The sequence below is a fragment of the Ziziphus jujuba genome, chromosome 3 (assembly GCF_031755915.1).
Source record: "Ziziphus jujuba cultivar Dongzao chromosome 3, ASM3175591v1".
Taxonomy (NCBI): domain Eukaryota; kingdom Viridiplantae; phylum Streptophyta; class Magnoliopsida; order Rosales; family Rhamnaceae; genus Ziziphus; species Ziziphus jujuba.
The window spans coordinates 26909047-26969517 of record NC_083381.1 but is presented as its reverse complement, the minus strand read 5'-3'; the positions used below and the strand labels follow the sequence as shown (position 1 = coordinate 26969517).

Here is a 60471-nt window from a genome sequence, read left to right as displayed (position 1 = left end):
ATGACAATGTGGAAAATAACACTATACGCAGCACGCCAAAAGCTGCCTCTGCCCCTGCCATAATGAGAGAGATTATACTTTTTAATATCTTGGAATGTGCATGCAACATATGTTTAACATATATTATATGAACAATATATATGACGTGTATTAGCCAAAGAAATAAAAATAAAAACAACAATATATATGACGTGCTTTATTGCAACACCCAAGGCATCTTAAACAAAAATATTAACTTGAAAAGTTGAAAACAAGATAATCAAAATTTTGTTATTGGTTCGAATAGTTCCATACCGTATACCAGTTTAGTACAAGATTTCAATCTAATACATATAATACTATTTAAATACGTATTTTTTTTATTATTAAAAAATAGTTAAATTTTCGAATAAAACCGATTTGATCAACTTAGAGATATGTATAAATTAAACACAAACAATTAGAATTCTGTTAGAGACAGCTTAAGATCATTTTATGTATGCTAACAATATGCAAATGATACTATTTGTAATGAAAATAAAAATTGATATACTATAATTGCATAGCTGAACTTTCTCATTACATTATTTTTTTCTACCTCTTTTTGCTAGCTATTTTGAAATTGTATAAACTTTTTTGTTTTCATTTACCATAACATAGTTTATAGGAAAGGTATGTTTTACTTTAATTTTTTCTCCTTTTTTTATTTTTTAGCTATGCCAAAAATTAAGGCTAGAACTTGGACCAACAAATTGTACTTTTGTATAAGGTAGGACATTATCATATTGGTAATGAATAATTACTAACAATTTAATAAATAATCCCTATAAGTTATATTATACAATCTGTTGCCTGTCCGTAAGAAGACAAACTAAATAGTTAATCCATTGATTAAAATCTTAGGTCACCCAATATATACTTGACTTACACTATCTGTTAAATTTTAATTGATAACATAAATTATTGCTATTACAACGATTATTAAATAGTAAATGATTAAATTAACAGAATTTAAGAATAATAAATAAAAAGCGATACAAATGAAGTAATTGTAGATATAAATATCACACCTAGGCATTAAATAATAACACCTACATCACCAAAATACTTATTTTCGCAACAAAATAAGGTATGCCACACGTCACGATATATAAATATACATTTTATGATACCAATTCAAATAACTCTATATTTCCCCACAGCCATTGCGCGTAATGTTTAATTAGTCTCCATGCACACAATATAAATACAATTTTATAAGATCATTAAAAAAAATAAGAAAGTAAAAAATAAAAAAATAGAATAAAATAAAAGGTGGAAGAGTTAGTGTGACCTGCCAAACCAACTGCCGACTCTGACCTGGCCTTGGGGATTTTTTTCCCGCGTCAACACCCAACGAACAAAACAAACAAAGTACCTTCCCCTTCCTCAACTCCACGTCTCTGAATTTTTCTTTCTCTTTCTCTCTCTTTCCTATTCCTTGCTTGCATGACTTGCCAAGACCCATTCAATCTCAAAACAACTTTCAAGAAAACTCATCCAACAACCCCATCACCTTCTCTCTTTCTCTCTTAAATCTCTCTCTCTCTCTCTCTCTCTCTCTCTCTCTCTCTCTGTGTTTCTCTTTCACATGCCATTTCCTTCCTCTCACAGTAGCCATGTCCACCCTCTTCTTCCTCTTCTTCACCATTTCCATCTTCTCTTTCCTCCCCTTCTCTTCCCTCTCTCAGCCCCCACCACCACCCAAAGGTAATCCCATTTCCATTTCCATTTCCCCTCCGCTTTTCCCTCTCAAAAATTCCCTTTTCCTTTTTGGGTTTTTTTTTTTTTAATTTTTTTTTTAATGTTTTCATCTTTTTGTTTTGTGCATGAATAGCTATTCGGATTGATTGCGGTGCCATCGGAAAATCTGAATACGACGGAAACTTATGGCTTCCCGATGCTCAATTTGTCTCCGCTGGGACCCCCAAGGTCATCACCACGCCCGTTAGTGTTCCTATCCTCTCCACCCTCCGATCATTTCCTCTTCTGAACAATAGAAACAAGAAGTTCTGCTACACCGTCAATGTTTACCACGGAGCCAAGTACATGGTCCGGACGACATACTACTACGGAGGGATCAACGGCAAGGATTCCCCACCTGTTTTTGATCAGATGGTGGATGGGACTCTATGGAGCGAGGTCAATACGACAGCGGATTATGCCGACGGACTGTCGTCACCCTATGAAGGGGTTTTCCTTGCTCAGGGGAAGACCATGAGCGTGTGCATTGGGGCCAATAATTATACGGATTCGGATCCTTTCATATCGGCTTTAGAATTTGTTATATTGAAAGACTCTTTCTACAATACCACCGATTTTAACAAGTACGGTCTGGGTTTGGTCGCTCGGAATTCTTTTGGGTACAGTGGACCTATAATCCGGTAAGTACAATTTGCTCTGTTCTATCAATTTCACACCATTGCTAATAGCTTAATCAGTGCTACTTAGCAATTTTCCGACCCGTTCACAAGTCCTAGAGTTTTGTCTTTTCTTGGGTTTTTCTTGGCTAGCATTTTCAAGCTCGCTTTTCTATGTTAATTCATTTGCTCTGTTCTATCGACTTCATACTGAACCTCTGCACGGTTGTTGATTGATTAATTTGTGTTATTTAGCAATTTTCCCACCGCTTTTATAAGTCCTAGAGTTTTTTTTTTTTTTTTTTTTTTTTGGGTTCCCCTTTTCCTGGTTTTTACTTGGTTTGCATTTTCAAACTTGATTTTCTCTGCAATCTTAGAAGAAAACCAGTAAAATTTAGATAGTTAATCTGGGTCTTTTCTTTTTTGTCCCTCAGATATCCTGATGATGAATTTGATCGATCTTGGGCACCATTTGGAAAATCCAATCCAACAAGCAATAGAAATGTATCTGTTTCTGGTTTTTGGAATCACCCTCCTGCGAAAATTTTCCAGACAGAGTTAACTTCAGGCCAATCAAAACCCTTGGATTTGGATTGGCCACCATTTTCTCTTCAAAACTCAACCTACTACATTGCCTTGTACTTTGCACATGACAGCAATTCATCAAGAGAGAGCTCAAGGATGTTCAATATCAGCATAAATGGTATCACATATTACAGCAATCTAAACGTGACTCCAGCTGGCCTTGTTGTCTTTGCAACCCAATGGCCTCTTTCTGGTCATACAAGGTTGACTTTGACACCATCTGTTGACTCTAAATTTGGTCCCTCCATTAATGGCGGCGAGGTGTTTGGATTGCTAACTCTGGGAGGAAGAACAGTTACCCGAGACGGTAATGCTTAATTTTATTACCCAAAACTTCGTATATGTTTTCCTATTGAATGGAGCTTTATTAACTAAGTTGATCTAAGAAAAAAGTTATACTCAGAAATGGTTCTGGGTTAGTTCAATCTACCAAAGCCCAATCTGTTTCATTCTATTTCCAACTAACATTGCTTGGTTTTGATGGCACTATTACTTGATAAGAGTTGCAAATTTTCTTTTTGTTGGCACAGTTATTGCTTTGGTAAAATTTAGAGATAAACTTCAGAACCCTCCAGTTGATTGGAATGGTGATCCTTGTTACCCTCAAAAGTATTCGTGGACTGGGGTTACATGCGCAGAAGGCAAAGGCAACCAAACTCGTGTGGTCTCTTTGTGAGTCCGAACTTCTTATATCAAATAATTACTAATAAGTTGGTTCTTTTTCCTCATCACTTTGTTAAAACTTTAGAGAGAAAACTTACATGTATTTGTCCTTGCATTTCAGAAACCTGACAGGAATGGGACTCTCTGGATCAGTATCAGCTAGCGTTGCCAATTTGACCGCATTGACTGACATGTAGTTTATCAAACATTAATTTTACCAAACTAAAAATGAATTTTACCAAACTAAAAATGAATTTTTAAGAGAACAATTTGCTGATAAAAATCTCATGTTTCTTGCACAGCTTGCTTGGGAATAACAGATTGTCTGGAACTATTCCTGATCTAAGTTCATTGAAGTTTATTAGGAAGTTGTAAGTTATGGGAATTATTTTTCCCTTCATTTGTTCTTAAACACTACTGGATAAAATGCTACTATGTTTGTTTGATTGTTTATGTTATCCAAATGATTGGAATTAGGTTTCCTTTTGCCTGGAACTAGTTGTTTGCCTTTTGCTAAACCAATTTTTTTTTTTTCCCCCTACTCCATTTCAGACATTTGGAGGACAATCAGTTCAATGGAGAGATTCCCTCATCGCTTGGGAAAATTGAAAAATTGCAGGAACTGTGAGTAAAATATTTGTGCATATATGTTTAATTTTACCATCATTATGTTGGTGCTATCTTCCTTAAGTCATAATCGAAACTAAATTATTGTTATTAATATTATTAGTTATTTTGCGAATAAGTAATTGTTATGATAAGCTATAATAATGCATATAGGAATCTACCATGTGATTTAGGGAGTGATAGCTTTCTAGGAATTTTAAAATTAAATGATTAGATCCCTTTTAAGTGCATCTCAGCTATGAACATAATGATTAAAAAATTTTGAAGAATTTGAGGTGCTATAATAAGACTTATGTTTTAATACCTTAGATTTGATTATGTATGTTAAGGCGTAGCTAGAGGCATTATCTGTGAATTCCCTTTGGCCATTCAGGTTTATCTGAGCCATCTATCCTGCAGTTCTATGAGATTTGATTTTATAATATTTGAAGCATCTAGACTAAATTGATTATTTCCTACAAGCTTGAAGGCCTTCCCCTGTTATTAAATGTCATTTGATAATGTGGTTAGTTTTTAATTTAGAGCAATTGATTATTTCCGACCATTTCTTTAATTTTGTGGCTGATATCTGTTTTTGGGTTCTAGAATGGTTTCTAATTCACTAAAAAGGATAAGATTTCTTCGATAAATCTTTGCTGGTCCACTATGAATTAGAGGAAGTTGAGCAAAACAAAGAGAAAAAGTTAAAAAGAAAGCCCACATTAAGTTTATTGAACCCACTATGAAAGGCCCAAACCTATCTAGCCCATGGTCCAAAAGTTTCCAAGTTACCAATAATTTAGCTCTGTTACTAACATTGATAGAAATTATGACGGTGGAAAATGTATTTTCTCAGTTCAAATTTCAAAAATCTTGAACAAATGGATACCTCTGTTTTTTTTTTTTTTTTTTAAATATATATTTGTAGTGACAATTTTTACCAAAAAGATTGGAGCAGCCAATGAAGAAGAAGGAGGAGGAATCAGCAGTGTCTGAATGGGCTAGGTGCCATCACTGTCCAACAGTTTCTACTTTGTTTCAGTCTGTCTGAGTCTTGCCTGGCTTCTTCTCTGTTGGGCTATGTGGCTTTTCTCTACGGCCTTTGGGTCAGTCCTAATGAATACCACCCAAATTTATTACTAACGTTATGCCCTGTCCTCATTGTCACACATCCAAAACAGTACTACATGTGTCAATGCTTCCTATCATTAAAAAAAAAGATTAACAGTGTCAGATTGATGCAATTGGACCTTCACATACTTCTATGCTGCAGCATATCAATTAATATCCATTAAAGCTTTGCTAAGCTGGTGAACAAGTTGGCTATAACTCAGTTTTTTAAAAGGTTGTTTTCGATGATGATGGTTATATTTAAGAATTTTTCACCAAGTTTTCTTTTATATATAGTTTTTGCTTTCCCTGATTCCCTCCCCTCCATTGGATTTTGGACCAATTTACTTGGTTTTTACCTGAATCAGAAATGAGAGGTGGGTCTGAGAAATATGCTTGTTCACTGTGCATTTTTGCTGTCTGATTTATATTACTGTAGGTTTCCATGTGATCTGACTATTTTTGATGGTCCACATTTTCAATTCTTTGGCAGAGTGGTAGTCCACCAAGCTCAGATTTTAGATATACATAGCAAATTTTTTTGGCTTACTGGATATACCCAACTTCTTGTAATTGCTTGTTATTAGCCTAATAGTGTGCTTCTCATTTGGTTGTTTCTTATTGTTTGTGGTTCCCTAAGTGGATGTTTACCTAAATTTTAGATGTCCATCCACTTTTATGAAAAGACATTCCAACTTATTCTGTTCCTTCATCATCCACAATCTTAATTTTTCCAATTTTTATGCTAACAATTTCCATCATGATTCATGAAGTGACAATCTTTTGAATTTTTATTTTTATTTTTTTTAAAAAATTCTGAAATCTGAATTTTCTTGTGGTGCATAATTGAGGATTTTGATTGAATTATTGGCATGCCTGACCATTTTTTCTCTTCTTGTGTTTTTCCTTCAGCTACTTACAAAACAATAATTTGACTGGTCAAATTCCAAAAAGCCTTCTTGGAAGGTCTGGTTTGGATCTAAGGTACTCTGAACTTGTACTAGTCCTTTTGCAACTAAATCTACCAAATTACCTGTTTACCAAAATTAAATTTTACCAAATTGCCTCAGTAAGCTGATTGTTATAATTTTCATACCAGGACTTTTGGAAATCCACTTTCGGCACCTCCACCTCATTGAGAAGCTAGTCTATGGATTCAAAAGTAAAAAAGTCACATGGTTTTGCTTTATGTAACAAAATTGAAAACCCAATTGAACTTTTGGCCGTAAATATTTATTGTCACATGTGAGCGCTATAGTCTTTTTCCCTTTATATTTTTTTTCCCCTTCATATTTGTAAAACCGATTGTTCATACAGAGTCAGCCATTCTTTATTTCTTGGTTCTTACTCTGAAATTGTATCTTATAGTTTGTCCAAATACTAATTTCTCAAATTACGATCCTCTTAATTTGTATAGTATGAATATACACTATTTTGAATATACTTGTTGTTTGTCAATGGTTGGTATATACCACATGAAATTCTTTCTTTGCCCCTTAATTTGCCCAATTCCTCTTTTATATGTTCGATTACTTTGGTAATCTCTTGTTTTGGTAAACTCTTCCTAAATGATGTAAAAAGAGAGGGGGGGAGGAGGGGAAGGATTACATAAATTTGTTAATAACAACAGAGCTTAAAAAGTCAGAATTTACATTATAATTCTTCAGACCCACAAAATCAACAATCTAAAGCAAGAAACATAAATTAAAAAATAATAATAATAAAAGAAAAATAAAAAGGGAAATGGAATGGAAGAAATGGGAAAGAGATTGACATATCAGATTAAACCCCAGCAGATCCAACCAGCTTCAAGCTTATCTACCAATTCGTTCTTTTCTTTTTTCACCTTTCTAATAATCTTCCTTTCTTTAGAGGAAACAAAGGTGGCAAAGCACTGCTTTTCACTTGAGTAGTGCAAATTGGAACATTAATCATTGGTCTAATTCTCATGCTAGCTGATCTTGTTCTCTCCAAACCTTTCTTTATCCTTTTCATATGCTTCTCTCTGCTTTGTTTTCCTTCATCTGCTGTATTTATATCAGCAAGTGAGCTCGAAGAAGACGAAGACGACGAAGAAGAAGAAGATGGTGATAAAGTCGACGAAGCGCGTTGCTTCTTCAACCTTAGTAACTCTTTCCATAGAACAGTGCACTTAGGTGGCCTCGGAGAAGGGTCATCATCAACAAACCAACTCATCCTATTATTCTCTTCTTTGTTATTATTAACCTCTTCTTCAACATCTTCTTCCTCATCATCTTTCATTCTGAGACTGATCTTGTTTAGCTTCTCTGCGTGCTGCATTTGCCAAAATGGAAGGAGTTTCCCTTCAAAGAAAAGCTCGTCTGCTGTCAACATGGTGTGGCTGCTCTCTTTGTTGTTTGAGAGGAATTCGAATTCTGCATTACGTGCTGCTTTTTCACCACCACGATCCTTTTCTTGCTCAAGCTGAGAGTTTGGACTAATAGAGATGAAGTTATTTTCATCTAGGAATTCAGCTGAGAAGGAAATTCTTGGACTAGTAATTGGTTCAATGGATCTAGATGTTCTTTGAACACTTTCTAGGGAGACCATATTTTTGGTTATGAGTGTGTTTGGATTGAGAGAAAGTTTGGGGAGAGGGAGCGAAGTGTGTTTGTGTGTTTGAGGAAAGTGCATGAGACTTGTGGCTTATAAAGGGGGAAGAAGATGCTTTAATATTTCCATAAAGTTTTTACCTTTTCTTTTTTTTTTTTTTTGGGTCTTTTTCTTTTGTTGTTGATAGTTAAAATGTTTGGACGGTGTGATTATAAAAACTATGTGGTCTGGGCAAGCTGAAACAAGAAGGCCAAGGTTTGGTTTAGAATATATGAGTAATCACATGGACAACCCGGGAACTAAGTGACAAAAAGGTTTTTTTTACCATAATTTTGCATGCCATTCTAGCTTCTTTTTTCTTTCTTGTTCTTTCAATTTAGCCAAATCTTTTTTAGTCTTTTTTCTTCTTTCTTTTAATTTCTTTGTAAATCTTTTTGTTCGTAATAGCAATGAACAGGAAACTTATTCTAAAACTAATTATTACTACTTATGTGCTCAACTTGGGAAAATTGAATTTTGAGAAACTGAGAGAAAGTTTATAAATACAATAAAAATAGAAAATATAGGAAAAAATTTTGAAAACTTTTTTTGTTCTATGAAAATTTCTGACAGTTTCTTTTTCTTTTTTTCTTTTTTGGATTGAATATGTCTGACAGTTTCTTAATTACATGAAAACTTTGACAGAAAATCTGTTGCTTTTAAGAGACAAAGGAAAACGATGGTGGGATTAAAGAATAATTAAACTGGCCAGGCTTATCTTAGTATATAGCTGAGTGGGAATTAATAATTAAAATTTTTTTGGATGAGTCAAAGAAAGAGAAGCACTGTTAGTTTGACGCCCCTTCCCTACAGGGCTTATAACATGGGAAGGGTCCCAAGCATGTGGTCACATGAGGGTAATTTCAAGCCATGTGAGAGCTGAATCAAAGATACATAGGACGCAATCTTTAAAATACCCAAATTAGCCTTTGAAGAGCTTGACTATTTATGGTTCTTGGGCTTGAAAATTTTCATCTGGGTATGGGTGTTTTTGTCAATTTGGAGATTTCTAATGTGGTAGATATAATGTCCATTAACTTAAAAAGCTTCCATTAAGATTTGGGTAGCTCTTAATTTAATCAAAGACAGCTAATAAATATTAAGGTAAATCTTGTTATTATTATATCTAAGTGTGGGTTGAGATTTTGATGATTAATATAAAGCTACATAATGCAGAGTATTCTGTGGTCCTCCTCGGTTCTACGTATAATTAAATGTTCTGTGGGAGTCTTTGTTCTATGATTGAGGGAGACAATAATGTTTGGGTGTTTCAAAGTTGGAAATAAACAACAAAATCGAACATGTGAAAGTGATTCATAAATTAATCTAATTTAAAGCAATAAATTCCAATATAAGTGGTTCGAAACTAATATATACATAATATGCAAAATTATCATGGTAAAGATTTCAGATCTGTATATATATATATATATTAAACAGAGAATTTTCTGCTTTCATCGTTTTACCAAGTCCTTAAAGATAAGCAAAACTTCTAGCACACATAGAGAACGTCACTGTGATAAAACTGACTTTTGGCTGCAAAATTAACCTTTTGTTGCACATGAAAAGTCTCAGGGCCAAATTAATACTCATGGAAGAAGCAAGACAAGTGAAATTATTCTGCGGTAAATTAAGTTTGGGCTTTTGACACGAAAAGTTGTTGTGGCATGAGAAATGAGTAAGCTGTGTTTGAGTGAAAGAATTTTTTTATTTGTCATTATTTCACAACAAAAACTTGTTGTGGCCTGTAAATGGATAAGTTGCGTTGAGATATTAAACATATATAAATGATAACTACTTGTGAAAGAAGCAAAGCCTTATGAAATAATAAGTTGCGTGTTCAATATTCACCACAAAAGTATTTTGCCATTAGATGTGTTTTTGGTAGCAACAAATCTTTTCTTTAGAAGCATGGAAATGGAGCAAAATTAATGGGAGCTAATTGCATGATTGAAAGCTAGAGTACCAATTCAGAAAAAAAATTCTAGTTAGTGTCGTCTGCTAAATAAGAGTAAAAGACAAGAACTTAGATAGTACCTTCCCATCACTTATATGATCCATTTAATACTTTGTTACCATTGAGGTAAAAAATAGGACCACAAAATTTTGATGCTTTAGGCATTTAAAAGAAAGCAAGCTATAGATTGGTGGAGTAGTACATATTATACTAAAAATATTAGAAGGATTTTGATTGACTCGAGAAAAAGACTCCAAATCCAAAGCACAGTGGCTTAACTAAACTCTTTTTTAAAGTAGGGGACCAAAATATATAAATGTATAGGAGGTACTGTATTAAATTATGGTCTCTGCTCTCTCTGGAATTGTTGCATGCAAAGTCTAGCTGTTAATAATAATATCCATTTTAAATGCTATATCATTCACTACTGTACTGTGTAGCTGTTATTATGAGAGAGAGAAAAAGAGATTTTGACCAAGAACTTGTGTGGTATTTTAATCATGGAAAAGTTGGAGAAACTAAAGACAATTTGTCAGGCTGTAGATACAATACAAATAGTTGGCTGGAATTTGGAAATCACCTGGTTGGTTGGCCTTTCAAATTAATTATGCGGTTTTGTAAGTGATTGATTAATTAGTTGAGCTTTATATGTGTGTGTATACATATATATATATATATATATATATAGGAAGTCTCTTTCCAAAAAAAAATCTCAAATGAATTTTATCCAAAATAATGGTAAAGATGACGTTTTGTTAGAAAATTATTGTCTATTATATTTATAAAAAATGACAATTTTTTGAAAAACTATTATCTTTATCAAATTTCATCCAGAATTTTATATATGTTAGAATTATTTTATATAAATATATACAGTATTCTTTGAACCCGGTGTGTGTATCTGTACTTATAAATATATGTACTTATGAAGTCCTTTAGTTAGTAGGCAGTTTTATAATATAACATTCATACTGGAAATTATTTCCAAATTTTGTCTATACATTTTTTTTATACATGGAGATTATCTAGTGCTTATAAGCCCTATAAAAAAGTTAAAAAAATTACATGTTTTTATGAAAATTATTAATCTTTTAAAAAAGAAATGGTTGCTTTCTTCTTTGTATCTTTTTTTTTTCCCTTTTTCTTTATAATTGTTAAACCAAAATAATGAATTTCTTTATATTTTTGTTCATTTTTCATGATAGATTATAATTACATATTATTATTTTAAATAAATAAAAAAAGAAAATAGAAAGACTTTCATTTAAAATAGATCCCTGTGCAATACAGTGTTGATGTATACGGATTATTGGGTCGGCCAGGCTGCTGTGGCCAACTTGCTGTAAAGCGTGCGGGAGGCAGAGTTTTGGAAGAACTTGCAGATAGCTTTGGGCCTCGGCCTTAGGCTTACATAACAAACGACAAAATAGTCACCCAAGGGTAAAGCAAGTGGTATGAGCTCCCTATCACACCTGTTTGCAGGAATTATGATAGCTGATAGTAGGAATTGTGAGTTCGTCCCAGTAGTCCCGTTCAGCGTTTTGATGTTGATTTTACGTGTTTTTGTACACTATAGAAAAGAATAATTAGGATAACCGTGTGGTGTGATGATAGATTGGATAGTCTATAGATTCCTATTTGAATTGCAAAACCATGGCTATTAATGGTCATAGTTTCTAATTTTTTAGATCGATAATATTTATTAGGAAATCTATTTTTTTTATTTATCCAAAAAAATGACAAAATAGTTCTTTTTTTTTTTCAGGGATAAAAATAACTCAAAGCCAATCATATTTTAGGATTACATGCATGGAAGATGGATTCATTAAAGAATTTTTTTTTCTGAATTTTTTTAATAAATAAATATATTATCATATTGACCACCCATTTTTTCAAACATATAAAACAAATTTATACACTTATTGATAAAACCAAACGTGACTTGAAAAGTATAGATAGAGAACTTATGGTAGGCAGTGTATATAGATATTGTTTACGTGTTTGAGGAAAGAAACTTTCCCATCAAAATTAAGGGGGGAAAAAAAAAGTTGGTCGCAGCGTTTGTATCTTGTGAATACTGATAAAGTTTGGTGGATGTTAATTATGTTCCATTTTATTGATTGTAATATGGATGTAACCTTTTTACTAAATATATATAGAGCCAAAAAACTATGAATGAATATATTTTGTCGCATTTATTTTGTACAACGTATAACTAGGATTTCAAGCCACATAATGCATACGTTGCGTGATTTAATTGCTAATTTCTTGTAGTTTGACTTATACTTCTTAGTTATGGTGGGGTGGGGTTGAGTTTGGTCCTTATAAATTAACATGTATATATATATATATATATATATATATTTTTATTGGACAAAATCGGATAATTTAGGTTGCTTATCAATCGATTATGTGTAATTTCGAATAAAATATTTAGTGAATTATAAATAATCTACCTAAGCGGTTATATGTCGTACGATAAAAACGACTATATATATAAGAGAATGTTTTATTGGGCAACATTAAACAATTTATATTATTCAATTATTATTTGACTATATATAATCTAAAATAAAATATCTATATGTAAGAGCACTAATTGAGTAATATAAGAAATCCAATGTTACTTAAAAGAATATATATACCACTAACCTCCAAAAACAAAGTAGCTATGTATAAAGATTAAAGAGAAATATTGTAATTCATATTGATCGAACTTAGAAGCTTTTGTCATGTTACTGGAATAATTTCCTAAATCTTTCCCTTCTCATGTTACAGGAATAATTTCCTAAATCTTTCCCATCAAAGTTATATATACATTCATAGAGATTTGCTATAATAAATGCGTTTATTCTCCTCCGTAGTGTAAGCACTTAATATCTGGCAACATGTTGCAAAAGCCTCGATCAGATAACATGTTTGACTAGCATTAGGTGCCCTATACAGTAAAATTTTACTTATATATATACTGGAATTTTATATAATAAAAAATTTATAGAAAGGGATTATAAGGCATCTATGATTATCAAATTTACATGATCAGTATGATGGATGGTTGTATTTACAATTCCTTTTTATAAATTCCTTATTTTGTCAAACTCCACGTGTGTATATATATATATATATATATATATGTATATAGTGGTGGATTAATGCAACAATCAACAAGCTACGAACTTATTAATTAGGTTTTTTTTTTTTTTTCCCCTGCCTATTTTATTTTTTAATTTATTGAGGTTCATAAAATAAGAATGATATCTTAACACGTTACAAAAAGAAAAAATGAATAAAAAGACAACAAGAAAATTACAAAACCCATATAGAAAATATCTATATATGTTGCTTCCGAGAGATCTCCTAAAAACATATTAGACATTTATATTTACTATTTAGATCAAAAAACCAAATTGATATTGACAAGAAAGAAAATGACATCATTTGCTGGTATGCTTGTACAATGGCTTTTAGGGGACGGTCGACGACAGTTGAAAACATCTTCATAAGTTTCAAATCGATTTTCTTATTAAGCCACAAATAAATATATATATTTTCGTTAGAAAATAAAAATGCTATAATGTGGAGAAGAAAACAGTACTTCATAATCATGTCAAAGCTTGTTGATCGTAAACTTATTTATTAGTATATGCATGGTTGGTCGTAGACCATATTGTCTAATAACTTGGTTAGAATATCCTCTCATTTTTCAATTTGCATGGGGACAACAAATGGCTTGAAAGGAAAAAGAATAGTTTGTATGTCTTAAAATAATTAATTTTTATTTTTATTTTCAAAATAGAGCTAGATGATCACCTTAGCTTTCATGAGTAAAAATAATATAATTTTCTCCCCGGCATGTAAAATGAAAAAAGAGATGAAGTCCCTTGCCCTAAGTTATAACATATTTAAATGATATATGTGAGGCTTGACTAAAGCTAATAAATTAATACCGATCTCATAGACAACATAATTGAAGGTCTTTATAATATTAAAAAAAATAAAAAAATAAATGAAGGTCTTTATATCATCCTGGCACAGACAGTAGCAATCATGATTTTTATTTTTGGGTCCGCATCAAACAAAGTAAAAAAGCACATCAATTTCCAATGTTTTTAATATTATTCTTGTTATTAATTAAGGATGTAAAATATCAAAAAGATTTATATGTAATATTATATATTATATGTAAAATATCAAAAAGATTTATATGTAATATTATATATTTATATGTAAAATATCAAAAATATTGGATTTAACTATCCAGCAAGTTAATATCAAGTAATCCACAAAATTGCCAGGGGAACCAAGTCAAATATATTGATTTGTTAGTCCAACCCCCCATTTCAACTTTTGTAGCTTCGTTTCAGCAGCAACCTAACCCTAGGAGCCCTTTTTCTAAAATTGTTGTCACGTCCCAAATTATAATCATTGACAAAGCAAAACAAAGTATTATTTGATAAACAAAAGGAAAAGGTAAAAAGGAAAATAATAAACAAAGAAGCTGATTTAAAGGAAGATAAAGTTTCAAGTATATGAATGATTCTAATAAGGTCATTTTCTGTTTAAGATCACTTAACTAGTTTTGATTACATGTGGACACTTAACTTTGTCCACATATGGTGAGATGTGAATTCCACGATACCAGCAAATTAAGTTTGCACATCTCATAATTATTTAATTTTAATTATATTTCTTTAAAAAATATTATTTTCTCTTTTCGAAAATCTAATAAATAAGAACATTTTTAATGGATTTCATTATCTATGTGCACTTTTTTATCTTAAAAAGTTAATTTGAAAAAAAAAAATCCTCTTTATGTTGACTTTTGAATATAAAAAATGGATTTAATTTTTCAATTGTAAATAGCCAAGTACATTATTTATTTTAATATTATATTATTTTACTTTAATATATTATAAATTCTCATGCTATCATTATAATATTCAAAAGAGAATTTAGATAAAAATAAAGAGGAAATATAAACAAAGCAATAAATATTTATGAAATACAAGAAAAATAAAGAATATAAATAAAAATTATTGTTGGAAAATCCTTTAAAATTTCACTCTATTAAAAATATGCATTTCATTTTAAAGAGTTCTTTTGACAATCTTTAAAAGCATGGCATTTGGTTACTGGCATGTTTAAAATTTAACATTTATATAAACTCTTTAAAGTAAATTTCAATATCAATGTAAAACTTTAAAATTAATTCTCAAATAGCATATGCTAAAAAATGATATCAAATTATAAAAAATATTAAATGATTGTTGGTTCAACAAATGTTATTGTATTGAGATCTACTATCAAAATTGGTAATTGCATTTTTCACACCATTTTTTACATCAAAAATATAATTTGCCAAATTTTATAATATGCTATTGAAAAGGTAAAACACACTACATCTATGTCAAAATTTGATATTACAACGGTAAAATGAAATGCTATAGAAGATCTGTAAAAACTACAATTTTTATTTTTTTTTCCCACTTGGGTTTTTAACCCTTTTGAAAGTAGAAAGCTATTACAGAAAGCTACTACAAACAGATTATCAAAAACTTCTTTTAAGCTTCAAAAGCTCCTCATGTTTCAGAAGCAAACAGGATACCTAAGCCCCTCCATTTAGATAGATCCAGTGAATTGAAACGCATAAAATGGACTCAAAACCCGAAGTCCAAGTATACTTTTGGACAGCACTGAACGTGGCGTTTTTTTATTTTAACTCACATTGACCTTGCATCGCTATCTATTATCTGAACCCAAAAATAAAAGCATGACATTAATGGCTTCTCTGAGTCAGCGGAGAGAGAGAGAGAGAGAGAGAGAGAGGGTCCTGAAAATGTTGCTTTTTGAGTTGGAAATTGGTACTCTCTCTCTCTTTAGCACGTGCAAAAGCCTATCAACAGAGAAAGAAGGGAAGGAGGTAGAAGATGAAGAGGACCACGTCAAAGCAGTATGTGTGTTGAATGTGATGGGATATGAGCTGTCTGTCTCTGCATATCCCATGTGGAACACCCTTTTATTTTTTACACTTCCAAATTTGAAAAATTCATGTCAACCTTTTTTCTTTTTTTTTTTTTTTTTTTAAAAAAAAATCCTAACACTTCCCTTCTAAATGTTTCAAAGCCTAGTCTCTATCGCCTTCAACTTTATACCCCCTTCCCATAAAAATTGAATTGTTTGTCAAATCTTACTCTCTCTATACATCATTTTTATCTACTAAACATCATTGTATAGTTATCATATGATCACATACAAGCACTAATTGCCAAGTAAAAAATTATTTGCTTGGGAATGATTTATGAGCAATCACTTCTTTTTAAGGAAATAATTTTTGAAAAATCATCTAATTGTCGTTTGCTTTCATAATTATCAAATAAGTGATTTCTCTGGAATAAAATTATTAAAAATTACTTTTAGATTTTGTTTGTCAAGTTCCATAAAAAGTGATTTATCATTTTGTAGTGTTTTTATAACTCTAAGAATCACTTCTAAATACATCATATATAAGAGTTGTCATACCTCCAACAATATTTGTATCTTAAAATTATAATCGAGTGTCACTTATATATACAATTTTTTATATTACTACATTGTCCATGACATTGTTGGCAAGAGAATAAATATATATATATATTGCATTTCAATCCCATTTTATTATGTTAGAAAGTCTTTGAACATGTGTCAATTTGCCTCCCAAAAAAAACAGGGAAATTGAATAATGACCAAATTGTTTACGACTCTATTCTATAACATGATTTGGAATCTATCATTTTCTAACAGGAAAAAAAAATTAATAATCTATATATTTGATTGGATAATTTGAAATGACTAGACGCCTTTCTAAAGTGGGAGAAAAATAACACATTAATGTCTTTGATCCTCTTTTTGTTTGATAAGATCGATTGAGAGAAAACTAGCAGTTCCGTAGAAAGACCAGAGTGATTGCCGGTTTGAATTTTTTGTTTCTGACTGAAAAATCCCTTCGTTTTTGTTCCTTTCTTCCTTAAAGTCATCTCTAGCTTAATATATTATTATTACTTTTTTTTTTTGTTTTTTCCATTTCAGCTTATAAAAACAAAAGCATGATTGCTTTATATATATATGATTAAACTTCATCATATCAATAGCAAAAATATTAAAACAATACATCATTGTAATATTATCATGTTGCTAATATTTATTAGCATTGAGGACAAAAACGTACTGAAATATTCCATGTCCAATGAGTCCATTTACCAACGATAAGAAAAAGAAGACAGCTAAATGTTTATAACATTTTGGTCATGATTTCCTCTTATAATGTCAATCTTAAGAAATGACTATTTAGATTAGAGGATGATGAATTTTTTTATTTAAAAAAAAAAAAACAGTTTAGTTGGTAATGATAGTTAGTAATAATTTCTGATCCAGATTCAATTAGATTTGTTGTTAAGATTTTCTATCCAATTAAATGAAGATTTTTTAACATATATCCAATGATTTTTTTTTTTTGAAAATTAAATTTGGGATTATTTTAAACCGACATTTTAGAAGAGTATATATTTTGTTGATAAAGAGTTCCTGCAAAGTCACCGCCAAGGGTACACTGAACTGGGTCCTGTGGGGTCATTTTCCATATTTCAAAGAACGGCACGGACAATGTAAATACCTAAATTGATATTTTATATTCCATCCCCTAATATATTTGTGTGTGCCCTACCATTCAAACATTACAAGTTACACGTACGTTCATGGAAGCGGTGGCTCTTTGATCAAATAGCCCACAGTGAATGACTCTTTGGAATCTGCTGTATGTGTCCCCACTCTATCATTGCTGGACCCCGCTATCAGACTAGTTCGATTCGGAAAAAAAGTTGTGGATCAGCTGGTGATTTTCTCAACCCACCACCCAAAGAAGGACAAGTGTAGGGCTAGGATTGCGTCATAACAATCATATTTTGCCGTACTCGTACCGATGAATAATAGATTTGCCATGTGCATGTCCACTCGCACAATAATTCTCGTGCTGTTCACGCACCCCCGTGTCATAGTTGGTTTCGTCATTCTCGCCGTTTGGTTTCGTCATTCTTGTCATAGTTGATTTTTTAATTAGTAATTATTGAACGAATGAAAGAAAGAGGTGTATTCAATTTAAAATTTAAAATATTTTAAAAATTTAATATATTTGATTTATATTTTAAATAAATTTATATAAATTGAATAATATTTAATTTATATTTTGATAAATTTATTAAAATTGATGTGTTTAATTATAATTTTATATAATTCTTTTAAAATTTGATGATATTAAAAAAATTATTGATTTTAAAAAATTTAAAAATTTATGGATTTTAATAGATTTGAAAGAATTTTAACAGTAAAATTATGAAAAAAATTTGTTAATATAAAATACAATCTTAAATCCACAAATTTTGTTGGATTCTTATAAAATATTTATAAAGTCTGTAATAATCTATCAAATCCTTTAAAGTTTATAACTCATTTTAAATTTATCAAATTCTAAATTGAATATATCATCCTAAATTTAAAAATCTCTATTATATATATATATATACATGAAGTCTCATCATGTAAACCTATTTTTGGAAGCTGATTTTACAACCTTTTTTTTTTGCTAAGAGTTATTTAAATAGATATACATGTTAACACCAATTCAACCAAAGCGTTGCTTGAATTTGAGATTTCTTAATTATATATATGTGAAAATTTGCAAGTAAGCTAGAATATCTTATTATATGCGGATAATCTGATTATTCAAGTCTTCCATTGAAGTTATATCAATTTAAGATTTGATCACTATTTTAAAAAAGATTGACTATTTCATTTTTTTTTTTTCACAATTAGCTATCTGTTTTCCTTTTTTTTTTTTTTTGGGTTAAATTAGTTATCTGTTTTTACATCCATTGGATAGATACGCATGATATTGCGATAAGCATTTTTATTAAAGTTATTATTTAAATAAGAATAAGTGTTGAAATATCCAATCATGTTTTTTGCCTATAGCCCCCTTTAGCGATCAAACATTTTTTATATTTATCTATAATTCCATTTGTTTTAAGCTTTCTTCTAAAATCCAATTGTCCTGTCAATTTTGGTAAATTATTCGGCTTAAATTGAAGCTAAAGTTACAGCAAAAAATTTAGTCGAGGTGATTACTGACAATGGTGCTGTCGGAACTCTCATAAACATGAAGGAAGAGAGCGCAGACAACATTTACTATCCAAAAAAATATATAGAAGGTTCAGAGCTGCTTCCTCTTCCCATTTTTTGTAATTTACTGCTCACATTTAATACACCGGCTTAACCAATCACATTTCGTACCCTACTGAACCCTCCTTTAAGCTTTCATTCTCACATGGGCCGACTAAAATAACAACCCAAACAATTAATAAATTTAAAATATTTATTTCTAATTATAATTATAAAGTCAGAATTCAAATCCCTACTAAATCGAAAAAATAAAAATAAAAATTTTTCAATGCAGTGCTAAAATGACGGCAGGTCATCCCTTTTAGAGTCGTAGTTTTGTCCCATCCCCTGCCAAATGATTTTATACGTCTCTCAGAATTTCAATGAAAAGTGAAAACCGAAAAGAAAGATTAGAACCTAACAAAGAAAAGAGAAAGTAACAAAAAAAGGTTACAAATTCCAAGATTTAACATTCATTCACAGACTTCGATTCTCAGTTTCGATACCAAATCTAAATCAGTGTTCTACTACAACAACATCATAACCCACAAAAAGGAAAATAAAAAAAGGTCCTTTTTTTTTTTTTTTTTCCCTCTCTTAAAAACAAAACGTTAATTCCTCCTAGAAACAAACAAGGAGATAAAGACAGATACACAGAAATTTTTTAAAAATTAATTATTTTCAGTTAAAGTGAGTAAATTGTTTTTTAATTATTTTTTGGTTTTTTTTTTTTTTGTTTTCAAATCTCATTACTGACCGTAGCCTTAGAGCTCTGAATCAACGAGTTTTTGCAATGAGCAATTGCGCCTTGTATCGCACTCTGCAACTCTTCCATCGACGACGTGTCGTAATACATACCTCCTCCTGTTGCTTTAACACCACCGTTTCCATTCAACCCCGGCCGGCAAAGCACGCCGGAATGAGTCGGTGACGACCTCATCGACGACGGACAGCTCGACACGCAGCTACTTCTTCTTGGGTACTTCAGATTCCCTGAAAACGAATGAGAAAACCCACCAGTTCCTCCATTATTCTCTTTACTGTAACTCTTATTACCTGATGATAATAACTCTGTTCCTGCATTCGATCTCTCTGTTTTCTTAGAAACAGAGTAAACAGAGTAATTTACAGAGTTTTCCATTTTCTGTTTCTGAGATAGTTTCTCATACAACGGCTTCACTTTCTTGAAATACTTCCGTATCACTTCTTTAGCAGTGGAGCTCAATTTCTTCACCGACGACGACGACAACCCGGATATGTTATTATTATCCGAGTCTCTCTGTTTCGGATCCTTCTTGAAAACCGAAGAGAATCTGGACAAAGAAAAGTACTTGTTGCTCTTCTTGATCTGGGTTTGAAGATGAATATTGTTGGAGTTGTTGAGGCGTTTGAATTCGTCGTCCTCGGCGGCGACTGAGCTGGGTCTGGAAGAGTCGCAGGACTCGGCGGAGGCGGCGAGGAGGACAAGATCGCTGCTGAAGGAAGAGTGGGAGTCGTTAGAACTTCCGGTGGAGTCTCGGGAATCAACGGTGGTGGTGTCGGAGGAAGAGGAGGTGCTCGAGGAGGCTAAGAGGAGGGTTCGGACCATCGAAAGTCGAGATGAGAGGTGGAGAGGGAGGAGCTGGCCTTTGTAGAAGAGCTCGTCGGCGGGACAGAGTACGGTGGAGGATTTGCGTGGAGAGACTGAGATGGTGAACTCGAAGTCTGAGGATGAAGAGGAAGAGAATGAGTGGGATGGTGAAGATGGAAGTGTGTGGGATTTGGGAGTTTTGTTGTCTAATCTCCTACCCATGTCTTCTGGTTTTGCTTTGCTACATTATCTATCTCTGTGTCTCTCTTTGACTATCTCTCTCACTGCTCTTGCTCGGAGGTGTAGAAAAATGGTTTTTGAGTGTAAACTATAGAAAGGGATTCGTTGGAAGCCTTATATATATGAAATAAAAAATGACTTTCAGTAAAGTAATATTGTTTTAGGTAAAATTACATTTAGACCCTTTTATTGAATATATATGAAATAATATTTGAATGTTCTGTTGCATTTTTTAAATCAAAATTCCTGTTTTTGATGGGAAAAATAAATATTTGAAATTGTAGAGATTGGCGTGTTCCTCCAATGGTGGATCCACTTGTACTGGCTAGACAATTAGCAAGTATGATTGAGCCTCTTATTCAAATAATTGTTGAACTTGAATCTCTATCTCTATTAGAATCAAAATTCTTTAATAATCTATTTATTCATTTAGGATTTTTAAATTAATTATATATGCTAGAAAATATAAATATTTATATGTGAAATTTGAAACTATATATTAAGTGTTGTTGAATTATTTATTTAGAAATTTTAAATTAATTATATATATTAGAAAATATAAATATTTATATATAAAATTTGAAACTATATATTAAGTGTTATTAAATTATCATTTATCTCAAAAGTTTAAACTGATGAAAAATAATTTTTTATTTTATTTTATAAATCTTACATGTATTTTTATTTTATTTTATAAAATTAAATTACTACTTATCTCAAAAGTTTAAATTAATATAAAATAAACTGTTATTTTATTTATAATTTTTCTTTAACAAGTATAAATAAGAATACATTTTTACATTACAACAAGAGAAAAAATAAATAAATATTAACACCCCTTTTATTTTCTCAATTTTGTAACAAGTATCTTTCATAGTTATGTAAATCCTATTAAGGTTACTTTTATGCAACGTGGTGTATTTTTTAACATACTTTTCCCCCAATTTTAACAAGTAATTTCAGTGTGAAAGTGTTACAAATATCTTTCAAATATCATTTACATTTTAATTACTTATATTTTTACATGAAAATGCGGTGAAAATATTAAAAGAAAATATGTAATACACAAAAGAGATGACACTAACGAAGTAAAATGCGAGAAGGGGGGTGTTTATGTTGCTTTTGAAAAACACACACACACTTAATGTAAAAATAACGTGGGTTCCCTTATAACAACAAAAGAAAGCCAAATTCAATGGAAGAATTTTCATTTTTGCATAAAAATATATATTATGAAAAATTGGAACAACAAAGAGGGCATTAACGTAACTTAACTCCCAAATCAATAAGGCACTCCACGCGCAATGGTTGGGCGTCCAAAACTAAAACCACGCGCCACCAGCGTTTGTGGTTCTTAATTCGTACGTCAAATAGCTGGCGTTCGTAACAGTTACTGGATCTGGTTTTTATGGAAGCCTCACATGGGAGTTTCAGAGCCTCTTCTCTCTCTGTCTCTCACGTTGTGTAGCATAGCAGTGGCCAATATGTAATAATGTAATAATACGAAATTACATATTAGTTAGGTGTCACATGCCTTAAACGTGAAAGTTGGGTTCGGATCATGGGCCACCTTTCCTCATGGACCGCTAGATCAACTTACCTTATAATAAAACTATATAATTAATTAATTAATTAATTACTATTATTATCTTCCTAATTACGTGCAAAAACAAAGGGGTTGCTCGTTGCTGTAATTAATGAATATGAGTTCACTGACTCACATTACAGGTGTTTCATTCATCAATCTATCATTATCTTTTTCTTGCTTTTGGTTAATTATGAGTTTGATGACCCCATTTCACAGCTGTTTTTAGCCTCTAATTGCTCTGTTGTGAATCATAATGATTATTCAGATTTGCAATTTATTTTAGTCCTTCTTTGCATAGAAATAGGTGCACACCTTTTTCTGATTTTTTAGTCGGAATTCTCAGTCCCTTTCTGATTCTTCTTCTTTTTCGTTATTTTTTCTTCTCTGTGTGAGAGATCTTTCTGATACAATGGTGGATCGAATGGTGGCCTAGATTTTGCATGTGGATCCGTGGCATGATCGTATTTTGCATTAAATAAGCTATGCTTTGCATGTCAATAAACCATATTTTAGCCTTTAAATTTGTGAATAAAGTCTTTTATACAGTTAAAGTCATTAATAACGTCCAACAATTAATAGAAAGTTGCATTTCAATTAAATCAAACACATTTATCTGATAGCTAGGTTAGATCCGTTTAATAGCTTGAATGGTTGTTTGGAATTGCCAAACAAATTAAAAATAGCATGGTTTGCCATACACTTTAATTAGAATATGAACCAACCTTAGTAAATGTTATTATTAATTAATCTCCATTAAAACATAATTATTGTTTATTTTAATATTTGTGTTTTAACGATTTTTAATTGGGACAAGAAAAACTATTTTCAAGAATCTTTTGATTAATTTGAGATTTTAAAAATAGTGAAAGTTAAGTAAGGATCTCACTTTCGATGAAATTGGACAGATGTCACGTAGTCAGGTGAGAGAGAAGAACCCGTGGGCGTGATACATGGGGATTTTTGCATTTTCCAAAACACGCATTAGGAAATATAATATTTAGTGATTAAATTGTACGGAAATCGATTATTCAGACCTAATAAAGACAATACCCAACCCTATGCAATTCTGAAAACTTTCTTGTTATATGAAGAATTGAAAACGAGTTGTCGCCAATAACCAGCCTCCATCTTACATAACATAATTTTTTGGATTTTTATAATATGAATTGGGTAATTTAATCATGCATAAAAATAATATCTTAATATTTATCTTGAACTTCTGCACTTATCTTCAAGATTACCTTTTGAAATTTGTAAAGGCTATAATTTATTAATTAATTAACCTTGAACCTATGTACATGGAAAGTCATTTACTTTAATTATGGATGTGGAATATATATCAAGCATTTCTTTAGGAACATAATATTTGGATTGATAAATTTTTGTAATTACTTTGTGAAAAACTCACATGCATGAAAGTAAATTAGCTTACTTAAATTTCCTCAAAAAAAAAAAAAAAAGAAACTCACTTAAGTTACCATTTAATTGGTTTAGAAACTGGCAATAGTGCGACTAGGAGAGAATATTCTCAAAATAAATAAATAGACATAGCTAATATCATTGGGTAGTTGAGAATAACTAAACTGTCGTTCTGATTATTATATCTTCTTTTTTCAGAAAATTCAAAAAGATCAATGACTGACCTTTTTTTTTTTTGTTTGTGAATCAATGATTGATTTATTGAAGGAGAAATTCTTGAGCTGCTGGAAGGTTTTTCAAAACACATAAAGCAGACAATGAAATAGATTAGTGCCAAATTGTTGACATTTTGGTTTCCCTAAAATATGAAAACCATGGATTTGTCCTTATTTACTGGAGGTGAAATGATGAGTGATGACTATTACCTTTGTTGATTATATCATAAGAAGTGGACAGCTTCATCATATTCTTTGGTGTCAATTTTCAAAGAAAGAAAAAATGCGCCTGAAGGAATGCATAAATTGCCACGTGTATATATATATATATATGGATAATGATCAAAGGGAAGCATTCAAGTTGGTGGGATTTCCATAAATGAGAATTATCCTTCATAATCTTCCAATTTTTAAATAAATTACGTTGTCTAATTCATCATATCTCAGAAGTCCAAAAAAAGAAAAGAAAAAAAAGAAAAAAGAAAAGAAATATCTCTAAACACCATTATTAACCAATATCACTGTTGATTTTTGATTTTTCATTAAGAACAACTTTATTTATACAATTTTCTACAGATTATTATTGATTGTTAGTTTATCTGTTAAAATACAATAAAAATAATTTATATATACTAATATACAATAAGAAAATAATATATATACCGATAGAATTAGATGATATATATAATTATATATCCTTTGTCTATACTATAAATGAGAAAGGCTGATGAGTTTTGATTTTTTTTTACTATTCAAAATGGTTAAAAAACGACTGCATCTTCTGTGTTTTGCATTTTGTTTTGTTTTGGATTTTTTTTAATTTTATTTACTATTAAGTTGCTGTCGTTTATAGTAAAGATACCCAAACCTACTCTTATGTCGTTTTCCTTTTAAAATGGTATGCTAAGGATATAATAGTAATTTTACATAAATTAGAAAACAATGGTGCAGTGTCAGAGAGTACAACGCTTTTGCCGAGAAGGTGTATCTGCGGTATGGGAAGGATTTTGTAAAGTTAACGGAGGGACGTACTAAGGTATGGGTTGTATTGATTCTTGCGATGGCGAAGGTGTATTTTGGCATTGTTTTGGTTTGCTCCTTAAGGTGTGAAGCTGAGACCTCAAGAAATTATCAGAGTTAAACTCGGATACAGTGATGAGGATGTCAAGAAGCAACAGAAACGAGGAGGAGGAGGAGAAAGAAAGGCCATACAAGAAGAACGTACTGACTTTTACTTCATTCTTCACGGCTAGAACCAGGGTAGCTTCAATTTTTTTTTTTTTTAATTTTTCACTTAATATATGAACCCTTTGGTCTCTGTCTTTAAAGAAACTCCATATCTCTTTTTCTTTTTCTTTCTCTGTATTCTCTGTTCTAGCTTCTCATCGAATCCTCATCCCCACCACACAAAAGGGGGAAAAAAAAAAAAGAAAACGAAAAAGAAAATTTCTTCCCTGAACAAGCTCTAGGGGATAGATTTGATGAAACTGTATATCCTTTGTGTATATTATAAATGAGAAGTGCTGACAAGTTTTGGTCTTTTTTTACTATTCAAAATATATTATATAAATATGAGTGGTAGGAAATCGCTTTAACGCTTTCCCTTCCTCGACTCCGTGTGAGCTCCTCTTGGCCATTGTCGAGCACAGTGAGCGTATACTCGAATCGGTAGCCCTGATTAAAGAAGAATAGCTCCATAAATCTCCTCTTAGATTTTATTGGAGAACAGAACAACAATAGGTATGGTCTCTCCTTCTCCTCCGCTTTTCCCTCTTCCTTCTTTTATGTTTCTTCGATTTTAAACTTATTTATATTCATTTCTTTCTTTTATTTCTTGGTCCTTTTTTTTTTTTTTCCTCCTAAGAACCGGCAAGCCTTGATGATTTTACAAAGAAAATAATAATAATAATAATAATAATAATAATAACTTAAAAAAAAAAAAGTGGCAGAGTCACAGAATAGAGAGGAAGAGGGTTGTGACTTGGAAGAGAGATTTTGTAGAGCGTATCAATTAGAAATCCCTGGTCTTGGCCGGGAGCGATTTAGATCTCTGGCATTTTGAATTCCATTTTATACTTTTTATCCAAAAACAATCCAAGCCATGTCACAGGAGAGACCCAGAAGAGGCACTCTTCCTCCTGCTCAAGAGGTACACCAACCTTCTACAATTAATTTCTCTTCCTCAAATTAACGTTTCAGTTTTTGTATTTGGTTCCCGAGAAAACTAAAAAACTAAAATATCTCATTTTATGTTTTTGTGGGATGGGGCTAAAGTTTTTATTTTTAATTTTTTTTTGTTTTTTTTGCAAGCCAAATATCGAGTGAAACAAAAATTTATGGAGTTTTTTATTTTGCTTACTAAACTATAAATGAAAATTTCTAAAATTATAAATATGCTGAATTTCTTCCCCTCCCCCCAGATATTTGATAGCTGTTAAATGGTGCGTGGTTTTTACATTGGATTTGGTTAGTCGTTAAATGGAACATGCTTAAATCCTTATGGATGATGGCGGAAAAATGATCAAGTAAGCTGCTTTTGGTTTATGGGATATCAAAGTAACACACAAAATGGCTCATTTTGTTATTTTTCTTTGTTTTGTGTTGCAATTCTTAAACACGATCTCTGTTTAAGTTTGATTTTTGAGTTTCAAAGAATGATGATTAATTTCAATTATTAATTTTTGTGGATTTCAATCATTATGGCAACTAAATATCCGAAAATACTCAAAAGACAGTGGAGTTTTTCTTGCAACAAATCTCGTTATTTTGGCTAGCAAGCATGATCCTCAATCATAATGTAGCCCGTTTTTGCTTTTAAATGCAGCATATTGACAAATGAGCAAAATTTGTAGAATGGGGTAATTGCTATGGGTCTCAACAAATGTACAAATCGATCGGTGCAAGGTATAATCATTTCTTCTTTCTGTTTTATTGTTGTCCTGTTCATTTAGATCAAAACTTTATCTTATGTTTCACACCTGTGATGAAAAATATAATTCCATTGATTATAAATTCGTCATGCATAATTAATTAGTGTGTTTTTAATGGGGAAATAAACCCAATAGTTGTTACTTACCAGCATAGATGTAGATGAATTAGTCTGTCCTTATGATTTCATAATGGTCATTTTTCTTTTATGTAACAAGCTATCTTTATTATTAATTCACGTATACACCACTGATGAAATTCATGCATGCTTTATTGCAGATATGCATCTGCATAGAGGTATTCTAAAGCATTGGATATCCTTCAGGCAGGTGCATGCATTCAGCTGGAAAATGGGCAGGTCATACAATTATGAACACTTGAATATTTGCATAATAATTATGAACACTTGAATATTTGCATAATATCTTCCCTTCATTTAGATATAATTTTATGCCATTTGAGCACATCCATTGCAAGTATCTAGGATAGGGCTTGCAATTTGATAAATTGGATTGAGTTTTAGCCTACTGTTCAACCATTAGGTCCATGTCTATCCTCGTTAACATGTGTGTCTTCATCCATCTGACTTATTATATGTGAACCTTATTTCATTTTTTTTTTCCTTTTTTTTTAAATTATAATATATCTATAGTTGAGATAAGTGAAGCTGAGGCTCTTTATGATCTGTACATCTTGGAGCATATCATAACAAAGGAAAAGTTCCTTATGATGATGAAATGCTTGGTCAGTTTTTAACTTGTGATGTAGCATTATATGCTTATCAATTTTCTCTTGGTTGGTTCTTACCTTTCACTATTATGATAAATACTTGTTTTGAGTTTCCCTTGATGGTTATAATTACTTTGTTTCATCTTATGCTATATATTATGAAGTCTTCTAATATGAAAGAAACTACATCACATGATTATATGGCGATTTATGGTTTTTGGTCTATTTAACATTTATATTGTTGTCTTTCTTGGTAATTATGATAAAATATTTTTCTTAGATCGTACCAGAAAAATTTATGAGAAGTTTCCTAAGATTCCTATTGCGGCACTAAATTTAACTGAAGATCAGGACATCCAACAACTTTCTGAAGCAATTGGGGCCTGCAAAAACATGTGTAGAGGGCTGCTCATCATTTTTAAAAGCTGCTATTAAGTGAGACAATATGCCATTAACATGCCCCTTTGTCACAATAAACTTCTTTGCCTGGAAGTAATGGTTTGGAAAGGATACATGTGAAAAATAATCTCTAGGATATTTATCCTAGGAAGAAGGAAAAAGCAAAAGAAAAATTAACGGGCGTTTTAATAAATTTATGATATATTATTTTATATTATTTGTTGAAAATTATTTTAAATAAAAAGTATTTTGCTTTATCTTGTGGATCAAATATTTAATATCCATATAAAGTAATTTTTTTTTGTTTTTAGAGGTGTGAATATATATATATATATATATATATATAAACACACACATATATATATATATATACACATATGGTTAACACTTTTACATATCAATACACATGCAAAGCACGTGCGCCAAACCTAGTATATATATATACACTTTGGTAAAAAAAGGAAAAAAAAAAAAAAAAGAAAAACAGAAAGAAAGAAAGAAATAAGATGTACATGGTTCTTTATTGTAGTGCACCTTATGGGAGTACTGGAAAAGAAATTGGGCCACGAAGAGGAAGTCCAGGAAGATTAAACAGACATGGGTAATTTGATTTTAGCCCAAAAAGACAAGCCTGGACCACAGAACAGGTCCAATCGAAGCCCACGTATACTGGACTTGGTCTTGACGTCATAGAATATAGTCGTTGCGTCAGGTGGCGTACTGCGCATAGGACGCGTACGGCGCACCGTAGACAAAATAAAGAAAATAAAAAAAAATATAAAAGCAGGTGGAAACGTGTATTGGGTTTGGTTGGCTTGGCTTGTCACCGTTAACCATTTCATATTTACGCATTTTTTTCTTTTGCCTTCATCCTTCTCTCTCTCTCGCCTGCTTTTTCTTTTTTATTTTTTGTTCCATCGCCTCCTTTACGCTTTGTTTCTCTCTGCAAACCCTAATTTTCTCAATTCCATTCACATCCACTGCGTTCTGGATCTCTTTCGCTGCTGACAGAGGTAGACTTGCTTCTGGTTTTTGCGATTTGCGATTGTTAATATCGTAAAAGTCGATCATTCAATTTTAATACCAATCCTGATGCGTGCTCCATTTTTTTTTCACTATTTTAATTCAAAGATTGTTACTTTTTTTTTTTTGGGTAGAATTATCCCTTTTTTCTGGTCTAGAATTCGGGTTCAAGAGATAATTAGATCTAAATATTGTCTAACTTTGAGATTCCACGTCTGTTTGTGTTTGCGTGGTTGAATATTCGCAGATAATACCTCATCGGTGGTGATCATTAAGCTATTGTTAATCTATCCTAGCATTTATTAGTTTGTGGAATGAATTGAAAAACAAAAAGAAATGGATTTTAAGAAATAAAAGCATGTACAAATTTTGAAGTTTGGTTCTTTATCTACAAACACAAGTTTTGTATGATTTATTTCGTCCAAACTGACATGGAGTCAATCGTCGCCATACAATTTGGTCCCTTGATATGTAGTTGACATCAGATGCTCTATATGTTTGGAGAATAAGTCAGATAGTTCTTAGTTGTATCCACATGGAGGCAACATATATCTTAATGAGATTATTGGTTGTTGCCTTTGTTCTCATTAGCTTTGGTTATTTCAAGGCCAAATTTATATGGTTACCCAGTTGAATGAGGAAATTATAATAAGTGCATGAATTTCTGATGTTTTTCAGTTTCTTTGTGATAAAAAGAAACTTTAGTAGTTTTCAAGGCGGTGGTCTTCCACACATTGGCCGGCTTTTATGACATCAGACAGATTTAGATGGACAAGTAGTTTTAATAGCTGATTGGTTTTTCTCAGATTCTTCGGAGTGCAATCACTATATGGTAGGAAAAATTAGGATTCAAGTAATTTGAAAACATTAAGTTAGTGGTAAAGGTTTCTGTTTACTGCATATTAACTGTTAAGGATAAAATTATTTATTTTCTAAAAATTATTACTGCTCGCTGTAATTTATTTATTTTCTTTGGTATTTTAAAAATTTTAAGCAGGAAAAATGTCATTTGAACATAACTTCCGATCACAAGGGAGCACAGTGCATGATGGTTACTGGTCTTCATTATCTAGGAACAATTTCAGCTACAACAACAGGAATAGAAGCAGGACAAATAATCATATGAGGGGATTTAATGGTTCTTATGAATACTCTGGCAGATACAGGGAGCATATAAATAATTCAAATTATGTTAGACCTGATAATGGACCATCTTGGAAGAGGAGAAAATTTTCTGCTTCTACTTGGGGGGATAGTGGGAGGCACTATTATCCACCCAATGCATATGAATATGCACCTTCTACCTGCAATGATTCTATCCCTCCTACCAGAATTAATGCCGATGTGTCGACATCGACTTCTTGTAAACGTGATCGCTCCAAGTTGGATGATGAAGAGCCTGTTTTTCTGTCAAGGGATGAGATCGAGAGACACTCTCCATCAAGGAAAGATGGTATTGATTCAATGCGTGAAACACATTTGCGATACTCGTATTGTGCCTTCCTTCAGAATCTTGGCTTGCGTCTTGAGCTGTAAGTGTCCCATCTTTCTATTTTGGTTATTTGTTTCCATTAGGAATTAGGAATATGTATTTGTCTAAGGATTTCATTATTGACTTTGATATTTAAAGATTTTCTCATTTGGTTATGTATCTTGCAGGCCGCAAACAACCATCGGCACTGCCATGGTTCTCTGTCATCGGTTCTTTGTTAGACGTTCACATGCTTGCCATGATAGATTTGTGAGTTATTCTTGTTATGCTTAAATTGGCACCATAGAAGTTAGAAATATTTCATGAGTAGATTGGGTGTCTTTTTTATGTTAAACTTTTTTGGCAGTAACAAAGTATGTTTCTTGAGTTCATCCTGCTGATAATGAGAAGTTTATATTATTACTGATTCATCTCCTCCTGCAGTTGATTGCTACCGCTGCCCTTTTTCTTGCTTCAAAATCAGAGGAGACCCCACGCCCTTTAAATAATATGTTGAGAGCATCTTGTGAAATTTCCCACAAGCAGGATATGACCTTATTGTCTTATCTTCTCCCTATTGTAAGTAGCCTCTCTACTTCCTTTTTTTATTTATTTATTATTTTTTATTATTTTTATTTTTTAAATTAACATAACTCCCTTGCTCAATCTGTCTGAATCAGATCACAAAAGGACCTTTTTTTTAGTTTGAATTTGAATACTATGTTCATTAGATTCCATGGTCAACATAATAACCGAATTGCTGTTTTGGCATCAGTTGGTTTTAAATTTCAGGAAGGGCTGTCTCCTATATGAAGTTTTAGTTCATATTTAGTGATGTTTGACAGCTCAAGTATAACTCAAAATTATTGAGATTGCATAAGATTTTTTAAAATTATTGTTATTATTATTATTATTTTTATTTTTTTCCACTACAACTATCTTCAGATATGTGAATCATTGTCAAAAAACAAAGTTAAGGTTTCCACACTGATATATTTTCTGGTTATACACATGCAGGACTGGTTTGAGCAGTATAGGGAGCGGGTGATCGAGGCTGAGCAAATGATACTAACTACTCTAAACTTTGAACTAAATGTGCAGCATCCATATGCGGCACTTACATCGGTTCTTAATAAATTAGGTTTTTCACAAAGTATTTTGGTGACCCTGGCGTTAAACTTGGTCAGCGAAGGGTTAGTTCATTTCCTTTTTCTTTGTTTTTTGCCAATTAACTTGCATTATGGTGAGTGTATTTGTTATTGTTTGTTTAATTATTTATATGCAATGTAATATATGCATAAGAAGTACCTTAGCTTATTGTGAGGGTGAAATGGATCAGCTCATTTTAAACTTAACTAGATGCAATGTACCATGAATGTGACTGGCTTTGTATTTATCAAGAATTTGTGATTCTCCGCCCTCTTCAGGTACTTTTTGTTAAGTAGACTTGGACTCTGTAGCTGTGTCCTTTCAGAGTAGGTTTAAAGAGAATTAGGATTATCACCATGGGTGTTAGTTTCTCAACGGAATGCAGATTGTTGGGATTTGGATGTGGCTAGGCCTTGGAAGGAGCAAATGCTGGTTTTCCTTCTTGTTTGTGTCATTAACTTTGTGTTTTCTTCTTCAGAGCAACTACTATGTGTGGTCATTATGGGATATTGATTCTTTTGGCATGCATATAATTGCAGGATCTACACAAGATTAGCGTGCTGGCCTGTTTGATATTCTTAGCTGGCGGATTGATATGCTGTTCTTGGAAAGTTATTGTTTTTTGCATCTGAAGTGAACTGCCGTTATATAGTGGATAATTTTACTATCAATTTAATCCATCAAGTTGATTATTGGCTATTGAAATATAACCAAAAGACTTCAACTCATTTTTCTGTTATCTGACTTTTTTTGGTGTGCCTTTCTTTGTCATAAACCTCTAGAGTTCTTTCAAGCATCAAATTTATTGGCCATGGCTGTCTGTGCATTTGGTTTTGGATTTTTGGGAAACCATTCTCTAGGCAAGGGTGTTTTTTTTTTTTTTTTTTTTTTTTTTTTGATATAATCTGTCCTTCCTATGTTCAAACTATTTTGTAGGAAACGCCTATGATTCTGCTGGCTATGGAATGTGGAACATGGTAATTAGTTAGGGGTAGCTTCTAGTTTAGCAAACGATCTGGCTGAGTCATAAAGTTTTTGGTGGTCAGATTTGCCTTTGTCTCTGACTTTTTCTTTTTCTTTTTTATTATTATTTTTTTCATCTACTATAAGTTCTATGTCAAAACCGGATGTACACTGGTTTTGCACTCCTGGACATTTAATGCTTTTTTTTATTTTTTATTTATTTTTGGTAACATCAGGGTTTTACTTTGATTTCAGTTACAAGTTACAACCAATTAGGCTATTGTCAGCATAAGTATTGTACATGGTGTTTCGAGTTTTGTCATTGGAGTATGGTGGACTCTGCTCAGTTGTGCTATATAATAATTTTTATGAAAAAAATTTCAGTTTTTGGTAAAGATAATGTATGTGGTAGAAAGGTGAATGAAAGCTTAGCCAGTGCTGTTACAGCAAAATGGGAAGAGTTAGGAGGTGAAGTTTTGCATAATAGTAGAAATTTAAAAAAGAGAATTTTTTTTCTTAATGCTAAAATGAAATATTTATTGATTTCCTATACGGCCATCTTGATTTGTCAGCCAAGCTTACTTTTTCTTAACAAGGAAAATGGCATGTCAAAGAGGAAATTAATATACTTCTCCCAGATATTTGATATTCTCCATATTCTCAAAACCCTTATTATCAATTTGGTTATCCTGCTATCACCACTACACCATATTTTGTACTGTTGCTATTACTATTGTTATTACCATTATTGTTGCTATAAATATCATTGTCATCTCCAACACCACCATCATCACCATACTTATCATAATTGTTATTATTTTTTATTAATACTTCTATTTCGATACTGTAATATATATATATATATATATATATATATATATGTCTATATATGTATAGATTTTAAATTTTACCTGCACATGCAGATAGACAAGTAAATTATATAAATTTTGAGCAAAGAATATTAGTATTAGTATAAATAACATTATAAACTTAAGGACCATTTTTCTGGAAGCTACTTTGACTGTTGATATTATATTTGCTTATATCTGTAATAAAAGTCTACTATATGTCCTTACTGGTCACTTCTGCAATTTTCTAAGCAGGGGCAAAAGGTCTCCCAAGCTATGTTCAAGTTATTGGCAATATGTATACTACCCCCTTCTACCCTTGCACTCAAAAACATCAAAATTGAGTCTATTCCTGATAGCAACCGATTTTACTTGAGTTCTGTTATTAAGATGCTCCTAACAGCATGTATTATTAATGCTCTTTTGTTTTTGTCCAGCGGCTCATGTTGCCTTCCTCTCTCCTTTAATCGGTTTAACTAGGAGTTGAAAAACCTTTTCATTTTGCACTTTCATAGCATGAATTGCATCTTGCTCTCTCTCTCTCGCTCTCTTTTTCTTTTTTATGAAGTTATTTTCCCTAAAGAAAAAAATAAATAAATAAAAAATTGCAGTTTTGTATAAGTACTTACCCTGGTAAACGAGAGCCAAGAATAGTGTTGGGATGAAGCAGTTTGGTTTGTCTATACTCCATATGTATATATGTTAGGAACAGTAGGCCAAATTTCCTCTTCATAGAGGCAACTCTCTTGCACTCACCATTGAACTTTCATGCTTGCTCAATGAGCATGGAAGCGTGTGTTTTGAGAAGCTTGATCAGATTCAGTCATTTAGCAGAAGATAGTGGGTTAGCTTTGAGAAGTTTGATTGTTGCAATATGTTGCTGTATCTACTACTTTGTCATGTGAACTGCATATGTTTCTGGAGTAAAATGTCACTGCAGCAGAATTGGGCCTGGGAGTATGGTGTGTTCTCTAGATGGTTATATGTATGATATAGTTTTGGTACTCTATCAGCATCCTGCAGAGATTGTTGGAATATATTCTTCCTGAGTTGCTGCATTTTTAGTTGGTAAGAAGAAAATGACTTTACTTTTTTTCTCTTGAATCAATGCCTGTTGTTTCTGACATCCTGCTTTTAATTTTTAATGCTGTATGTTTATTCTGGTACTTTTGTAGCTGAATTGCTTTGCATCAATGTGGAAATATATATTCTAAGTTGTACGACACATTTCCTGTTCTAACTGGTGTTCCACCAGATGGTTTGGTTTGATTTGACTCTCTCTCTGCTTCCTGAGCAACGGTGGTTTTATTTCTCTTTCACCCTCTAAAAGTTGATGGTGTTTTTGATTTTTTTTTTTAGGCTTCGGAGTTCGCTGTGGCTTCAGTTCAAGCCACATCATATTGCTGCTGGAGCTGCTTGCCTAGCTGCTAAATTCCTAAATTTGGATCTTTCATCCTATCAGAATATCTGGCAAGAATTCCAAACAACACCAGCAATTATGCAAGGTAATTTGAAAAAATTTTCTGAAAGATAATTGAAAAACAATATTGGATTCAGATAGTGGTATGGTATGCATGCAGTGATTAAACTTCATACTTATAACTGTGACACGTACGTGGATACATAGTACAATGTTTTGCAAACATGCAATTTTCATTGTCTGAGAAGAACATGCAATTTTCATTGTCATATGTTGGCTCTCTCTTTCTGGAACTCATAATTGTTCAAGGGAATTAAAAAACGGCTTATAGAATAACCATTTGTTTTCCAATTTGGTTATGGTAGATTAAAACTTATATAGGAGTTTTTTACAAGCTATTCTCACTGAAAAAAGAGTTTTTTATCAGCTTGTTATATATGTGAGGTGTGAACAGAGTCTATTACTCTCTCTCCTTTCTCACTCTGTGGAATAAGTATTGTGTTAGTATATGTTTCAATTTTGTCCTTCATTGTATGTCAGCTAGGGTTTAATCTTTCTTTTCAATTCTTTGCTTCTTGATAAAAAAATTATTTCACTGTTAATGCAGATGTGACGCAGCAATTGATGGAGCTTTTTTAGAAGGATAATAGAACAGGATCGGATCAGGCCGGACCAACTTTATGTGTCCCAAGGCTGATAAAAGAAAACAAAAGAAAAAAAGAAAAAGAAGATAGGGACTTTTAATTAAAAAGCAATTTTATATAAATAATAGTAATTGATGTATGTTTACACTGCACTTCGTTTTCGTTTTTTCTTTTTCTTTCCTTCGAATATAATGAGGATGTTTGGCTTGCATAAGGCCTAAACGAATGTCAAGAGCATAATCATTTTTTATGAAGCGAAGTTGATATCTGATATTTTGTTGATAATCTATGTTTATATATATTTTTAGTATATATTATTATTTACACAAGTGAAGAACACAATAAAATGAATGTGCTTAACTATTGACTAATTCAGTGATAAAAAAAAATAAAAAATTAAGAGTAAGAAAATTGTTATCCAAGTGAGTAATTTTAGATATTAAATCAGAAACAGATGGATAAAGACCCTAAGGTTAATGAGACATTAAAGTTTTCTTATATCTTCTAATTTGTATGTGTTGCTTGGTAATATGGATGGTTTTTAATATCTCTCTTTTATTTTCTTTTATGAAACTGTGTGTAATTTAATTATGTTTTAAGTGTTAGTTAATAGTTATAATTTTAGACATCTTAAACAAATGTAGCTTGAAATTTTGTTCATTTTGATATTTATTTATCTATTTATTTTTTTGTTAACTTTGTAATTAGCACGGATACGTAACATTATTTTAAATTTATGTTATATAAGGCTTTTTGGGTAGAAAGACAATGTGATTTGTTTGAAATAAATACGTTAGTAATTATAACATTGAAATGGTAAACAATGTTATTTTATTTATTTATTTTGCAAATAAATTGTAACACTATTGAGACAAAAGAAATCACTTTACATTAAATAATTGCTTACTAAGTTCCATTCAGTATTTTGTGGAAAAAGAACGAAAATGTGAACACTCATAAAAATGATTAATTTCGATGCAATAAATACAATTTGCCTGCTTCCGCCAAAAAAATAATAATACTAATAATAAATAAATAAATATATATAAATTTTGCCTGGTGTGTACGCAACAAGATAAAGTTAATATAAAGAACAATCCAATGCAACCACCATCCTTATTGTTCAAATTTGACCATCATGATCAAATTCAAACCCCATTTTGCAGAAATCAAATATGTTTTTTTTGGGGCAAAAGTTTTAATTAATGCAGAAGTTTTGACTTTATTTATTTATTTATTTTTTTGGGTTGGGATTACACAGGGATTTTGACCTTGAAAAAATAAAATAGAAAAAAATCCCAAACAAGAAAATAAACGTAAGAAAAATAAGAAAAATAAGGTGGAGAAAACGAAAAACCCGTGTAGCTAGGAATTCGGTTCAAGAGCCGGTACACGGCGGCGGATATTTGTACAGAGTCAGCGTGTATATAAAGACGGAAAAACGGTCTTCTTATACTGTAAGAAAAAATGGAAAAATGGCTACGAAAATATATATATATATATATCAAATAGTTTCCATATATATTCTCTTTCACACTTTTGCTTCCAAATATTTCCAAACATAAAAATCTAACAAATTTATATTATATATATATATATGTAAAACTGAAACTTATCCCATTCGTAATCGTATATGCCAATTCATCCATCATATCATCATCACCATCATCATCTTCAGCTTTGTAATGTGTGCCTCTTACTTTCTTTCTAATCTATTCCATTTTCTGTCGTATATTCCTGAGAAACAAACACTCATTCACAAATTAAACCGTGAGAGAAGCTAGATCACAGTGAAAGAAGGACGAATACGAGGAGAGAGAGAGAGAGAGGAGAGAGTTTTTTTCTTTTGCTTCGAGCCTATAGCTTCCATGGATTCCAAGGTAGCTCAGCGTCGCCTTAAAGTTATTCACAGCCACTTCATCACCGCCGATGACTCTCCCTCACTTCTTGGACCTAATCCTACTGCCGGCGAGTTCGTCTCTGGTATGAACTCTCTTTATTTGTCTATATGTGTAATATAGTATAGCACTAGTTTTTTGTTTTTCCGGATCGCATTTGCTTATGGGAGTTCCTTTATATATAGATTAGTATATAGGAGGCCTTGGTGATAGTGGAATTTAAAGGTGTTGGTATTTGTCATGTGGATTTAGATTCTCCATTTTTCTATTGGTTATAAATTTTTGAAGTTCGCCTTTTTTTTTTATTCCATTTATCTTTCACCTTGTCTACTTTCGATTGCGACAACAGGGCCTTGATTTTGGCCCCAGTGAACGTGGAAAGTGGTAATAAGAATCCAACGGGGAAACAAAAAACTTCGGTTCTGTATTACTTTTTTGAGTAGGCATTCGAACTTTTTTGTGATTTGGGAATGGAGTTGACCTTATTGTGGTTGTAGATTGAACTGGATTTTTGTTTTTTCATTTTTTTTTTTTGGGGGATGGAAGTGGGAGCATAGCCACTTAGAAAAAGGGTGGAAAAGAGCATGTGGCGTTTCTAGTCGTTCTTTCTGGTATTGAATTAGCTTTTTTTCCGATTACTGTATTTCTTTCCAGTACTTGTTTGGTGGGGGCCCCAACACTTTAGAATGGTATTTCGGTCGTAGTCATTTATCCCATCCGCAAAGATATATGGAACTTCATTATTCCTTGCTGGTTTAATATGAATGCTGTTTATTTATTTATATTTTTTAGGTTTGGCTTTTGCCTTATAAAACCCAGACAACTTTAGCCTTTTGCCATGCCAATGAAATTAATGCAATTGTCTTTCACCTAGAGCATCTTGTTGACGTATTTAGTGTGCTTCATGGGTTTTTTTCTTTTGGTTATACATATATATATATATATATATATGTGGAATTGAAGCTGCTCCTGATAAGTTCTTCATCTCTCTCTCTCTCTCTCTCTCTCTAACTTGACTTGGTTAGCTGACCCATGGTACTTGAATATTGTGGATATCAACTTTCAGTAGAACTTGGTTAAATAAAAATAAAGTCAATTACTGCTGGGAGAAAGATATGTAAAATGTAAATCATCAGCATGGGATGTGTCAGGGAAGTTATTGGGGACTGTTTCTTGAGACATATTTTAGCATATAGAAAGCTGAAAGAATATTGGGCTTTTGAGGTTGGATAGAGATGAATACTAGGTTTATAAATATATCTGAATTAACTTGCTCCGTGTTGGATCTAATTCATGTGTTGATGAGCTAAAGAGTGACGGTGATGTATTAGTGGAGTTTTGATATCTGTTTCATGTAAATGTTTCTTTTGATATCGTATATTAATATCGTCGATGCTGGTGTTAAATTCTCACAGAGCAAGGATACAGTGTTGTGCTTCCTGAGAAACTACAGACAGGAAAGTGGAACGTGTACAGGTACAGATTCCATTTTTCAACAATTTTCTTTCTTCATAAACCTTTGACTTCTTTAACGTATCTTTTCTCTTTGATGGAAGGTCTGCACGTTCTCCTTTGAAGCTTGTGAGTAGGTTTCCTGATCATCCCGAAATTGCTACACTACATGATAATTTTGTGTGAGCACCCTTCATTTTCTTTAGTAAATTACATTGAGTTTTATAAGCCCATAAATTCCTTTGTAGATTCCTGTTTCATATGCATAATATATAACTACTTCTGTAACAAATTAACTAAAAGATTGGCTAAATGGTATTTTGCAACTTTCTCAATATTAGGCATGCAGTTGATACTTTCCGAGATTATAAGTACCTTGGAACACGAATTCGGGTTGATGGAACAGTTGGAGAGTGAGTTCTTTTTCTAAAAATTTAGCTCCAAAGTTTTGTTTATTTATAAGTATTCCCTATCATTTGCATTTATCTTTCACCCTTCAAGGTACAAATGGATGACATATGGAGAAGCAGGTACTGCTCGGTCAGGGATAGGTTCTGGCCTAATGTATCATGGGATACCAAAGGTGAATTTTAATTCATAATTTTATGTTTGTGTATTTTGTATTTTAAATGTTTCTATTGTTGTTTCTTTTTCTAATTTCTTTAATTACAGGGATCTAGCATTGGGTTGTATTTTATCAACAGACCTGAGTGGCTCATTGTTGATCATGCATGCTCTGCATATTCCTACGTATCAGTTCCTTTATATGATACTCTTGGTTTGTGACTGGCCATGTAATAGTTATTTAATGTTTTGTTGTGGATTGTTCTAGCCCAATGATTTTAAAGTTAAATGTTTTCTTTGCAGGTCCAGATGCTGTCAAGTATATTGTAAATCATGCCGTTGTTCAAGCTATATTTTGTGTGCCTCAAACATTAAATACTGTGAGTGTAATTATCTTTTGAGGGTGTACATATGTATACACTATCTCACGAGTGCTTTTTTAGAATTGAGTTTTAGCAAATATTGAAGAAATCAGTTGGGAGTTGGTACAAGGTTCACACAAACAATATTTGAGAACTATGAGGTTCACGCGAACAATATTTGAGAACTAAACAATTGTAATTGAGAAAGTTGTTGCCAATTTTGTGTTTTATGGAAATTTGAAGATGTTAGTGACCAGCAGCAATTAGGTAATTTCATAGATTGACATGGAAACATGATCATAAGGTCTTTTTATTTATGCTGAACATAATTCTAATACTAATGACTTTTGAACATTATTTTGAATATTCTGCTAGGCCTTCTGGTTTCTTCAAGAGATGCATTTGCCATTCTTCTGTTTTATCTTATCTTCAAATGCTTTCATACTAGATTTCCTTCTTTGACATGTCTTATCACTTGGAATTTGCAGTTATTGAGCTTCTTGTCAGACATTCCAACTGTACATTTAATTGTGGTATGATATAAGTCTCTTGTCCTGAACTGAATTTTCAACTAGTGAAAAGGGTGGCAATGTTGTGTGCAGCTTGTTTCACTAGCTTTTTCATTTGCACTTTTTCATAGGTTGTTGGAGGGATAGACGACCAAATACCATCTCTTCCACCATCAACAGGAGTTAAGGTTGTAACATACTCAAAGTTGCTTAGTCAGGTAATTTCTATCTTCTGTGTGATTTTAGGATTTTCTGCAAATGAAAACAATGATTCTCAATCTGGATTTATACCATTCTATATTTCTTTGTTTCTTTTCTTTTTTTCTTCTTCTTCTTTTTTTTTTTTTTTGGTGGTTTAAGGAAATGCAATGATTTTTCACCTTGTAAAAAATAAAAATGTATGTGGTGGATATGTTGCTCTTCTATGTACTTTCTTTGCGATTTAGAGTTTTAAGGAAGAGTTTAAATTGTTATATTATTTAGGCTTGTAGTTCTGAAGAAATTAGATCATACATCTAGGTTTTGAAGTAACATAGTGTATTGGGTCACGAACTGCAATCCCTACCTTGGCTATTGCTTGGTGGCTTGCATAGGGAGATTTATGACTTTGTTGATTTACTTGTTCTTGGATCTGTTGCACTAACTTAGGGAATTATAAATAGTAACTGTTCGATATAACATCCTGTTGAAACTTGCACATCTTTAAATAAACAACTTGACGAATTGCCATTGCATAAACATACATGAAGATGACTATATTATTGTGGTTAAATTTGAGAGATTGGTGTTTTATACCTTATCATTGCACATGATCCAGAGCCTTTCTCTTCTGAGAGGGTTGTTAGCTTTCCCAATGTAGACACTGTTATACAGTTTCACTAGTCATTAGGGTCCTTTATGACGCATAATTTACAAGAATTACTCTTACCTATATATCATTTTGCGCAGATGTTATAATTCTTATCGTGTGTGTGTGTGTGTGTTTTTTTTTTTTTTTTTTTTTTTTTTTTTTTTTTTTTTCTGTTTTTGGGTATTATAGGATGGTATAGTTACAAATTTATTAGGCCTATATATATATATATATATACAACATAGAGTTTTGCTGTAGAGAGGACCAGGTTTTCTCCATAAGGTGAGAACTCAAACATGATTTTGGGAGGGCCTGTTTTATGCCCGTGCAGATAGGTCCGCTCTATAAGCATGTTTTGTGAAAGAATGCCCGTGCTGGTGCAAAACTGGCCCTCCCAAAATGATGTTTAATGTTAGGTTCTCACCTTATGGAGAGAACATGGTCCTCTCTATAGCAAAACTGTATATATATATATATAGTAGTTCTACGGTGTGGACGGTCCGCATGCGAACCACACCATAGAAGTTCCCTATATATATATATATATTTTTTTTTTTTTTTCTTTTGGTATTATTGGATGGTATAGTTCCATATTTATTAGACTAATATGTGTCAATGTTTTCCTTTTAGGGCCGCAGTAGCCTTCAGCCATTTTGCCCACCACAACCTGATGATGTTGCAACAATTTGCTATACAAGTGGTACAACTGGGACTCCAAAGGTACATTGAAAGACAAAGATCCTTTTTAGCCATCTAATCTTAAAGCTACTGGCGAAAGAATTTCCTTCCGAATGTAACTAGATTTTCCATTTTAAATAAATTTTAAAAAATTCCTCAAATGAGCTGTGGCCAGGGAGCTGTATTAACGCATGGAAATTTGATTGCAAATGTTGCTGGGGCCAGTATTGCTGTCAAATTCTATCCCTCAGATATGTGGGTATCAATAATTTTGCTTTTAACTTGACAAACAGAAGTTAGTGCTGCATCATCTTCTATAATTCATTCAGAACTATTTGTCTTGTCTGAAATAATTACTGTCTATTTTACCAGTTACATATCATATCTTCCTTTGGCACACATCTATGAGCGGGCCAACCAGATAGTGGTTGCATATTTTGGAGGTGCTGTTGGATTCTACCAGGGGGTATGTGACATTATTCCTGTCCACCTTCAATATCTAGACACTGTAATATGTGCCGTTTTAACTGTTTTCCTGTCTCAAATCTTCTTGAGAATTCTTGCAGTGCAAGTTTATAGATGCAAATGTGACATAAGTATGCTTCTCTAGGATCAATTTGCTGCCCGAGTTGTTCAGAAAATATTTATTTGATAGCAATTTTAACAGAGATATTCCCAATCTTATTGTGGTTACAAAAAATTATTTCGTATATAAATTTTTATCTGAAAACTGACCTCCTTAGTTTAGCCATGCTATCTGAAAGAATTGCTATGATGTTTTTTGATCGTGTTTCAGTGATCTAATTTAATTTTGTAGCCCATTCAAACTTGTAAAGCTGGATTCTGCCATGTAGGTTTTGTATGTCATAGTACTATAATTATGACAATCCATAAGAGTTTCTTTTAACTGTCATATGCAGGATAATATGAAACTAATGGATGATATGGCAGCTCTGAGACCTACTATCTTTTGCAGTGTTCCAAGGCTTTATAATAGAATTTATGCTGGGTAAGAAATCATTGTCTATTGAATACATAGTTATTCTTTGAGCGCTAACTAATAGTTTTTGGGAGGAGTCATTCAGAAGCTTTTTTGGTTCTTTAGTATATTAAATGCTGTAAAGACATCTGGGGTGCTGAGGGAAAGGTTATTTAATGCTGCCTACAATGCGAAGAAGCAAGCAATATTAAATGGTAATGTGATAATCAACTATCTTTTGCAGTAGGGGAGAAAACAATAAACTTTTACATTGAGACATTTGGATTATGAAAATAAAGTATGTCTTCTATGTTCAAGATTATTTTCTATTTCATTTTAGGATGAGTGAAGTTTTCATCTTATAGTCATCAATGTCTCAGAGTTAATGACTCGTTCTAAATTTCATAGTCATAGTAATTTTTTTATGTTTTTGGATGATTATAGAAGATATTGTATGTGTTATTTATTTTGTTATAAATGTAAGCTGCACATATTAATTAATTTTAACAATAATGTTATGTAGTTGGCTAGTCAAGAGTGATATTCTTGTTTTTGTTTACTGTATAGTTCTTCTGCTCTGTGTAATGTTTGCTTTTTAAGTTACTGTTAATCCCAAAATCTTTAGTGTTTGGGAAGCAGGTCTAGCTATCTGTATCGAGCCAGACACATTGTACTCTTAATAGTTGCATTATCGTTATGTTTCAGGGAAAAATCCCTCTCCCATGTGGGACAAATTGGTTTTCAATAAGATAAAAGATAAGCTTGGAGGTCGAGTTCGTTTCATGGCATCGGGTGCCTCACCCCTGTCACCTGATGTCATGGACTTTCTAAAGATGTAAGTTTTTCCCAGTTTGTGCATATGACATGCCCAGAAAAGGACATATATGGTTAGTTTTTAAAAAAATATATATTTTCACTCACTCTTTTCCTGGCTTTTTTAACATGTTATTATTCCTTCACAGCTGTTTTGGTTGTCCAGTAGTTGAAGGATATGGAATGACTGAGACTTCTTGTGTTGTAAGTTCTATGGATGAGCATGATGTTCTATCTGGTCATGTGGGCTCTCCTAATCCAGCTTGTGGTGAGTTATTGTCATGAGTTTGGTTTATCAAATGATTCAAATTTACTTTTAATGGTGTTGTATAAATTTAACTTTATATGCTAAAATCTATGTGGATGGCATTTATGAAGCTTTCGACTGTCAATTGTTAGTAAGTCTTGGTTATCTGGAAAACATTTTTGTAGAAACTCATTTTAGATGAACCAGTTCACACTTTGCTTTCCCTCCATTTAAGGTTGTGATGTACTGGACTCCTTTTTCTTGGATGGCATTTTATCTAAAGAAGGAAGGTTCAGGCCAGAAGCATGCTTGATATTCAGATCACTAAAATTGAGGCTTGCGAGCTGCCTTACCATTTGATATAGTAGTTTCAATGGGCTCAAATTTTTATTGCAATGGATTTTACTGGATGCTATGTTGTAGTCATTAGAAGTTTTAGGGCACATGAGTGGCTGTTTATGTGAACTTATTGAATGTCTTGTTCCATCATATTTTTGTTACCTGCATTCCTGCACGTTGTGGTTGTAATTCAGCTGTACACTTGGAGGGTTTGCATCTGTTTGTATATAACACTAACCTTCAGTTAATATTTTGAACAGGTTTAATGTATGGAAGAGTGTTAAAGTTTGGCCTTTTGCATTCAAGATGTCCTTCAATTTTATGATATTTCTTGCTTTTACTTTGGACTAACATTTTTTCATTTTCCCTGTATCAGAAATAAAACTTGTGGATGTCCCAGAAATGAACTACACATCTGAGGATGAACCCTATCCCCGTGGTGAAATTTGTGTGAGGGGTCCGATTATTTTCCGTGGCTATCACAAAGATGAATTACAGACGTACCGACCTCTACCTGTTGTTTCTTTTGAGCATCGTTCTATGCATCAACCATTAAACTGTTTAATGATGCTAGTAGTATATAACTTGTGAACAGGAGGGAAGTATTTGATGATGATGGCTGGCTTCATACTGGAGACATTGGGTTGTGGCTACCAGGTGGTCGTCTAAAAATTATTGATAGGTAAGATCATATCATCCTAGATGATAGTTCTCTGATGTACTGATAGCAACTCTCCCTGATGTCAGGATAACAGAATGAGTGTCCAGTTTCTTCTTATCTACAGGATGGACACTGGAGATTATATAGCTTAGGTTACAATGGGATAACTAACTTGGTGGTTTCTTGGTTCCCCCTAGTTTGAACATTAAACTAGATTAAGTTGGTCCATTCCACCTAAACATGAAGTTCTATTCGCTCTTCATATTGATCAACTTTTTTATATTGATTGTCCACTGTCTCAAGTCTACAATTTTCCCAATTTCATGGTCATAAAGATTGTTTATAGAAAGTTTTTTAAAATGACATATCTATTGATTTCAACACCTACCTACCAACTTTAGTCAGAAACTGGCAAGAAGATAAAATCTCCTAAGCCATATATTGATAAAGAACCATTTTTGTTACTGCATTCATTGTGGTTAGGACATTCTTCCATAAACAACTTTTGACCATGAGAATTGTAATGACGATTTTGTATACCATTTCAGGAAGAAGAACATTTTTAAGTTGGCACAGGGAGAGTACATAGCTCCTGAGAAAATTGAGAATGTATATGCAAAGTGCAAGTTTGTTGCCCAATGTTTTGTATATGGTAAGAAAACAGGATCTCCCACTCGTCCTCTTGCATGCAATTGCTTGCAAATTTTCAATGCTGACTGCTTCTTTTTGCTCTTTTAAGGTGATAGCTTAAATTCATCTTTGGTAGCAATTGTCTCAGTGGACCCTGATGTATTGAAAGCATGGGCTGCTTCGGAAGGAATTAAGGTTCATATTTGGTGTTTTCAGTCTCATAATAAAAATAAAGAAACTGATAATTATCTTCAAACTTGTGAACATACCGAAATTTGGTTGTTGGATAAGATTATGGACATACTGATGTTTGGTTTATATTTGGTTGTTGCTACTGAAGTTTTCAGTGGATAACATTGTTGATAAGTAAAAATGTGGCAGTCTAATCAAGGACTGATGTTGCATCCAGTCAAAGAACTTGTTTCTTTGTTATTAGTGCTTCCTGAAATGATTTGCGATTGTAAAAGATATCTGGCACTTCTAAAGCTGAATTAAGTTACTGGTCATGAAATTTAGTTTATTATCCTCTTATACTCTGAGACAAAAGATGATAAAATAACATAAGCGGTTAATTTAGATTTGATAACATCTTAGGTCTTGTGCTTGTTCCTTCATTTGTGTCATAGTCCAAGTGGCTTTTCTAATCCTTATTTTGTGCTTCGTTGGCAATGTGTGAGTGTAGTATGAAGATTTAGGGCAGCTATGCAACGATCCAAGAGCAAGGGCTGCTGTATTGGCTGATATGGATGCTGTTGGAAGAGAAGCTCAGGTAAGTTATTTGAATGAAGTTTATTGCACCTTGTCCCTTTTTTGGCTCAAAATTCTTTTCTAAAGTTGGTTATTTTCACTGCAGTTGAGAGGTTTTGAATTTGCAAAAGCTGTGACCCTGGTGGTTGAACCATTTACAATGGAGAATGGTTTGCTTACTCCAACATTTAAGGCAAGTGTTCAGTGTCTTAATACCGATAGCAATTGTATAAATGAATTATCCTAGCAAAAGTCAAATTAACATGACAGTCTTAACTAATTCATCTTCTTCAGGTCAAGAGACCTCAAGCGAAGGAATACTTTGCAAAATCAATTTCACAGATGTATGCGGAGATCTCTTCTTCTGACCCCTCGCCCAGAAAGTAACTGTGAAGTGGGTTATTGAAAAGGAGCTAGTATAGATGTTCAGTGGGGAAAAAAAAATAAAAGAAATGGAGAGAGACAGAGGAGAAGCAGCTAAATAAACATTCAAATCAGAACATTCTTGATAGGGTGTGTTCAGCAGACTCTCTTGCTTTGATACATAATTGGAGATGACACAGCGGAAGGGGGGTCTCTGTCTAGTGTTTATTCTATTTTATTTTTCTGGTTTCCAAATTAAATAATTGATTTCAATTTGTTTACTACAGTGACCTCTGGACCAGATGATTTAAAAATGTTAATTTCTAATGGAAAAAAAAAGAAAAAAAAAAAAAGAGAAGCCTGTAAAATTTTAATATTTGAGAATGGATTTGGCCACACATTTGTGTTTTAGATTGTCTATTCTTATTGTCGATAGTATTACTAGGTAAATGGATATGAAGCATTATAAGTCTATAATTATTGGTGGTGGGTGCATATTGTTGTTCACTTTTTTTAGTTTTGGAGGAACTTGTGCTAAAAGAAGGTAAAGTTAGACCTCTGATTGACCAATAGTTTCAACCTTATTAATTGTTTGACTTCCAGTCTTTTAATTACATGAATGAACCATCCTGCACAAAGGGAAAAATACTTGGTCCTACGTCACCCAGTGACTGTTGCTGCAGCTGGGGAAAGTTTTGAGTGTCTGCAACGCCATAGAAGAGATCTCTGTTCCTCTTTTCTTTTATTTATTTATTTATTCTTATTTAAATTTCTTGAATTAAAAAGTAAATGGCTCAACTCTGTTGGGAACAAGGGAACAACAACTCTCGACAATTCCTAGAAGGAAGAAGGAAGGTCTATTGCGATGGGAACTAAAACTAATAATCCCCTCTAACCAAGCCCAGGATCAAACCCATTCACATCACTGGCTACTCTGCTGTTGAGCATTCTGTTGATTGGTGGCACAAAATTTATTACGTACACTATCCCATCATCGGCATATGTGATTCAGATCTAGGAATGATTTTATTGGGTATTCTTTTCAAACAAAAAGGTCCGTTACATTATTTTTACCCAAAAAAAAAAAATGTCCATTATATCATGCTTTGCTTCTCAGATTTCAACCACGTTTTGCTTATAAAAGTGACCCCTGTCTGATTCCTTATTCTAGCCCACGCCTGACCTACTATTTTCCCTTCATGGTCCCAAAACAGTTTGGTCTTTAACATATATAAAGAACATAAGGCAAAAAAATTAAATAAAAAACATGATTTTATTTACCAATTGTTCATGATATGATTGGTCCAAGCCTTGAAATAAAAAATGCATTTGGCATTTGCAAATTGCTACTCTTTTTTGTGGAGACCCCATATTTCTTCTGACTTTTGGCAAATCAAACAAGGAAACTGGGAAACAATTCACCAATGAAAACGGAAACTGGTAAACAAAGGCATTATATGCCATCTTTATCATGCACCAATAACTTGGAGAGCCACATCCAATCACACCCAACTCAGATATTCGCAAGGCCTGAATTTTTGACCAAGCATGCCTTCCTTTAAGAGAAAAAAATAAAAAAAGAAAATCATTAATTGTTTTGATTGTAAGTAGTGGAGGTTGATTTAAGTTTTGTTTTTTTGATCTAATTTCATATGTTGATGTTGATTATGCAGCAAAAATAGATTATTGTTATTTTCATGCCCATCTTAACAGGTGGCAAAAACCCAACCCATTTCTTGAATTAAAATTTTTTTATCAAACAAATAGAAAAACATTTTTACTTTCATCGTCCATCTCCTCCATCAACTCAGAAGACCTTTGCCATTTATTTATTTTTTAAATTAATTAAATAATATTCCTTAATTTCCGATAAAAAAAAATATTTTTATTTTGTTTTTGCTGCCCCCCTCTCAACGGTGGTTCCAAAACCCACATTCCACGCTTAACGATCCCCACGAGCCATCATTTCGTTAGGCCACGATCATTGGCCACCGACCACAACACGGCCTGATTCAAAGATTATTCAGCATCCACGACGCGTCATCAATCAACGGCCTGTTGAACCCCATGATCGAACCGTCAGTTACGCGATCTCCAAAAAGAATTCGTACGCCTGACAGTAGTGGATCTATTTACATAGTGTTGCGCTGGCATTCTACGGTTTTCTCATTATTTATTTCTGTTTTTTCCTTTTTTTTTTTTTTTTTTTTTTTTTTTGCCCTTTATTTTCTTGTAGGTGCTGACCTGCTTCGTTGGCAAGCAAATGAAGTAATATTTTCAGTCAAATTAACGCCAACATAAAAATTAAAAAATTAGAAAATTAAAAAATTGAAGTGAAAAGACAACGCGCAGAGCGAGCGGTCGACAGATACGGACGGTTCTACGGCATTGTCAGCTGAGCCCCCAACTCTCTATTTTTTTCTTTTCATTTTCTCTCTCTTTCTCAGATCAATTTTATACAAAAAAACAAAAAAGAAAAAAAAAAGAAGCTATTTGGGTATTTTCTTTCTCCGAGTATATGAACCATGCTTTGACGATTCTTCAGAGAGATTGAATTCACGTCTCAGATGCTGTGCGGATCCGAATCCCTATTGCTGCTTCGAGGAGGATTTGGAAACCTGAGGATTAAGTATTTGTTGTCCAATTTGCTGGTTTTTTAGGGTTATAGGAATTTTTTTTTTTTGATTACCGGATCGAGCAGCATCGATGCTGTCGAATCATCTTCAGAATGGGATCGAGACGGCGAAGCTGGTCTGGTCCAGGATCCCAAACTCGGAGGATAACGACAATCAGGAAAGCCTTGATCTTATCAAACCCAACGATGACGGCAACGTCGAGAGCCTTGACTACGAAGTCATCGAGAATTGCACTTATTGGGATGAGCAGGTCGCGTTTCTGAGGTTTCTTTGTTCAATTTCTGGGTACAATTGTGCTTGGGATTTTATAAGTTTTTGTGATGTTGGGGGGTTCTTTTGTGTCTTAATTATTTGGGTCTGTTTTTAACGATCTATAGGCGCAAAGAGGAAAACTTTATGTTGCATACTGTGTGGTGGTCAAGTGGTTCTTCGCATTGCTCATTGGCCTTGGTAAGCCCTATGCTTTTAGCTTTGTTTTTTTTTTTTTTTTTTTTTTTTGGGGGGGGGGGGGGGGTGGGGGGTTTAAACTGAAATCGTCGTTCCCACGATTTTCTATATGTGTTATCTTCGTGTCTCTCTAATTGGGATAGGCTTGGCTAAGGACTGAACTTTAACCTTTGGATTGATCATTTTGGTATTGCTAGTGTTTTTAAAATGTCTTGTTTTTAGTTGCAATTTCCGCTTGCATTGTAAAGGTTCTGTAAACGAAGAAATCTAACTGAAGATCTATAGCTAGTTTATTTGAGAAGAAGAAGAAGAATAAAGAAAATAGAATTTATTTTCATGTGTGCAATTTGTTTTCTTTAACTATTTGTGCAGAAAATTTTTATGGGGTTTGTTCAAATATTTAACTCTAATATCTGACATCCTTTATCATTTGCATGATGATTGTTAAAATATTATTTTTCTTACTGTTGGTTGAGAGGCCTTTATAAATCTGGTCTGATTAATGAAATTACTTTTGTTCGCTGTCTTTATAGATTTTACCTCCTATTGGCTGTTTAGCTGAATGTTTAGTTTCTTTGAATTTCTTTCAGGTACTGGATTAGCTGCTGTTTTCATCAATATATCTGTTGAGAATTTCGCGGGCTGGAAATTTGCATTGACTTTTTCTATTATACAAAAATCATATGTGGCTGGATTTCTGTTGTACATATTAATCAACTTGGCTTTGGTCTATTCCTCTGTATATATCATCACACAATTTGCACCTGCAGCAGCTGGATCTGGTATTCCTGAAATCAAGGGTTATTTGAATGGTATGTTCTATTCCTTTTTCTTTTGCTTTTTACTGATTTGATCGCTGCTGATAGCTCCATGACAGTTGAGAGTGCTGATTGTTATTCAAACCTACAGGAATTGACGTACATGGTATCCTTCTACTTAGAACCTTGATTGGGAAGGTTTGTTAACATCTTTTGGCTTTCTGTCTTGCTTATTGAGGTTATTTATTGAGGCTTATCTTAACAATTATTTAAATGATTTACTTTCTATTGTAATTTATAGATATTTGGAAGCATTGGCTCCGTCGGAGGCGGTCTGGCACTTGGCAAGGAAGGTCCACTTGTTCATACAGGTGCTTGTATCGCTTCTTTGCTTGGACAAGTAAGCATTAATTGCTTGTAATAAAATTTATAGGAAGCTCAGTGTTTTTCTTTTGTTCAAGTTCCTTTTCCTTAACCATTGTGCATGTTTGTTTGTATTGTCTTGGAAATGTTTTATAACTTCATTCCTGGGTGCTTGAAGAAGATGAGTGACCATTTCTAAGGCACAACTTGTGGTTGTTAGGAGTAGTCCACAACAAACTTGTAAAACTATTCTTCTATTACCAATTATATATGAACAAATCTCTATTGAAAAATTAGCTTTTATTCTTTTGAAGAAGCTTAGTAATATCATATACGGTGAATAATTCTTTTTGGGTGGTTCAACTTTTTTCTCTAGTCATCAGCATACTAGTTTATTTCCTGTTTGTATTTGACTAGACTAAAAACTTCCTAATTTAATCTTATGGAAGAATATTTTACTAGTGTACTTTCTTTTCAGTAGGAATATTTTTCTTTTTGCATCATTTACTTGCCCTTTTCACAATCTAATATCACTTAGGGAAAAGGGTGGTAGAGAAATAGGCAATATCTTTTATCATGCTTGGCTCCATTGTTCTGTGCATCTGATTCCATTTTATTATTAATATTTAATACATGGCTCATGAGGTGCTTGATTGCTGGTGCACTTTATGAGGCTTAAATACATGGATCCATATTGTGGAAAGATTCTCCTATTATCTTGCCTTTTTTTGTCACATGATATAACATCTTGAGATTGCGGTATGAACTTAAGATATGTTTTCCTGTTTGTTTTATGTTAGGGTGGATCTAAAAAATATCATCTAAACTCAAAGTGGCTGCAAGTATTTAAAAGCGACAGGGATCAACGCGATCTTGTGAGTTGTTCAAACCTTCCTACTATATTGTTAAAAGATTCCACCTGTACGAAAGTGGAAATTTTACCTTCACTCTTGCTTTCTATATTTTCTGGTATCTTGTGAAAGTATACAGGGGTTTGAATGGTTTAAACTCGTGTTCATAATTTTTGTGCCCATTTTAATCTTGTGTAATTTTGAAAGGTAACCTGTGGGTGTGCAGCTGGAGTTGCTGCTGCTTTCAGAGCTCCAGTTGGTGGCGTATTATTTGCATTGGAAGAAGTTACCTCCTGGTAATGACAAGTATTTCTTGATCAATTGTACTTGTATGTTCATGTTTGAATTATAATGTGTGAACATGTGATTCAAGCCTTAACATATGTTCCTAATGGGGTTAATTTGCATGCTAATATATGCTTGAACTTTTATATGGATTCACTTATGCTGTTAAAGGTGGAGGAGTCAACTTATGTGGCGTGTCTTCTTTACTTCTGCTATTGTGGCTGTTGTGGTGCGTAGTGCAATGAATTGGTGTAAGAGTGGAAAGTGTGGTCATTTTGGCTCAGGTGGCTTCATAATATGGGACGTTTCAGAGTTAGTATCAAAACTTTTTTCAGTTTCATATTATGTCTGTGTTAATTCTTTCTAGCCGTCTAACTGATTTTGTTTTCAGTGGACAAGAGGACTACTCTTTTGAGGAGTTATTGCCAATGGCAATAATTGGTGTCATTGGAGGGTTATTAGGTATATAAACACTATGTTTATATGGGAAACATCATCCTTTTTCTCTCTCTCTCTCTCTCTCTTTTCTCTCTCCCTCTCTCCCCCTCTTTGTCTTTTGTCTTTTCATTTCTTTTAGCAATGGGTTTATTTATTTACTTTTTTTTTTTTTCTATTTTTATTATCTTATTTTTCAGGAGCTCTATTTAACCAGCTTACATTTTACATAGCTTACTGGCGACGAAATTATTTACATAAAAGGGGGACCCAAGTTAAGGTAAGGTTTTATTAGGTTATGACTGATAAAATTCTTTGTACATACTCTCTTGCATGCTCATTTTGTTCTCCCAACCTTGTGTGTTATATTACTAACCCCTCCAAACTTTGTTGGTGGTGCAGATTGTTGAAGCATGTCTCGTTTCCTTGTTAACTTCGATTATTTCTTTTGGTTTACCACTTTTAAGAACATGTAGTCCGTGCCCTGAGGCTGTTCCTGAATCTGGAATTGAATGCCCGAGGCCTCCAGGAATGTATGGGAATTATGTGAATGTAAGACTAGTGCTGATAGTTACTCCTTAAAACTTGCTCTTTCAGTATTTTTAGAAATTTTATGTTTTCTTTTCCCATTTATTTTACCGGCCTGAGGGTGTTCTTTCTACAAGTCCCCCTTGCTGTTCCACCCTGTCTGGTGATGTTATTCAATAGATCAACTTAGTCTTGATTTTGCATGATATTGAGTTGCTAACTCAGGTTGTCTGGACTTTTTTTTTGGCTTTACCACTTTTTTCTGGTATCAGACTGATAATGGTTTAACACCAATCGTGGAAGTAGTTGTGTGACTTTAAATGTTGGGTATAAACAATTGATTACTGTAGTATTTTAACACCATGTTGTAGAATTATTGCTGACTATATATGTTGGGTATTTATATTTGATTTTCTTTTCCAGTTTTACTGCAGTAAGGACAAGGAGTACAATGACCTTGCAACTATTTTCTTTAATACTCAGGTTTAGAGAATTTCTGCAATCTGTAATGTTCCAGGATTTTTATGTTCTAAATTTGATGGTACCTATAACGTTTCTATTTTAATGGAATTTGTGTTGTTACTCAGGATGACGCCATAAGGAATTTATTCAGCGCAAAAACAATTCATGAGTTCAGTGCCCAAAGTTTATTGACCTTCTTGGTAATGCATCTATTTTCTGAGCTTTATGCATTGGCCTTCTGCATATGTACTGTGGATTTATTTTTGTAGCATATTTGATAAAAATGTAAACTTGTTTTAAATGGGTCCATCTTTCTTAATATGGACATGTTCTTTTTATGTTGCAAATTTTTCTCATAGTTGAGAAAATGTAGTCCTGGAACACTGATCCATTTCTTCTTAATCATTGAATCTCTGAGAATCTATGATTTAGAAGCACTACGATGCAAACACATTTTACGAGAGCACGCACCCAAACATTCTATAAGATACATTTTACTGAAATAAATTATATGGAAAAGAAGCAAGCATTGCAACCTGTCCTTGTAATCTTGACCAAAAAACCTCTCCTTCCAAAGGAAGTTTCCAGAAGTTACAGATAAAGTAAACCCAAGAAAAGAAACATGACATTTTCTAGTAAACTTTATTGGTTGTGGTGGCTGTTCTGCATGACATTCTAGTTTGTTCTATCATAACAAGATAAATAAACTTTTTAAGATCCTACCATTTCTGGTTCTTTCTCTCTCTCTCTCTCTCTCTCTATTAATCTGCAGGTATATGTTTTATATAATTTTTTTGCTAATTTTTTTGCAGGTTATGTTTTATTCATTAGCAGTTGTGACATTTGGTACTGCTGTTCCAGCTGGTCAATTTGTTCCTGGAATAATGATTGGATCAACTTATGGTCGTCTTGTGGGCATGTTTGTTGTTAGCTTCTACAAGAAGCTCAATATTGAGGAGGGGACGTAAGTCTATAATTTGTATCTATGAATGCAGTGCACTTTTGCTTGTTTATGAAATGACATGTAAATCTTGGTGGATCTGCAGATATGCTCTTCTTGGAGCTGCTTCTTTTCTTGGGGGTTCAATGCGGATGACAGTGTCTCTGTGTGTCATTATGGTTGAAATCACAAATAATTTGAAACTTTTACCTCTTATCATGCTTGTTCTTCTTATTTCAAAGGTATGGCTTTTAAGGTTTTACTTTACTTGTAGCGGAAGTAGAAAATACTTAATAATTTCCGATTGCAGGCTGTTGGCGATGCTTTTAATGAAGGCCTGTATGAAGAACAGGCACGATTAAGGAACATTCCTTTACTAGAATCAAGACCTAAGTACCAGATGCGGAAAATGACAGCAAAAGATGTTTGTGGTAACAGGGTGAGTGTCCTTTTAATGCTTCTTCATTCGTGTTATGATTGTCGACAATGAAAGCGTCTGGTGCCTACATAGACATTGTTTGTAATGTCAAATTTTTCCATCTTTTTATTTTATTTTTTGTTTTTTTATTTTTGTTTTTTAAGAGGCATGTCAACCTTTGCAAGTGCAGGCATTAAATTCTTGGGCATGCAAGTATATTTATGCTAATGAACTTGTCAAGAACTTCCTGACACTACTCATTCTATTTTAATTAAACGTACTTTCTATTCTATGGGCCATAATAAACTCTACTGGTCATAGCTAACATAATTTGATCAGAGGCTTTAATAAAAGAATTTACTGTCATTTTTATAAATGCAAACAAAAGAAAAAAATAATTGGTTGCAGTTGATGAAAGGTAGGTAAAAGCAAATGCAAGCAGTTTTTTGGGTAACATGAAAGTCATGTCTTCCCATTGCATCTCATCATAAGCTCATTGCAGTCGATGTTTTTCCTTGGAAGGTGGTCTCTTTCCCTCGTGTTGTTAAGGTTGCAGATGTGGTTTCTATTTTGCGGAGCAACAAGCACAATGGCTTCCCTGTATGTGTATTAAGCTTTCTTTTCCCCTTTCTTATTTAATATTTTAGGTTTAAGTTATTTGTAAACTTCTGTTTGTTTTACCTAATGCAGGTGATTGATCACACAAGAAATGGAGAAGCACTCGTCATTGGTCTCATGCTTCGCAGGTATGCCATCTATTGTTCTCTTTTCTTTGTTTCTGGTTTAGAAGCAAAGCATGCAATGGTTGAGAACAACTAACTTATATTTGGTTCATGATGCAGTCACTTATTAGTACTTCTGCAGTCCAAGGTAGATTTCCAGCATAGTCCTTTGCCAAGTGATCCAGCAAGACCAAAACCTATCAGCAGGTAATTGAAGACCCGAAATTAGTTTCTGTTCTGGCTGCCATAGTGCTCTACTGGGTTTTGATAGATTTCTTTGCATTTCAGACACAATTTCAGTGAATTTGTGAAACCTGCTTCTGGTAAAGGAATATCTATAGAAGATATACATCTTAGTTCAGATGACTTAGAAATGTTCCTAGATCTTGCCCCTTTTTTGAATCCTTCCCCATATATCGTCCCCGAGGATATGTCTGTGACAAAGGTGACAATTTCTTAACTGTTCAAGTGAGACTCTTCATCTTGTTTTATGTCATGCCTATAGATCTTATAGATTATTGCTCATTGTGGTGTTGCAGGTATATAATCTCTTTCGCCAGTTAGGCTTGAGGCATATATTTGTTGTTCCTCGTCCATCCTGTGTGATCGGTTTAATTACCAGAAAGGATTTATTGATCGAGGTATGTGATCTTTATGTCCATCCTTACATTCCAGATACAGTGTGCTTTTGTTGATCTTCGATCGTCTGTCATGCAGGAGAACGAGGATTCAGCTATGGAGCTCCAATCGACTAGTGTAAGGTCACTATGATGCTTTTCTAGTTTTATGTCTTATCTGCATTGGGTTCTCTGGTTTTGATCCAGAGAAAGCTTTTTTTTTTTTTCTTTTCTTTTACTCTCTCTCTCTCTCTCTGTTTATTTGGATTCAGTTGTGTCTCTCTCTCTGTTTATTTGGATTCAATTTTACCTATGTCAACTTGATACATTTCCAACCTTGGTTCGACTAACCTATAAGAATTTCTGGAATTTTTATCAACTTGTTTTAAAAATTTTCTTTTGAAAGACCAAAGTAAGTACTGTTTAATGTTCTTAATAATCGGAAATCAAACATTACCAGATGACCCTTAGTGTTGCTATATATATATATATATGTATATACACACTACCCTAATTTTGAATTGTTCCATTCAATCTTTTATCCCTCTTCCCCTCATCTTTATTGCAGAACTCAGCTTCGTGATAAGGAGACGGTCAGGAGGAATGCGGATTCAGAGCTTCCGCTTCTCAACGGTCTTCTAGGAAAAAATCATACAGCTGGCTGAGATGCTCGTCAATTTTCTCTGATGACTAATTTCTTACTACTACGTTGATTATACCTCTCCATCCCCTCCTATTGGAATCCAAAGCTTTTTCAGTTATGTTTACGAACCTAACTAGGTTTTGCAGGGTTTAGAGATATTCATTTACCATCGCTCCCCCTTGTAGTGAGGGGATAATGGACCACACCATCTTGAATTTTTGTTTCATATACAACTGTAAAATTAAAAACAATAAAGACAGATCAATGCAAAACAAAGTTGTTTGCATTCAGTGGGAGAAATAGGGTTATGACCGATTATAGATTTCACAAAAATATGGGGGCTGGAGAGTGTCGGTTATGCGATCAATACAACTTATGATATTAGATTTGTACTAGAAATTCTTTTTTAGTGAAATGGATATAAAATTTTCAGCTACTATTTTGTTTGTTTTTTAATACAAAGTAGCAGGCTTGCAGCTACTGTAACTACTGGTTTCTCGTTTGAAAGTTGATAATCATAGGTTAGTTTCTTTTACTGCATGTTTTGTTTTCACTTTTTAAGAGATCAGCAATAATTTTGCAGTTCTTGGAGAGAAAAAGAAAAGATAGAAATGCTTCCACAAAATGTAAAATTTCAACTTTTCTTTTCATTTCTGTGTTACGTGTAATTGCATATATAGGATGAATGATAAATGTTTTGAATATATATTTTTATATATTACAAATGTCATGCTTCTCGAGACTCGTTTTTTGAAAAAAGGGAAATACCAGATTCACTGGTTAGACAGGGATGTTGAAGGTATTGAGTGGAAGACTGTATGCAAATTTTCAGTGTGCTGTACAAAATGTTGCGTAAATTTCTAAATGCATCAACACAATTTTCATTGTGGTGAATAGAGGAACTCTGACACATGGTCTAAGTTTGGAAAATGCCAAAAGATAAAAATAATAATAATAATAATAATAATTTAAAAAAAAGAAAAAGGATTCAATGTGCAAAAGCGGATACAGTTTAGACATTAGGGAGTGTTACAGCCAACTACCCTCTTAATGTTATAGACTAACATGTGTAATCATAAAAGTGATTTTTTTGTTTTTTTGGGTGCTTAAGACATGTATCGGATGTTTTCATAAATAATATTATCAAAATAATTAATGGGTGTTGTACGAAAAAGGAAAATTAATGGGTGAATCGTTAAAGCATCAAATCTAAGGTATAATATTAGAATTTGGGCTTGGCGACAAGATGTTCATTTGGTCTTGGAGCACATTGAAGAAATAAGGGGAATTTGGCCTAGTGTTCCTTTTGAGAGAGCTTTGACGACATGTACCCATCGAATTGTGAATTTTTTTGCTTTGCCTTTTAATATCCATTGTGTCATTAAAAAACTTTTAAAAGACTTGTATGTCTCTTCTCTCCCTCTTTTGCTTCTTCTTCTTCTTTCAACTCCAAACGCCTTCACTTTCACGGCCTTCATATTCGTGCTTCTGCAAATGTTACTGCTTCTGCTGACTCTGGCAATGGCAATGGTGCCGTACTAGCTCCAGAGAGGAACCTATATGTTACTCCTTATGGAAGACAGTATTTCTTTCTAGCTGCCATTGTTGGTCAAGTACTTCCCTTTTACTCTTTTTTTCCCCCCCCCCCCCCCCTTCTTATGGAGAAAACAATGCATTTCTCTCGTTAATTCTGCATTTTCTTATGAAAATGGAATATGGGTTTTAGTCTAGTGTTTTTAGTGAAATGGGTCTAAATTTTTTGAATTTCTTGAACTTTTTTTGGAGTTTTGGTTATCAGAGAATTTGTAGATTAATTTTGTGTTTGGGTGTGATGGCTTGGTGTTACCATAAGGGTTTCGGTAATTACCGATGAAACCTACGGTAAATTTTTCAGCAAGGACAAATTGATTACTGTAGGTTGCATCAGTAATTACCGAAGGCCTGATGGTAATAAATTTTTTTGGCCAATTTAAGAACTTTTTCCAAACTTTTGGGGTTTTTTTTCCTTAGGATCATTGAAGAATGTATATTTTGCATGTTGTTGCATTTAACACATATTAAGAGACTTGTGGGGGCCAAAAAATTGGTAAAATGTGATAATCATAGGGGTTTTGGTAATTACCGATGAAACCTATGGTAATTTTTCTAGCAACTACAAATTGATTACTGTAGGTTTCATCGGTAATTATTGAAGGTCCTACGGTAATTAAATATTTGTGCTAATTTGAGAACTTTTTTAGAACTTTTGGCGTTTTTTTTCTTTAGGATCATTGAATAATGTACATTTTGTATGTTGTTGCATTTAACACACATTAGGAGATTTGTGGGGGCCAAAAAATTGGTAAAATGTGATAACCATAGGGGTTTCAGTAATTACCGATGAAACCTATGGTAATTTTTCCAGCAACTACAAATTGATTACTATAGGTTTCATCAGTAATTACTAAAGGCCCTACGATAATAAAATTTTTGTGCCAATATGAGAACTTTTTCAGAAATTTTGGGGTTTTTTCATTTTACGATCATTGAAGAATGCATATTTTGCATGTTGTTGCATTTAACACACATTAGGAGATTTGTGGGGGTTAAAAAATTGGTTAAATGTGATAACCATAGGGGTTTTGGTAGTTACCGATAACTCCTACGGTAATTTATCGTAGATTTCATCCGTAATTACCGAAGGCCCTACAGTAATCAAATTTTTGTGCCAATTTGAGAACATTTTCAAAACGTTTGGGGTTTTTTCTCCTTAGGATCATTGAAGAATGTATATTTTGCATGTTTTTGCATTTAACACACATTAGGAGACTTGTGGGGGTTAAAAAATTGGTTAAATGTGATACCCATAGGGGTTTCGATAGTTACCGATAAAACCTAAGGTAATTTACCGTAGATTGCATCGGTAATTACCGAAGGCCCTATAGTAATCAAATTTTTGTGCCAATTTGAGAACATTTTTAGAACGTTTGGGGTTTTTTCTCCTTAGGATCATTGAAGAATGTATATTTTGTATTTTTTGCATTTAACACACATTAGGAGACTTATGGGGACCAAAAAATTGGTAAAATGTGATAACCATAGGGATTTCGGTAATTACCGATGAAACCTACGGTAATTTTTCCAACAACTACAAATTGATTACCGTAGGTTTCATTAATAATTACCGAAGACCCTACGGTAATCAAATTTTTGTGCCAATTTGAGAACATTTTAAGAACGTTTGGGGTTTTTCTCCTTAGGATCATTGAAGAATGTATATTTTGCATGTTGTTGCATTTAACACACATTAGGGGACTTGTGGGCACCAAAAAATTGGAAAAATGTGATTACCATAGGGGTTTCAGTGATTACCGATGAAACCTACGGTAACTTTTCCAGCAACTACAAATTGAATGTTTTTACTTATTAATGTCATTTTTTCTCTTACTTTGTCAACATTTATCATTAATAAAGCTAGATTTAACATGTTCTCAGTGGAAACACACAAGATTGAAGTTGTCAGATGGAATTGTGGTGATTCTTTTACGACGGTGGACAAATGTCAATTACAGACGATGCATCGGTAAT

The 60471-nt window shown here is 32.9% G+C and overlaps 6 protein-coding genes across 21 annotated transcripts; 4 read left to right on the top strand and 2 right to left on the bottom strand.

Moving 5' to 3' along the window:
• The first annotated feature begins 1368 nt into the window (after nucleotides 1-1368).
• LOC107423044 (leucine-rich repeat receptor-like serine/threonine-protein kinase At2g14510) lies at nucleotides 1369-11449 on the top strand. Of its 3 annotated transcripts, XR_009638347.1 has the most exons (10): nucleotides 1369-1728; nucleotides 1856-2402; nucleotides 2813-3270; nucleotides 3494-3635; nucleotides 3748-3819; nucleotides 3929-3997; nucleotides 4179-4250; nucleotides 5181-5338; nucleotides 6255-6326; nucleotides 6442-6765. XR_009638347.1 is itself a non-coding variant. In XM_016032562.4 (9 exons), the coding sequence occupies exons 1-9, from the start codon at nucleotides 1638-1640 to the stop codon at nucleotides 6479-6481; spliced, it is 1563 nt and encodes a 520-aa protein (XP_015888048.3). In that variant the 5' UTR covers nucleotides 1373-1637; the 3' UTR covers nucleotides 6482-6765. The 3 variants fall into 3 exon arrangements, 2 of the variants coding, with proteins under 2 accessions (XP_060671869.1, XP_015888048.3); XM_016032562.4 differs by lacking the exon at nucleotides 5181-5338 and having other exon boundaries at nucleotides 1373-1728; XM_060815886.1 differs by lacking the exons at nucleotides 5181-5338; nucleotides 6255-6326; nucleotides 6442-6765 and adding an exon at nucleotides 11203-11449.
• On the bottom strand, nucleotides 6976-8076 carry LOC107423046 (uncharacterized). The gene has a single exon (XM_016032564.4). The coding sequence runs from the start codon at nucleotides 7995-7997 to the stop codon at nucleotides 7185-7187; it is 813 nt and encodes a 270-aa protein (XP_015888050.1). The 5' UTR covers nucleotides 7998-8076; the 3' UTR covers nucleotides 6976-7184.
• Nucleotides 11450-19133: 7684 nt separating the features above from the next.
• On the bottom strand, nucleotides 19134-21018 carry LOC107423018 (probable membrane-associated kinase regulator 1). Of its 2 annotated transcripts, none has more exons than XM_025075264.3 (2): nucleotides 19859-21018; nucleotides 19134-19276 (listed from the first exon to the last, which is right to left on the bottom strand). In XM_025075264.3, the coding sequence occupies exons 1-2, from the start codon at nucleotides 20891-20893 to the stop codon at nucleotides 19250-19252; spliced, it is 1062 nt and encodes a 353-aa protein (XP_024931032.3). In that variant the 5' UTR covers nucleotides 20894-21018; the 3' UTR covers nucleotides 19134-19249. The 2 variants fall into 2 exon arrangements, with proteins under 2 accessions (XP_024931032.3, XP_015888013.3); XM_016032527.4 differs by lacking the exon at nucleotides 19134-19276 and adding an exon at nucleotides 19298-19449.
• Nucleotides 21019-25092: 4074 nt separating this feature from the next.
• On the top strand, nucleotides 25093-35992 carry LOC107423038 (cyclin-T1-4). 12 transcript variants are annotated; one of them, XM_060815962.1, is made up of 11 exons: nucleotides 25095-25873; nucleotides 25998-26282; nucleotides 26554-26658; nucleotides 26958-27037; nucleotides 27341-27419; nucleotides 30210-30744; nucleotides 30872-30953; nucleotides 31128-31262; nucleotides 31701-31876; nucleotides 35003-35148; nucleotides 35671-35992. In XM_060815962.1, the coding sequence occupies exons 5-11, from the start codon at nucleotides 27395-27397 to the stop codon at nucleotides 35700-35702; spliced, it is 1131 nt and encodes a 376-aa protein (XP_060671945.1). In that variant the 5' UTR covers nucleotides 25095-25873; nucleotides 25998-26282; nucleotides 26554-26658; nucleotides 26958-27037; nucleotides 27341-27394; the 3' UTR covers nucleotides 35703-35992. The 12 variants fall into 12 exon arrangements, 10 of the variants coding, with proteins under 10 accessions (XP_060671948.1, XP_060671947.1, XP_060671945.1 ...); XM_060815963.1 differs by lacking the exons at nucleotides 25998-26282; nucleotides 26554-26658 and having other exon boundaries at nucleotides 25095-25393; nucleotides 25716-25873; XM_048478093.2 differs by lacking the exon at nucleotides 26554-26658.
• Nucleotides 35993-37056: 1064 nt separating this feature from the next.
• LOC107423037 (long chain acyl-CoA synthetase 6, peroxisomal) lies at nucleotides 37057-47210 on the top strand. The gene is made up of 23 exons (XM_016032549.4): nucleotides 37057-37690; nucleotides 39021-39081; nucleotides 39162-39239; nucleotides 39399-39470; nucleotides 39559-39640; nucleotides 39730-39835; nucleotides 39925-40001; nucleotides 40472-40516; nucleotides 40624-40710; nucleotides 41973-42062; nucleotides 42196-42275; nucleotides 42393-42486; nucleotides 42941-43029; nucleotides 43126-43214; nucleotides 43705-43834; nucleotides 43962-44080; nucleotides 44775-44898; nucleotides 44994-45080; nucleotides 45608-45711; nucleotides 45799-45884; nucleotides 46372-46458; nucleotides 46543-46629; nucleotides 46731-47210. The coding sequence occupies exons 1-23, from the start codon at nucleotides 37576-37578 to the stop codon at nucleotides 46821-46823; spliced, it is 2082 nt and encodes a 693-aa protein (XP_015888035.3). The 5' UTR covers nucleotides 37057-37575; the 3' UTR covers nucleotides 46824-47210.
• A 1911-nt stretch (nucleotides 47211-49121) lies between these two features.
• Nucleotides 49122-57343, top strand: LOC107423036 (chloride channel protein CLC-d). 2 transcript variants are annotated; one of them, XM_016032548.4, is made up of 23 exons: nucleotides 49125-49685; nucleotides 49813-49885; nucleotides 50473-50694; nucleotides 50792-50838; nucleotides 50942-51040; nucleotides 51804-51878; nucleotides 52062-52150; nucleotides 52311-52451; nucleotides 52531-52601; nucleotides 52775-52854; nucleotides 52977-53126; nucleotides 53526-53585; nucleotides 53690-53764; nucleotides 54377-54528; nucleotides 54611-54746; nucleotides 54815-54943; nucleotides 55445-55522; nucleotides 55613-55668; nucleotides 55765-55851; nucleotides 55933-56089; nucleotides 56184-56285; nucleotides 56362-56405; nucleotides 56830-57343. In XM_016032548.4, the coding sequence occupies exons 1-23, from the start codon at nucleotides 49506-49508 to the stop codon at nucleotides 56924-56926; spliced, it is 2400 nt and encodes a 799-aa protein (XP_015888034.1). In that variant the 5' UTR covers nucleotides 49125-49505; the 3' UTR covers nucleotides 56927-57343. The 2 variants fall into 2 exon arrangements, with proteins under 2 accessions (XP_060671904.1, XP_015888034.1); XM_060815921.1 differs by lacking the exon at nucleotides 52977-53126 and having other exon boundaries at nucleotides 49122-49685.
• Nucleotides 57344-60471: the final 3128 nt, after the last annotated feature.

What these genes read in the sequence shown, in the direction of transcription:
- LOC107423044 (XM_060815886.1), top strand. Translation starts at nt 1,638, where the DNA reads ATGTCCACCCTCTTCTTCCTCTTCTTCACCATTTCCATCTTCTCTTTC. An exon ending in CAAACTCGTGTGGTCTCTTT is followed by an intron (nt 3,636 to 3,747) that starts GTGAGTCCGAAC and finishes CTTGCATTTCAG; the next exon opens with AAACCTGACAGGAATGGGAC. An exon ending in ATTGAAAAATTGCAGGAACT is followed by an intron (nt 4,251 to 11,202) that starts GTGAGTAAAATA and finishes TGTGCAATACAG; the next exon opens with TGTTGATGTATACGGATTAT.
- LOC107423046 (XM_016032564.4), bottom strand. Translation starts at nt 7,997, where the DNA reads ATGCACTTTCCTCAAACACACAAACACACTTCGCTCCCTCTCCCCAAA.
- LOC107423018 (XM_016032527.4), bottom strand. Translation starts at nt 20,893, where the DNA reads ATGGGTAGGAGATTAGACAACAAAACTCCCAAATCCCACACACTTCCA. An exon ending in TTCAGAGCTCTAAGGCTACG is followed by an intron (nt 19,450 to 19,858) that starts GTCAGTAATGAG and finishes ATCATTTGGCAG; the next exon opens with GGGATGGGACAAAACTACGA.
- LOC107423038 (XM_060815963.1), top strand. Translation starts at nt 27,395, where the DNA reads ATGCATTCAGCTGGAAAATGGGCAG. An exon ending in TTCAGCTGGAAAATGGGCAG is followed by an intron (nt 27,420 to 30,209) that starts GTCATACAATTA and finishes AATTTTAAGCAG; the next exon opens with GAAAAATGTCATTTGAACAT. An exon ending in AACACCAGCAATTATGCAAG is followed by an intron (nt 35,149 to 35,670) that starts GTAATTTGAAAA and finishes CTGTTAATGCAG; the next exon opens with ATGTGACGCAGCAATTGATG.
- LOC107423037 (XM_016032549.4), top strand. Translation starts at nt 37,576, where the DNA reads ATGGATTCCAAGGTAGCTCAGCGTCGCCTTAAAGTTATTCACAGCCAC. An exon ending in TGTATCATGGGATACCAAAG is followed by an intron (nt 39,641 to 39,729) that starts GTGAATTTTAAT and finishes CTTTAATTACAG; the next exon opens with GGATCTAGCATTGGGTTGTA. An exon ending in CTCTCCTAATCCAGCTTGTG is followed by an intron (nt 44,081 to 44,774) that starts GTGAGTTATTGT and finishes TCCCTGTATCAG; the next exon opens with AAATAAAACTTGTGGATGTC.
- LOC107423036 (XM_016032548.4), top strand. Translation starts at nt 49,506, where the DNA reads ATGCTGTCGAATCATCTTCAGAATGGGATCGAGACGGCGAAGCTGGTC. An exon ending in AATCAAGGGTTATTTGAATG is followed by an intron (nt 50,695 to 50,791) that starts GTATGTTCTATT and finishes TCAAACCTACAG; the next exon opens with GAATTGACGTACATGGTATC. An exon ending in GAAAGGATTTATTGATCGAG is followed by an intron (nt 56,286 to 56,361) that starts GTATGTGATCTT and finishes TCTGTCATGCAG; the next exon opens with GAGAACGAGGATTCAGCTAT.